Source organism: Camellia sinensis, unplaced genomic scaffold (genome assembly GCF_055761805.1).
Source record: "Camellia sinensis isolate YWXY unplaced genomic scaffold, ASM5576180v1 Unanchor14, whole genome shotgun sequence".
Classification (NCBI taxonomy): domain Eukaryota; kingdom Viridiplantae; phylum Streptophyta; class Magnoliopsida; order Ericales; family Theaceae; genus Camellia; species Camellia sinensis.
In genome coordinates this window covers 939,908-1,011,996 of record NW_028129020.1, presented here as the reverse complement: position 1 = coordinate 1,011,996, position 72,089 = coordinate 939,908, and positions in this window count along the sequence as shown.

The following is a 72,089-nucleotide window of genomic DNA, read 5'->3' as shown; positions in this document are numbered from 1 at the left end:
ACCTATACGGATTCTCCTGCACAGTGGCAGATATGTAAATACGGGTTTTCCATACCATTTCTTGCGCATTACGGTTCGAACACCCGAACACCTATACGGATTCTCCTCCACAGTGGCAGATATGTAAATACGGGGTTTCCATACCATTTCTTGCGCATTACGGTTCGAACACGCGAACACCTATACGGATTCTCCTGCACAGTGGCAGATATGTAAATACGGGGTTTCCGTACCATTTCCTGCGCATTACGGTTCGAACACCCGAACACCTATACGGATTCTCCTGCACAGTGGCAGATATGTAAACACGGGGTTTCCGTACCATTTCTTGCGCATTACGGTTCGAACACCCGAACACCTATACGGATTCTCCTGCACAGTGGCAGATATGTAAATACGGGGTTGACATACCATTTCTTGCGCATTACGGTTTCGAACACTCGAACACCTATACGGATTCTCCTACACAGTGGCAGATATGTAAATACGGGGTTTGCATACCATTTCTTGCGCATTACGCTTCGAACACTCGAACACCTATACGGATTCTCCTGCACAGTGGCAGTTATGTAAATACGGGGTTTACATACCATTTCTTGCGCATTACGGTTCGAACACCCGAACACCTATACGGATTCTCCTGCACAGTGGCAGATATGTAAATACGGGGTTTCCATACCATTTCTTGCGCATTACGGTTCGAACACTCGAACACCTATACGGATTCTCCTGCACAGTGGCAAATGTGTAAATACGGGGTTTCCATACCATTTCTTGCGCATTACGGTTCGAACACTCGAACACCTATACGGATTCTCCTGCACAGTGGCAGATATGTAAATACGGGGTTTGCATACCATTTCTTGCGCATTACGCTTCGAACACTCGAACACCTATACGGATTCTCCTGCACAGTGGCAGATATGTAAATACGGGGTTTGCATACCATTTCTTGCGCATTACGCTTCGAACACTCGAACACCTATACGGATTCTCCTGCACAGTGGCAGATATGTAAATACGTGGTTTACATACCATTTCTTGCGCATTACGGTTCGAACACCCGAACACCTATACGGATTCTCCTACATAGTGCCAGATATGTAAATACGGGGTTTGCATACCATTTCTTGCGCATTACGCTTCGAACACTCGAACACCTATACGGATTCTCCTGCACAGTGGCAGATATGTAAATACGGGGTTTCCATACCATTTCTTGCGCATTACGGTTCGAACACCCGAACACCTATACGGATTCTCCTGCAGAGTGCCAGATATGTAAATACGGGGTTTGCATACCATTTCTTGCGCATTACGGTTCGAACACCCGAACACCTATACGGATTCTCCTGCAGAGTGCCAGATATGTAAATACGGGGTTTGCATACCATTTCTTGCGCATTACGGTTCGAACACCCGAACACCTATACGGATTCTCCTGCACAGTGGCAGATATGTAAATACGGGGTTTCCATACCATTTCTTGCGCATTACGGTTCGAACACTCGAACACCTATACGGATTCTCCTGCACAGTGGCAGATATGTAAATACGGGTTTTCCATACCATTTCTTGCGCATTACGGTTCGAACACCCGAACACCTATACGGATTCTCCTCCACAGTGGCAGATATGTAAATACGGGGTTTCCATACCATTTCTTGCGCATTACGGTTCGAACACGCGAACACCTATACGGATTCTCCTGCACAGTGGCAGATATGTAAATACGGGGTTTCCGTACCATTTCCTGCGCATTACGGTTCGAACACCCGAACACCTATACGGATTCTCCTGCACAGTGGCAGATATGTAAACACGGGGTTTCCGTACCATTTCTTGCGCATTACGGTTCGAACACCCGAACACCTATACGGATTCTCCTGCACAGTGGCAGATATGTAAATACGGGGTTGACATACCATTTCTTGCGCATTACGGTTTCGAACACTCGAACACCTATACGGATTCTCCTACACAGTGGCAGATATGTAAATACGGGGTTTGCATACCATTTCTTGCGCATTACGCTTCGAACACTCGAACACCTATACGGATTCTCCTGCACAGTGGCAGTTATGTAAATACGGGGTTTACATACCATTTCTTGCGCATTACGGTTCGAACACCCGAACACCTATACGGATTCTCCTGCACAGTGGCAGATATGTAAATACGGGGTTTACATACCATTTCTTGCGCATTACGGTTCGAACACCCGAACACCTATACGGATTCTCCTGCACAGTGGCAGATATGTAAATACGGGGTTTGCATACCATTTCTTGCGCATTACGCTTCGAACACTCGAACACCTATACGGATTCTCCTGCACAGTGGCAGATATGTAAATACGGGTTTTCCATACCATTTCTTGCGCATTACGGTTCGAACACCCGAACACCTATACGGATTCTCCTGCACAGTGGCAGATATGTAAATACGGGGTTTCCATTCCATTTCTTGCGCATTACGGTTCGAACACTCGAACACCTATACGGATTCTCCTGCACAGTGGCAGATTTGTAAATACGGGGTTTCCGTACCATTTCTTGCGCATTACGGTTCGAACACCCGAACACCTATACGGATTCTCCTGCACAGTGGCAGATATGTAAATACGGGGTTTCCGTACCATTTCTTGCGCATTACGGTTCGAACACACGAACACCTATACGGATTCTCCTGCACAGTGGCAGATATGTAAATACGGGGTTGACATACCATTTCTTGCGCATTACGGTTTCGAACACTCGAACACCTATACGGATTCTCCTGCACAGTGGCAGATATGTAAATACGGGGTTTGCATACCATTTCTTGCGCATTACGCTTCGAACACTCGAACACCTATACGGATTCTCCTGCACAGTGGCAGATATGTAAATACGGGGTTTACATACCATTTCTTGCACATTACGGTTCGAACACCCGAACACCTATACGGATTCTCCTGCACAGTGGCAGATATGTAAATACGGGGTTTCCATACCATTTCTTGCGCATTACGGTTCGAACACTCGAACACCTATACGGATTCTCCTGCACAGTGGCAAATGTGTAAATACGGGGTTTCCATACCATTTCTTGCGCATTACAGTTCGAACACTCGAACACCTATACGGATTCTCCTGCACAGTGGCAGATATGTAAATACGGGGTTTGCATACCATTTCTTGCGCATTACGCTTCGAACACTCGAACACCTATACGGATTCTCCTGCACAGTGGCAGATATGTAAATACGTGGTTTACATACCATTTCTTGCGCATTACGGTTCGAACACCCGAACACCTATACGGATTCTCCTACATAGTGCCAGATATGTAAATACGGGGTTTGCATACCATTTCTTGCGCATTACGCTTCGAACACTCGAACACCTATACGGATTCTCCTGCACAGTGGCAGATATGTAAATACGGGGTTTCCATACCATTTCTTGCGCATTACGGTTCGAACACCCGAACACCTATACGGATTCTCCTGCACAGTGGCAGATATGTAAATACGGGGTTTCCATACCATTTCTTACGCATTACGGTTCGAACACTCGAACACCTATACGGATTCTCCTGCACAGTGGCAGATATGTAAGTACGGGGTTTCCGTACCATTTCTTGCGCATTACGGTTCGAACACCCGAACACCTATACGGATTCTCCTGCACAGTGGCAGTTATGTAAATACGGGGTTGACATACCATATCTTGCGCATTACGGTTTCGAACACTCGAACACCTATACGGATTCTCCTGCACAGTGGCAGATATGTAAATACGGGGTTTGCATACCATTTCTTGCGCATTACGCTTCGAACACTCGAACACCTATACGGATTCTCCTGCACAGTGGCAGATATGTAAATACGGGGTTTACATACCATTTCTTGCGCATTACGGTTCGAACACCCGAACACCTATACGGATTCTCCTGCACAGTGGCAGATATGTAAATACGGGGTTTGCATACCATTTCTTGCGCATTACCCTTCGAACACGCGAACACCTATACGGATTCTCCTGCACAGTGGCAGATATGTAAATACGGGGTTTCCATACCATTTCTTGCGCATTACGCTTCGAACACTCGAACACCTATACGGATTCTCCTGCACAGTGGCAGATATGTAAATACGGGGTTTCCGTACCATTTCTTGCGCATTACGGTTCGAACACCCGAACACCTATACGGATTCTCCTGCACAGTGGCAGATATGTAAATACGGGGTTGACATACCATTTCTTGCGCATTACGGTTTCGAACACTCGAACACCTATACGGATTCTCCTACACAGTGGCAGATATGTAAATACGGGGTTTGCATACCATTTCTTGCGCATTACGCTTCGAACACTCGAACACCTATACGGATTCTCCTGCACAGTGGCAGTTATGTAAATACGGGGTTTACATACCATTTCTTGCGCATTACGGTTCGAACACCCGAACACCTATACGGATTCTCCTGCACAGTGGCAGATATGTAAATACGGGGTTTACATACCATTTCTTGCGCATTACGGTTCGAACACCCGAACACCTATACGGATTCTCCTGCACAGTGGCAGATATGTAAATACGGGGTTTGCATACCATTTCTTGCGCATTACGCTTCGAACACTCGAACACCTATACGGATTCTCCTGCACAGTGGCAGATATGTAAATACGGGTTTTCCATACCATTTCTTGCGCATTACGGTTCGAACACCCGAACACCTATACGGATTCTCCTGCACAGTGGCAGATATGTAAATACGGGGTTTCCATTCCATTTCTTGCGCATTACGGTTCGAACACTCGAACACCTATACGGATTCTCCTGCACAGTGGCAGATTTGTAAATACGGGGTTTCCGTACCATTTCTTGCGCATTACGGTTCGAACACCCGAACACCTATACGGATTCTCCTGCACAGTGGCAGATATGTAAATACGGGGTTTCCGTACCATTTCTTGCGCATTACGGTTCGAACACACGAACACCTATACGGATTCTCCTGCACAGTGGCAGATATGTAAATACGGGGTTGACATACCATTTCTTGCGCATTACGGTTTCGAACACTCGAACACCTATACGGATTCTCCTGCACAGTGGCAGATATGTAAATACGGGGTTTGCATACCATTTCTTGCGCATTACGCTTCGAACACTCGAACACCTATACGGATTCTCCTGCACAGTGGCAGATATGTAAATACGGGGTTTACATACCATTTCTTGCACATTACGGTTCGAACACCCGAACACCTATACGGATTCTCCTGCACAGTGGCAGATATGTAAATACGGGGTTTCCATACCATTTCTTGCGCATTACGGTTCGAACACTCGAACACCTATACGGATTCTCCTGCACAGTGGCAAATGTGTAAATACGGGGTTTCCATACCATTTCTTGCGCATTACAGTTCGAACACTCGAACACCTATACGGATTCTCCTGCACAGTGGCAGATATGTAAATACGGGGTTTGCATACCATTTCTTGCGCATTACGCTTCGAACACTCGAACACCTATACGGATTCTCCTGCACAGTGGCAGATATGTAAATACGTGGTTTACATACCATTTCTTGCGCATTACGGTTCGAACACCCGAACACCTATACGGATTCTCCTACATAGTGCCAGATATGTAAATACGGGGTTTGCATACCATTTCTTGCGCATTACGCTTCGAACACTCGAACACCTATACGGATTCTCCTGCACAGTGGCAGATATGTAAATACGGGGTTTCCATACCATTTCTTGCGCATTACGGTTCGAACACCCGAACACCTATACGGATTCTCCTGCACAGTGGCAGATATGTAAATACGGGGTTTCCATACCATTTCTTACGCATTACGGTTCGAACACTCGAACACCTATACGGATTCTCCTGCACAGTGGCAGATATGTAAGTACGGGGTTTCCGTACCATTTCTTGCGCATTACGGTTCGAACACCCGAACACCTATACGGATTCTCCTGCACAGTGGCAGTTATGTAAATACGGGGTTGACATACCATATCTTGCGCATTACGGTTTCGAACACTCGAACACCTATACGGATTCTCCTGCACAGTGGCAGATATGTAAATACGGGGTTTGCATACCATTTCTTGCGCATTACGCTTCGAACACTCGAACACCTATACGGATTCTCCTGCACAGTGGCAGATATGTAAATACGGGGTTTACATACCATTTCTTGCGCATTACGGTTCGAACACCCGAACACCTATACGGATTCTCCTGCACAGTGGCAGATATGTAAATACGGGGTTTGCATACCATTTCTTGCGCATTACCCTTCGAACACGCGAACACCTATACGGATTCTCCTGCACAGTGGCAGATATGTAAATACGGGGTTTCCATACCATTTCTTGCGCATTACGCTTCGAACACTCGAACACCTATACGGATTCTCCTGCACAGTGGCAGATATGTAAATACGGGGTTTCCATACCATTTCTTGCGCATTACGGTTCGAACACCCGAACACCTATACGGATTCTCCTGCACAGTGGCAGATATGTAAATACGGGGTTTACATACCATTTCTTGCGCATTACGGTTCGAACACCCGAACACCTATACGGATTCTCCTGCACAGTGGCAGATATGTAAATACGGGGTTTGCATACCATTTCTTGCGCATTACGCTTCGAACACTCGAACACCTATACGGATTCTCCTGCACAGTGGCAGATATGTAAATACGGGTTTTCCATACCATTTCTTGCGCATTACGGTTCGAACACCCGAACACCTATACGGATTCTCCTCTACAGTGGCAGATATGTAAATACGGGGTTTCCATACCATTTCTTGCGCATTACGGTTCGAACACTCGAACACCTATACGGATTCTCCTGCACAGTGGCAGATTTGTAAATACGGGGTTTCCGTACCATTTCTTGCGCATTACGGTTCGAACACCCGAACACCTATACGGATTCTCCTGCACAGTGGCAGATATGTAAATACGGGGTTTCCGTACCATTTCTTGCGCATTACGGTTCGAACACCCGAACACCTATACGGATTCTCCTGCACAGTGGCAGATATGTAAATACGGGGTTTCCGTACCATTTCTTGCGCATTACGGGTTCGAACACTCGAACACCTATACGGATTCTCCTACACAGTGGCAGATATGTAAATACGGGGTTTGCATACCATTTCTTGCGCATTACGCTTCGAACACTCGAACACCTATACGGATTCTCCTGCACAGTGGCAGATATGTAAATACGGGGTTTACATACCATTTCTTGCGCATTACGCTTCGAACACCCGAACACCTATACGGATTCTCCTGCACAGTGGCAGATATGTAAATACGGGGTTTGCATACCATTTCTTGCGCATTACGCTTCGAACACTCGAACACCTATACGGATTCTCCTGCACAGTGGCAGATATGTAAATACGGGTTTTCCATACCATTTCTTGCGCATTACGGTTCGAACACCCGAACACCTATACGGATTCTCCTGCACAGTGGCAGATATGTAAATACGGGGTTTCCATACCATTTCTTGCGCATTACGGTTCGAACACTCGAACACCTATACGGATTCTCCTGCACAGTGGCAGATATGTAAATACGGGGTTTCCGTACCATTTCTTGCGCATTACGGTTCGAACACCCGAACACCCATACGGATTCTCCTGCACAGTGGCAGATATGTAAATACGGGGTTTCCGTACCATTTCTTGCGCATTACGGTTCGAACACACGAACAACTATACGGATTCTCCTGCACAGTGGCAGATATGTAAATACGGGGTTGACATACCATTTCTTGCGCATTACGGTTTCGAACACTCGAACACCTATACGGATTCTCCTGCACAGTGGCAGATATGTAAATACGGGGTTTGCATACCATTTCTTGCGCATTACGCTTCGAACACTCGAACACCTATACGGATTCTCCTGCACAGTGGCAGATATGTAAATACGGGGTTTACATACCATTTCTTGCGCATTACGGTTCGAACACCCGAACACCTATACGGATTCTCCTGCACAGTGGCAGATATGTAAATACGGGGTTTCCATACCATTTCTTGTGCATTACGGTTCGAACACTCGAACACCTATACGGATTCTCCTGCACAGTGGCAAATGTGTAAATACGGGGTTTCCATACCATTTCTTGCGCATTACGGTTCGAACACTCGAACACCTATACGGATTCTCCTGCACAGTGGCAGATATGTAAATACGGGGTTTGCATACCATTTCTTGCGCATTACGCTTCGAACACTCGAACACCTATACGGATTCTCCTGCACAGTGGCAGATATGTAAATACGTGGTTTACATACCATTTCTTGCGCATTACGGTTCGAACACGCGAACACCTATACGGATTCTCCTGCATAGTGCCAGATATGTAAATACGGGGTTTGCATACCATTTCTTGCGCATTACGCTTCGAACACTCGAACACCTATACGGATTCTCCTGCACAGTGGCAGATATGTAAATACGGGGTTTCCATACCATTTCTTGCGCATTACGGTTCGAACACCCGAACACCTATACGGATTCTCCCGCACAGTGGCAGATATGTAAATACGGGGTTTCCATACCATTTCTTACGCATTACGGTTCGAACACTCGAACACCTATACGGATTCTCCTGCACAGTGGCAGATATGTAAGTACGGGGTTTCCGTACCATTTCTTGCGCATTACGGTTCGAACACCCGAACACCTATACGGATTCTCCTGCACAGTGGCAGTTATGTAAATACGGGGTTGACATACCATATCTTCCGCATTACGGTTTCGAACACTCGAACACCTATACGGATTCTCCTGCACAGTGGCAGATATGTAAATACGGGGTTTGCATACCATTTCTTGCGCATTACGCTTCGAACACTCGAACACCTATACGGATTCTCCTGCACAGTGGCAGATATGTAAATACGGGGTTTACATACCATTTCTTGCGCATTACGGTTCGAACACCCGAACACCTATACGGATTCTCCTGCACAGTGGCAGATATGTAAATACGGGGTTTGCATACCATTTCTTGCGCATTACGCTTCGAACACGCGAACACCTATACGGATTCTCCTGCACAGTGGCAGATATGTAAAAACGGGGTTTCCATACCATTTCTTGCGTATTACGCTTCGAACACTCGAACACCTATACGGATTCTCCTGCACAGTGGCAGATATGTAAATACGGGGTTTCCATACCATTTCTTGCGCATTACGGTTCGAACACCCGAACACCTATACGGATTCTCCTGCACAGTGGCAGATATGTAAATACGGGGTTTACATACCATTTCTTGCGCATTACGGTTCGAACACTCGAACACCTATACGGATTCTCCTGCACAGTGGCAGATTTGTAAATACGGGGTTTCCGTACCATTTCTTGCGCATTACGGTTCGAACACCCGAACACCTATACGGATTCTCCTGCACAGTAGCAGATATGTAAGTACGGGGTTTCCGTACCATTTCTTGCGCATTACGGTTCGAACACCCGAACACCTATACGGATTCTCCTGCACAGTGGCAGATATGTAAATACGGGGTTTCCATACCATTTCTTGCGCATTACGGTTCGAACACTCGAACACCTATACGGATTCTCCTGCACAGTGGCAGATTTGTAAATACGGGGTTTCCGTACCATTTCTTGCGCATTACGGTTCGAACACCCGAACACCTATACGGATTCTCCTGCACAGTGGCAGATATGTAAATACGGGGTTTCCGTACCATTTCTTGCGCATTACGGTTCGAACACCCGAACACCTATACGGATTCTCCTGCACAGTGGCAGATATGTAAATACGGGGTTTCCGTACCATTTCTTGCGCATTACGGGTTCGAACACTCGAACACCTATATGGATTCTCCTACACAGTGGCAGATATGTAAATACGGGGTTTGCATACCATTTCTTGCGCATTACGCTTCGAACACTCGAACACCTATACGGATTCTCCTGCACAGTGGCAGATATGTAAATACGGGGTTTCCATACCATTTCTTGCGCATTACGGTTCGAACACCCGAACACCTATACGGATTCTCCTGCACAGTGGCAGATATGTAAATACGGGGTTTCCATACCATTTCTTACGCATTACGGTTCGAACACTCGAACACCTATACGGATTCTGCTGCACAGTGGCAGATATGTAAGTACGGGGTTTCCGTACCATTTCTTGCGCATTACGGTTCGAACACCCGAACACCTATACGGATTCTCCTGCACAGTGGCAGTTATGTAAATACGGGGTTGACATACCATATCTTGCGCATTACGGTTTCGAACACTCGAACACCTATACGGATTCTCCTGCACAGTGGCAGATATGTAAATACGGGGTTTGCATACCATTTCTTGCGCATTACGCTTCGAACACTCGAACACCTATACGGATTCTCCTGCACAGTGGCAGATATGTAAATACGGGGTTTACATACCATTTCTGGCGCATTACGGTTCGAACACCCGAACACCTATACGGATTCTCCTGCACAGTGGCAGATATGTAAATACGGGGTTTGCATACCATTTCTTGCGCATTACCCTTCGAACACGCGAACACCTATACGGATTCTCCTGCACAGTGGCAGATATGTAAATACGGGGTTTCCATACCATTTCTTGCGCATTACGCTTCGAACACTCGAACACCTATACGGATTCTCCTGCACAGTGGCAGATATGTAAATACGGGGTTTCCATACCATTTCTTGCGCATTACGGTTCGAACACCCGAACACCTATACGGATTCTCCTGCACAGTGGCAGATATGTAAATACGGGGTTTACATACCATTTCTTGCGCATTACGGTTCGAACACCCGAACACCTATACGGATTCTCCTGCACAGTGGCAGATATGTAAATACGGGGTTTGCATACCATTTCTTGCGCATTACGCTTCGAACACTCGAACACCTATACGGATTCTCCTGCACAGTGGCAGATATGTAAATACGGGTTTTCCATACCATTTCTTGCGCATTACGGTTCGAACACCCGAACACCTATACGGATTCTCCTCCACAGTGGCAGATATGTAAATACGGGGTTTCCATACCATTTCTTGCGCATTACGGTTCGAACACTCGAACACCTATACGGATTCTCCTGCACAGTGGCAGATTTGTAAATACGGGGTTTCCGTACCATTTCTTGCGCATTACGGTTCGAACACCCGAACACCTATACGGATTCTCCTGCACAGTGGCAGATATGTAAATACGGGGTTTCCGTACCATTTCTTGCGCATTACGGTTCGAACACCCGAACACCTATACGGATTCTCCTGCACAGTGGCAGATATGTAAATACGGGGTTTCCGTACCATTTCTTGCGCATTACGGGTTCGAACACTCGAACACCTATACGGATTCTCCTACACAGTGGCAGATATGTAAATACGGGGTTTGCATACCATTTCTTGCGCATTACGCTTCGAACACTCGAACACCTATACGGATTCTCCTGCACAGTGGCAGATATGTAAATACGGGGTTTACATACCATTTCTTGCGCATTACGCTTCGAACACCCGAACACCTATACGGATTCTCCTGCACAGTGGCAGATATGTAAATACGGGGTTTGCATACCATTTCTTGCGCATTACGCTTCGAACACTCGAACACCTATACGGATTCTCCTGCACAGTGGCAGATATGTAAATACGGGTTTTCCATACCATTTCTTGCGCATTACGGTTCGAACACCCGAACACCTATACGGATTCTCCTGCACAGTGGCAGATATGTAAATACGGGGTTTCCATACCATTTCTTGCGCATTACGGTTCGAACACTCGAACACCTATACGGATTCTCCTGCACAGTGGCAGATATGTAAATACGGGGTTTCCGTACCATTTCTTGCGCATTACGGTTCGAACACCCGAACACCCATACGGATTCTCCTGCACAGTGGCAGATATGTAAATACGGGGTTTCCGTACCATTTCTTGCGCATTACGGTTCGAACACACGAACACCTATACGGATTCTCCTGCACAGTGGCAGATATGTAAATACGGGGTTGACATACCATTTCTTGCGCATTACGGTTTCGAACACTCGAACACCTATACGGATTCTCCTGCACAGTGGCAGATATGTAAATACGGGGTTTGCATACCATTTCTTGCGCATTACGCTTCGAACACTCGAACACCTATACGGATTCTCCTGCACAGTGGCAGATATGTAAATACGGGGTTTACATACCATTTCTTGCGCATTACGGTTCGAACACCCGAACACCTATACGGATTCTCCTGCACAGTGGCAGATATGTAAATACGGGGTTTCCATACCATTTCTTGTGCATTACGGTTCGAACACTCGAACACCTATACGGATTCTCCTGCACAGTGGCAAATGTGTAAATACGGGGTTTCCATACCATTTCTTGCGCATTACGGTTCGAACACTCGAACACCTATACGGATTCTCCTGCACAGTGGCAGATATGTAAATACGGGGTTTGCATACCATTTCTTGCGCATTACGCTTCGAACACTCGAACACCTATACGGATTCTCCTGCACAGTGGCAGATATGTAAATACGTGGTTTACATACCATTTCTTGCGCATTACGGTTCGAACACGCGAACACCTATACGGATTCTCCTGCATAGTGCCAGATATGTAAATACGGGGTTTGCATACCATTTCTTGCGCATTACGCTTCGAACACTCGAACACCTATACGGATTCTCCTGCACAGTGGCAGATATGTAAATACGGGGTTTCCATACCATTTCTTGCGCATTACGGTTCGAACACCCGAACACCTATACGGATTCTCCTGCACAGTGGCAGATATGTAAATACGGGGTTTCCATACCATTTCTTACGCATTACGGTTCGAACACTCGAACACCTATACGGATTCTCCTGCACAGTGGCAGATATGTAAGTACGGGGTTTCCGTACCATTTCTTGCGCATTACGGTTCGAACACCCGAACACCTATACGGATTCTCCTGCACAGTGGCAGTTATGTAAATACGGGGTTGACATACCATATCTTCCGCATTACGGTTTCGAACACTCGAACACCTATACGGATTCTCCTGCACAGTGGCAGATATGTAAATACGGGGTTTGCATACCATTTCTTGCGCATTACGCTTCGAACACTCGAACACCTATACGGATTCTCCTGCACAGTGGCAGATATGTAAATACGGGGTTTACATACCATTTCTTGCGCATTACGGTTCGAACACCCGAACACCTATACGGATTCTCCTGCACTGTGGCAGATATGTAAATACGGGGTTTGCATACCATTTCTTGCGCATTACGCTTCGAACACGCGAACACCTATACGGATTCTCCTGCACAGTGGCAGATATGTAAAAACGGGGTTTCCATACCATTTCTTGCGTATTACGCTTCGAACACTCGAACACCTATACGGATTCTCCTGCACAGTGGCAGATATGTAAATACGGGGTTTCCATACCATTTCTTGCGCATTACGGTTCGAACACCCGAACACCTATACGGATTCTCCTGCACAGTGGCAGATATGTAAATACGGGGTTTACATACCATTTCTTGCGCATTACGGTTCGAACACCCGAACACCTATACGGATTCTCCTGCACAGTGGCAGATATGTAAATACGGGGTTTGCATACCATTTCTTGCGCATTACGCTTCGAACACTCGAACACCTATACGGATTCTCCTGCACAGTGGCAGATATGTAAATATGGGTTTTCCATACCATTTCTTGCGCATTACGGTTCGAACACCCGAACAACTATACGGATTCTCCTGCACAGTGGCAGATATGTAAATACGGGGTTTCCATACCATTTCTTGCGCATTACGGTTCGAACACTCGAACACCTATACGGATTCTCCTGCACAGTGGCAGATTTGTAAATACGGGGTTTCCGTACCATTTCTTGCGCATTACGGTTCGAACACCCGAACACCTATACGGATTCTCCTGCACAGTGGCAGATATGTAAATACGGGGTTTCCGTACCATTTCTTGCGCATTACGGTTCGAACACCCGAACACCTATACGGATTCTCCTGCACAGTGGCAGATATGTAAATACGGGGTTTCCGTACCATTTCTTGCGCATTACGGGTTCGAACACTCGAACACCTATATGGATTCTCCTACACAGTGGCAGATATGTAAATACGGGGTTTGCATACCATTTCTTGCGCATTACGCTTTGAACACTCGAACACCTATACGGATTCTCCTGCACAGTGGCAGATATGTAAATACGGGGTTTACATACCATTTCTTGCGCATTACGCTTCGAACACCCGAACACCTATACGGATTCTCCTGCACAGTGGCAGATATGTAAATACGGGGTTTGCATACCATTTCTTGCGCATTACGCTTCGAACACTCGAACACCTATACGGATTCTCCTGCACAGTGGCAGATATGTAAATACGGGTTTTCCATACCATTTCTTGCGCATTACGGTTCGAACACCCGAACACCTATACGGATTCTCCTGCACAGTGGCAGATATGTAAATACGGGGTTTCCATACCATTTCTTGCGCATTACGGTTCGAACACTCGAACACCTATACGGATTCTCCTGCACAGTGGCAGATATGTAAATACGGGGTTTCCGTACCATTTCTTGCGCATTACGGTTCGAACACCCGAACACCCATACGGATTCTCCCGCACAGTGGCAGATATGTAAATACGGGGTTTCCGTACCATTTCTTGCGCATTACGGTTCGAACACACGAACACCTATACGGATTCTCCGGCACAGTGGCAGATATGTAAATACGGGGTTGACATACCATTTCTTGCGCATTACGGTTTCGAACACTCGAACACCTATACGGATTCTCCTGCACAGTGGCAGATATGTAAATACGGGGTTTGCATACCATTTCTTGCGCATTACGCTTCGAACACTCGAACACCTATACGGATTCTCCTGCACAGTGGCAGATATGTAAATACGGGGTTTACATACCATTTCTTGCGCATTACGGTTCGAACACCCGAACACCTATACGGATTCTCCTGCACAGTGGCAGATATGTAAATACGGGGTTTCCGTACCATTTCTTGCGCATTACGGGTTCGAACACTCGAACACCTATACGGATTCTCCTACACAGTGGCAGATATGTAAATACGGGGTTTGCATACCATTTCTTGCGCATTACGCTTCGAACACTCGAACACCTATACGGATTCTCCTGCACAGTGGCAGATATGTAAATACGGGGTTTACATACCATTTCTTGCGCATTACGCTTCGAACACCCGAACACCTATACGGATTCTCCTGCACAGTGGCAGATATGTAAATACGGGGTTTGCATACCATTTCTTGCGCATTACGCTTCGAACACTCGAACACCTATACGGATTCTCCTGCACAGTGGCAGATATGTAAATACGGGTTTTCCATACCATTTCTTGCGCATTACGGTTCGAACACCCGAACACCTATACGGATTCTCCTGCACAGTGGCAGATATGTAAATACGGGGTTTCCATACCATTTCTTGCGCATTACGGTTCGAACACTCGAACACCTATACGGATTCTCCTGCACAGTGGCAGATATGTAAATACGGGGTTTCCGTACCATTTCTTGCGCATTACGGTTCGAACACCCGAACACCCATACGGATTCTCCTGCACAGTGGCAGATATGTAAATACGGGGTTTCCGTACCATTTCTTGCGCATTACGGTTCGAACACACGAACACCTATACGGATTCTCCTGCACAGTGGCAGATATGTAAATACGGGGTTGACATACCATTTCTTGCGCATTACGGTTTCGAACACTCGAACACCTATACGGATTCTCCTGCACAGTGGCAGATATGTAAATACGGGGTTTGCATACCATTTCTTGCGCATTACGCTTCGAACACTCGAACACCTATACGGATTCTCCTGCACAGTGGCAGATATGTAAATACGGGGTTTACATACCATTTCTTGCGCATTACGGTTCGAACACCCGAACACCTATACGGATTCTCCTGCACAGTGGCAGATATGTAAATACGGGGTTTCCATACCATTTCTTGTGCATTACGGTTCGAACACTCGAACACCTATACGGATTCTCCTGCACAGTGGCAAATGTGTAAATACGGGGTTTCCATACCATTTCTTGCGCATTACGGTTCGAACACTCGAACACCTATACGGATTCTCCTGCACAGTGGCAGATATGTAAATACGGGGTTTGCATACCATTTCTTGCGCATTACGCTTCGAACACTCGAACACCTATACGGATTCTCCTGCACAGTGGCAGATATGTAAATACGTGGTTTACATACCATTTCTTGCGCATTACGGTTCGAACACGCGAACACCTATACGGATTCTCCTGCATAGTGCCAGATATGTAAATACGGGGTTTGCATACCATTTCTTGCGCATTACGCTTCGAACACTCGAACACCTATACGGATTCTCCTGCACAGTGGCAGATATGTAAATACGGGGTTTCCATACCATTTCTTGCGCATTACGGTTCGAACACCCGAACACCTATACGGATTCTCCTGCACAGTGGCAGATATGTAAATACGGGGTTTCCATACCATTTCTTACGCATTACGGTTCGAACACTCGAACACCTATACGGATTCTCCTGCACAGTGGCAGATATGTAAGTACGGGGTTTCCGTACCATTTCTTGCGCATTACGGTTCGAACACCCGAACACCTATACGGATTCTCCTGCACAGTGGCAGTTATGTAAATACGGGGTTGACATACCATATCTTCCGCATTACGGTTTCGAACACTCGAACACCTATACGGATTCTCCTGCACAGTGGCAGATATGTAAATACGGGGTTTGCATACCATTTCTTGCGCATTACGCTTCGAACACTCGAACACCTATACGGATTCTCCTGCACAGTGGCAGATATGTAAATACGGGGTTTACATACCATTTCTTGCGCATTACGGTTCGAACACCCGAACACCTATACGGATTCTCCTGCACAGTGGCAGATATGTAAATACGGGGTTTGCATACCATTTCTTGCGCATTACGCTTCGAACACGCGAACACCTATACGGATTCTCCTGCACAGTGGCAGATATGTAAAAACGGGGTTTCCATACCATTTCTTGCGTATTACGCTTCGAACACTCGAACACCTATACGGATTCTCCTGCACAGTGGCAGATATGTAAATACGGGGTTTCCATACCATTTCTTGCGCATTACGGTTCAAACACCCGAACACCTATACGGATTCTCCTGCACAGTGGCAGATATGTAAATACGGGGTTTACATACCATTTCTTGCGCATTACGGTTCGAACACCCGAACACCTATACGGATTCTCCTGCACAGTGGCAGATATGTAAATACGGGGTTTGCATACCATTTCTTGAGCATTACGCTTCGAACACTCGAACACCTATACGGATTCTCCTGCACAGTGGCAGATATGTAAATACGGGTTTTCCATACCATTTCTTGCGCATTACGGTTCGAACACCCGAACACCTATACGGATTCTCCTCCACAGTGGCAGATATGTAAATACGGGGTTTCCATACCATTTCTTGCGCATTACGGTTCGAACACTCGAACACCTATACGGATTCTCCTGCACAGTGGCAGATATGTAAATACGGGGTTTCCGTACCATTTCTTGCGCATTACGGTTCGAACACCCGAACACCTATACGGATTCTCCTGCACAGTGGCAGATATGTAAATACGGGGTTTCCGTACCATTTCTTGCGCATTACGGTTCGAACACCCGAACACCTATACGGATTCTCCTGCACAGTGGCAGATATGTAAATACGGGGTTGACATACCATTTCTTGCGCATTACGGTTTCGAACACTCGAACACCTATACGGATTCTCCTACACAGTGGCAGATATGTAAATACGGGGTTTGCATACCATTTCTTGCGCATTACGCTTCGAACACTCGAACACCTATACGGATTCTCCTGCACAGTGGCAGATATGTAAATACGGGGTTTACATACCATTTCTTGCGCATTACGGTTCGAACACCCGAACACCTATACGGATTCTCCTGCACAGTGGCAGATATGTAAATACGGGGTTTACATACCATTTCTTGCGCATTACGGTTCGAACACCCGAACACCTATACGGATTCTCCTGCACAGTGGCAGATATGTAAATACGGGGTTTGCATACCATTTCTTGGGCATTACGCTTCGAACACTCGAACACCTATACGGATTCTCCTGCACAGTGGCAGATATGTAAATACGGGTTTTCCATACCATTTCTTGCGCATTACGGTTCGAACACCCGAACACCTATACGGATTCTCCTGCACAGTGGCAGATATGTAAATACGGGGTTTCCATACCATTTCTTGCGCATTACGGTTCGAACACTCGAACACCTATACGGATTCTCCTGCACAGTGGCAGATATGTAAATACGGGGTTTCCGTACCATTTCTTGCGCATTACGGTTCGAACACCCGAACACCTATACGGATTCTCCTGCACAGTGGCAGATATGTAAATACGGGGTTTCCGTACCATTTCTTGCGCATTACGGTTCGAACACCCGAACACCTATACGGATTCTCCTGCACAGTGGCAGATATGTAAATACGGGGTTGACATACCATTTCTTGCGCATTACGGTTTCGAACACTCGAACACCTATACGGATTCTCCTACACAGTGGCAGATATGTAAATACGGGGTTTGCATACCATTTCTTGCGCATTACGCTTCGAACACTCGAACACCTATACGGATTCTCCTGCACAGTGGCAGATATGTAAATACGGGGTTTACATACCATTTCTTGCGCATTACGGTTCGAACACCCGAACACCTATACGGATTCTCCTGCACAGTGGCAGATATGTAAATACGGGGTTTACATACCATTTCTTGCGCATTACGGTTCGAACACCCGAACACCTATACGGATTCTCCTGCACAGTGGCAGATATGTAAATACGGGGTTTGCATACCATTTCTTGGGCATTACGCTTCGAACACTCGAACACCTATACGGATTCTCCTGCACAGTGGCAGATATGTAAATACGGGTTTTCCATACCATTTCTTGCGCATTACGGTTCGAACACCCGAACACCTATACGGATTCTCCTGCACAGTGGCAGATATGTAAATACGGGGTTTCCATACCATTTCTTGCGCATTACGGTTCGAACACTCGAACACCTATACGGATTCTCCTGCACAGTGGCAGATATGTAAATACGGGGTTTACATACCATTTCTTGCGCATTACGGTTCGAACACCCGAACACCTATACGGATTCTCCTGCACAGTGGCAGATATGTAAATACGGGGTTTGCATACCATTTCTTGGGCATTACGCTTCGAACACTCGAACACCTATACGGATTCTCCTGCACAGTGGCAGATATGTAAATACGGGTTTTCCATACCATTTCTTGCGCATTACGGTTCGAACACCCGAACACCTATACGGATTCTCCTGCACAGTGGCAGATATGTAAATACGGGGTTTCCATACCATTTCTTGCGCATTACGGTTCGAACACTCGAACACCTATACGGATTCTCCTGCACAGTGGCAGATATGTAAATACGGGGTTTCCGTACCATTTCTTGCGCATTACGGTTCGAACACCCGAACACCTATACGGATTCTCCTGCACAGTGGCAGATATGTAAATACGGGGTTTACATACCATTTCTTGCGCATTACGGTTCGAACACCCGAACACCTATACGGATTCTCCTGCACAGTGGCAGATATGTAAATACGGGGTTTGCATACCATTTCTTGGGCATTACGCTTCGAACACTCGAACACCTATACGGATTCTCCTGCACAGTGGCAGATATGTAAATACGGGTTTTCCATACCATTTCTTGCGCATTACGGTTCGAACACCCGAACACCTATACGGATTCTCCTGCACAGTGGCAGATATGTAAATACGGGGTTTCCATACCATTTCTTGCGCATTACGGTTCGAACACTCGAACACCTATACGGATTCTCCTGCACAGTGGCAGATATGTAAATACGGGGTTCCGTACCATTTCTTGCGCATTACGGTTCGAACACCCGAACACCTATACGGATTCTCCTGCACAGTGGCAGATATGTAAATACGGGGTTTCCGTACCATTTCTTGCGCATTACGGTTCGAACACACGAACACCTATACGGATTCTCCTGCACAGTGGCAGATATGTAAAAACGGGGTTTCCATACCATTTCTTGCGTATTACGCTTCGAACACTCGAACACCTATACGGATTCTCCTGCACAGTGGCAGATATGTAAATACGGGGTTTCCATACCATTTCTTGCGCATTACGGTTCGAACACCCGAACACCTATACGGATTCTCCTGCACAGTGGCAGATATGTAAATACGGGGTTTACATACCATTTCTTGCGCATTACGGTTCGAACACCCGAACACCTATACGGATTCTCCTGCACAGTGGCAGATATGTAAATACGGGGTTTGCATACCATTTCTTGCGCATTACGCTTCGAACACTCGAACACCTATACGGATTCTCCTGCACAGTGGCAGATATGTAAATACGGGTTTTCCATACCATTTCTTGCGCATTACGGTTCGAACACCCGAACACCTATACGGATTCTCCTCCACAGTGGCAGATATGTAAATACGGGGTTTCCATACCATTTCTTGCGCATTACGGTTCGAACACTCGAACACCTATACGGATTCTCCTGCACAGTGGCAGATATGTAAATACGGGGTTTCCGTACCATTTCTTGCGCATTACGGTTCGAACACCCGAACACCTATACGGATTCTCCTGCACAGTGGCAGATATGTAAATACGGGGTCTCCGTACCATTTCTTGCGCATTACGGTTCGAACACCCGAACACCTATACGGATTCTCCTGCACAGTGGCAGATATGTAAATACGGGGTTGACATACCATTTCTTGCGCATTACGATTTCGAACACTCGAACACCTATACGGATTCTCCTACACAGTGGCAGATATGTAAATACGGGGTTTGCATACCATTTCTTGCGCATTACGCTTCGAACACTCGAACACCTATACGGATTCTCCTGCACAGTGGCAGATATGTAAATACGGGGTTTACATACCATTTCTTGCGCATTACGGTTCGAACACCCGAACACCTATACGGATTCTCCTGCACAGTGGCAGATATGTAAATATGGGGTTTACATACCATTTCTTGCGCATTACGGTTCGAACACTCGAACACCTATACGGATTCTCCTGCACAGTGGCAGATATGTAAATACGGGGTTTGCATACCATTTCTTGGGCATTACGCTTCGAACACTCGAACACCTATACGGATTCTCCTGCACAGTGGCAGATATGTAAATACGGGTTTTCCATACCATTTCTTGCGCATTACGGTTCGAACACCCGAACACCTATACGGATTCTCCTGCACAGTGGCAGATATGTAAATACGGGGTTTCCATACCATTTCTTGCGCATTACGGTTCGAACACTCGAACACCTATACGGATTCTCCTGCACAGTGGCAGATATGTAAATACGGGGTTTCCGTACCATTTCTTGCGCATTACGGTTCGAACACCCGAACACCTATACGGATTCTCCTGCACAGTGGCAGATATGTAAATACGGGGTTTCCGTACCATTTCTTGCGCATTACGGTTCGAACACCCAAACACCTATACGGATTCTCCTGCACAGTGGCAGATATGTAAATACGGGGTTGACATACCATTTCTTGCGCATTACGGTTTCGAACACTCGAACACCTATACGGATTCTCCTACACAGTGGCAGATATGTAAATACGGGGTTTGCATACCATTTCTTGCGCATTACGCTTCGAACACTCGAACACCTATACGGATTCTCCTGCACAGTGGCAGATATGTAAATACGGGGTTTACATACCATTTCTTGCGCATTACGGTTCGAACACCCGAACACCTATACGGATTCTCCTGCACAGTGGCAGATATGTAAATACGGGGTTTACATACCATTTCTTGCGCATTACGGTTCGAACACCCGAACACCTATACGGATTCTCCTGCACAGTGGCAGATATGTAAATACGGGGTTTGCATACCATTTCTTGGGCATTACGCTTCGAACACTCGAACACCTATACGGATTCTCCTGCACAGTGGCAGATATGTAAATACGGGTTTTCCATACCATTTCTTGCGCATTACGGTTCGAACACCCGAACACCTATACGGATTCTCCTGCACAGTGGCAGATATGTAAATACGGGGTTTCCATACCATTTCTTGCGCATTACGGTTCGAACACTCGAACACCTATACGGATTCTCCTGCACAGTGGCAGATATGTAAATACGGGGTTTACATACCATTTCTTGCGCATTACGGTTCGAACACCCGAACACCTATACGGATTCTCCTGCACAGTGGCAGATATGTAAATACGGGGTTTGCATACCATTTCTTGGGCATTACGCTTCGAACACTCGAACACCTATACGGATTCTCCTGCACAGTGGCAGATATGTAAATACGGGTTTTCCATACCATTTCTTGCGCATTACGGTTCGAACACCCGAACACCTATACGGATTCTCCTGCACAGTGGCAGATATGTAAATACGGGGTTTCCATACCATTTCTTGCGCATTACGGTTCGAACACTCGAACACCTATACGGATTCTCCTGCACAGTGGCAGATATGTAAATACGGGGTTTACATACCATTTCTTGCGCATTACGGTTCGAACACCCGAACACCTATACGGATTCTCCTGCACAGTGGCAGATATGTAAATACGGGGTTTGCATACCATTTCTTGGGCATTACGCTTCGAACACTCGAACACCTATACGGATTCTCCTGCACAGTGGCAGATATGTAAATACGGGGTTGACATACCATTTCTTGCGCATTACGATTTCGAACACTCGAACACCTATACGGATTCTCCTACACAGTGGCAGATATGTAAATACGGGGTTTGCATACCATTTCTTGCGCATTACGCTTCGAACACTCGAACACCTATACGGATTCTCCTGCACAGTGGCAGATATGTAAATACGGGGTTTACATACCATTTCTTGCGCATTACGGTTCGAACACCCGAACACCTTTACGGATTCTCCTGCACAGTGGCAGATATGTAAATATGGGGTTTACATACCATTTCTTGCGCATTACGGTTCGAACACCCGAACACCTATACGGATTCTCCTGCACAGTGGCAGATATGTAAATACGGGGTTTGCATACCATTTCTTGGGCATTACGCTTCGAACACTCGAACACCTATACGGATTCTCCTGCACAGTGGCAGATATGTAAATACGGGTTTTCCATACCATTTCTTGCGCATTACGGTTCGAACACCCGAACACCTATACGGATTCTCCTGCACAGTGGCAGATATGTAAATACGGGGTTTCCATACCATTTCTTGCGCATTACGGTTCGAACACTCGAACACCTATACGGATTCTCCTGCACAGTGGCAGATATGTAAATACGGGGTTTCCGTACCATTTCTTGCGCATTACGGTTCGAACACCCGAACACCTATACGGATTCTCCTGCACAGTGGCAGATATGTAAATACGGGGTTTCCGTACCATTTCTTGCGCATTACGGTTCGAACACCCAAACACCTATACGGATTCTCCTGCACAGTGGCAGATATGTAAATACGGGGTTGACATACCATTTCTTGCGCATTACGGTTTCGAACACTCGAACACCTATACGGATTCTCCTACACAGTGGCAGATATGTAAATACGGGGTTTGCATACCATTTCTTGCGCATTACGCTTCGAACACTCGAACACCTATACGGATTCTCCTGCACAGTGGCAGATATGTAAATACGGGGTTTACATACCATTTCTTGCGCATTACGGTTCGAACACCCGAACACCTATACGGATTCTCCTGCACAGTGGCAGATATGTAAATACGGGGTTTACATACCATTTCTTGCGCATTACGGTTCGAACACCCGAACACCTATACGGATTCTCCTGCACAGTGGCAGATATGTAAATACGGGGTTTGCATACCATTTCTTGGGCATTACGCTTCGAACACTCGAACACCTATACGGATTCTCCTGCACAGTGGCAGATATGTAAATACGGGTTTTCCATACCATTTCTTGCGCATTACGGTTCGAACACCCGAACACCTATACGGATTCTCCTGCACAGTGGCAGATATGTAAATACGGGGTTTCCATACCATTTCTTGCGCATTACGGTTCGAACACTCGAACACCTATACGGATTCTCCTGCACAGTGGCAGATATGTAAATACGGGGTTTACATACCATTTCTTGCGCATTACGGTTCGAACACCCGAACACCTATACGGATTCTCCTGCACAGTGGCAGATATGTAAATACGGGGTTTGCATACCATTTCTTGGGCATTACGCTTCGAACACTCGAACACCTATACGGATTCTCCTGCACAGTGGCAGATATGTAAATACGGGTTTTCCATACCATTTCTTGCGCATTACGGTTCGAACACCCGAACACCTATACGGATTCTCCTGCACAGTGGCAGATATGTAAATACGGGGTTTCCATACCATTTCTTGCGCATTACGGTTCGAACACTCGAACACCTATACGGATTCTCCTGCACAGTGGCAGATATGTAAATACGGGGTTTCCGTACCATTTCTTGCGCATTACGGTTCGAACACCCGAACACCTATACGGATTCTCCTGCAAAGTGGCAGATATGTAAATACGGGGTTTACATACCATTTCTTGCGCATTACGGTTCGAACACCCGAACACCTATACGGATTCTCCTGCACAGTGGCAGATATGTAAATACGGGGTTTGCATACCATTTCTTGGGCATTACGCTTCGAACACTCGAACACCTATACGGATTCTCCTGCACAGTGGCAGATATGTAAATACGGGTTTTCCATACCATTTCTTGCGCATTACGGTTCGAACACCCGAACACCTATACGGATTCTCCTGCACAGTGGCAGATATGTAAATACGGGGTTTCCATACCATTTCTTGCGCATTACGGTTCGAACACTCGAACACCTATACGGATTCTCCTGCACAGTGGCAGATATGTAAATACGGGGTTTCCGTACCATTTCTTGCGCATTACGGTTCGAACACCCGAACACCTATACGGATTCTCCTGCACAGTGGCAGATATGTAAATACGGGGTTTCCGTACCATTTCTTGCGCATTACGGTTCGAACACACGAACACCTATACGGATTCTCCTGCACAGTGGCAGATATGTAAATACGGGGTTGACATACCATTTCTTGCGCATTACGGTTTCGAACACTCGAACACCTATACGGATTCTCCTCCACAGTGGCAGATATGTAAATACGGGGTTTGCATACCATTTCTTGCGCATTACGCTTCGAACACTCGAACACCTATACGGATTCTCCAGCACAGTGGCAGATATGTAAATACGGGGTTTACATACCATTTCTTGCGCATTACGGTTCGAACACCCGAACACCTATACGGATTCTCCTGCACAGTGGCAGATATGTAAATACGGGGTTTCCATACCATTTCTTGCGCATTACGGTTCGAACACTCGAACACCTATACGGATTCTCCTGCACAGTGGCAAATGTGTAAATACGGGGTTTCCATACCATTTCTTGCGCATTACGGTTCAAACACTCGAACACCTATACGGATTCTCCTGCACAGTGGCAGATATGTAAATACGGGGTTTGCATACCATTTCTTGCGCATTACGCTTCGAACACTCGAACACCTATACGGATTCTCCTGCACAGTGGCAGATATGTAAATACGTGGTTTACATACCATTTCTTGCGCATTACGGTTCGAACACCCGAACACCTATACGGATTCTCCTGCATAGTGCCAGATATGTAAATACGGGGTTTGCATAACATTTCTTGCGCATTACGCTTCGAACACTCGAACACCTATACGGATTCTCCTGCACAGTGGCAGATATGTAAATACGGGGTTTCCATACCATTTCTTGCGCATTACGGTTCGAACACCCGAACACCTATACGGATTCTCCTGCACAGTGGCAGATATGTAAATACGGGGTTTCCATACCATTTCTTACGCATTACGGTTCGAACACTCGAACACCTATACGGATTCTCCTGCACAGTGGCAGATATGTAAGTACGGGGTTTCCGTACCATTTCTTGCGCATTACGGTTCGAACACCCGAACACCTATACGGATTCTCCTGCACAGTGGCAGTTATGTAAATACGGGGTTGACATACCATATCTTGCGCATTACGGTTTCGAACACTCGAACACTTATACGGATTCTCCTGCACAGTGGCAGATATGTAAATACGGGGTTTGCATACCATTTCTTGCGCATTACACTTCGAACACTCGAACACCTATACGGATTCTCCTGCACAGTGGCAGATATGTAAATACGGGGTTTACATACCATTTCTTGCGCATTACGGTTCGAACACCCGAACACCTATACGGATTCTCCTGCACAGTGGCAGATATGTAAATACGGGGTTTGCATACCATTTCTTGCGCATTACGATTCGAACACGCGAACACCTATACGGATTCTCCTGCACAGTGGCAGATATGTAAATACGGGGTTTCCATACCATTTCTTGCGCATTACGCTTCGAACACTAGAACACCTATACGGATTCTCCTGCACAGTGGCAGATATGTAAATACGGGGTTTACATACCATTTCTTGAGCATTACGGTTCGAACACCCGAACACCTATACGGATTCTCCTGCACAGTGGCAGATATGTAAATACGGGGTTTGCATACCATTTCTTGCGCATTACGCTTCGAACACTCGAACACCTATACGGATTCTCCTGCACAGTGGCAGATATGTAAATACGGGTTTTCCATACCATTTCTTGCGCATTACGGTTCGAACACCCGAACACCTATACGGATTCTCCTCCACAGTGGCAGATATGTAAATACGGGGTTTCCATACCATTTCTTGCGCATTACGGTTCGAACACTCGAACACCTATACGGATTCTCCTGCACAGTGGCAGATATGTAAATACGGGGTTTCCGTACCATTTCTTGCGCATTACGGTTCGAACACCCGAACACCTATACGGATTCTCCTGCACAGTGGCAGATATGTAAATACGGGGTTTCCGTACCATTTCTTGCGCATTACGGTTCGAACACCCGAACACCTATACGGATTCTCCTGCACAGTGGCAGATATGTAAATACGGGGTTGACATACCATTTCTTGCGCATTACGGTTTCGAACACTCGAACACCTATACGGAATCTCCTACACAGTGGCAGATATGTAAATACGGGGTTTGCATACCATTTCTTGCGCATTACGCTTCGAACACTCGAACACCTATACGGATTCTCCTGCACAGTGGCAGATATGTAAATACGGGGTTTACATACCATTTCTTGCGCATTACGGTTCGAACACCCGAACACCTATACGGATTCTCCTGCACAGTGGCAGATATGTAAATACGGGGTTTCCATACCATTTCTTGCGCATTACGGTTCGAACACTCGAACACCTATACGGATTCTCCTGCACAGTGGCAAATGTGTAAATACGGGGTTTCCATACCATTTCTTGCGCATTACGGTTCAAACACTCGAACACCTATACGAATTCTCCTGCACAGTGGCAGATATGTAAATACGGGGTTTGCATACCATTTCTTGCGCATTACGCTTCGAACACTCGAACACCTATACGGATTCTCCTGCACAGTGGCAGATATGTAAATACGTGGTTTACATACCATTTCTTGCGCATTACGGTTCGAACACCCGAACACCTATACGGATTCTCCTGCATAGTGCCAGATATGTAAATACGGGGTTTGCATAACATTTCTTGCGCATTACGCTTCGAACACTCGAACACCTATACGGATTCTCCTGCACAGTGGCAGATATGTAAATACGGGGTTTCCATACCATTTCTTGCGCATTACGGTTCGAACACCCGAACACCTATACGGATTCTCCTGCACAGTGGCAGATATGTAAATACGGGGTTTCCATACCATTTCTTACGCATTACGGTTCGAACACTCGAACACCTATACGGATTCTCCTGCACAGTGGCAGATATGTAAGTACGGGGTTTCCGTACCATTTCTTGCGCATTACGGTTCGAACACCCGAACACCTATACGGATTCTCCTGCACAGTGGCAGTTATGTAAATACGGGGTTGACATACCATATCTTGCGCATTACGGTTTCGAACACTCGAACACTTATACGGATTCTCCTGCACAGTGGCAGATATGTAAATACGGGGTTTGCATACCATTTCTTGCGCATTACGCTTCGAACACTCGAACACCTATACGGATTCTCCTGCACAGTGGCAGATATGTAAATACGGGGTTTACATACCATTTCTTGCGCATTACGGTTCGAACACCCGAACACCTATACGGATTCTCCTGCACAGTGGCAGATATGTAAATACGGGGTTTCCATACCATTTCTTGCGCATTACGGTTCGAACACTCGAACACCTATACGGATTCTCCTGCACAGTGGCAAATGTGTAAATACGGGGTTTCCATACCATTTCTTGCGCATTACGGTTCGAACACTCGAACACCTATACGGATTCTCCTGCACAGTGGCAGATATGTAAATACGGGGTTTGCATACCATTTCTTGCGCATTACGCTTCGAACACTCGAACACCTATACGGATTCTCCTGCACAGTGGCAGATATGTAAATACGGGGTTTACATACCATTTCTGGCGCATTACGGTTCGAACACCCGAACACCTATACGGATTCTCCTGCACAGTGCCAGATATGTAAATACGGGGTTTGCATACCATTTCTTGCGCATTACGCTTCGAACACTCGAACACCTATACGGATTCTCCTGCACAGTGGCAGATATGTAAATACGGGGTTTCCATACCATTTCTTGCGCATTACGGTTCGAACACCCGAACACCTATACGGATTCTCCTACACAGTGGCAGATATGTAAATACGGGGTTTCCATACCATTTCTTACGCATTACGGTTCGAACACTCGAACACCTATACGGATTCTCCTGCACAGTGGCAGATATGTAAGTACGGGGTTTCCGTACCATTTCTTGCGCATTACGGTTCGAACACCCGAACACCTATACGGATTCTCCTGCACAGTGGCAGTTATGTAAATACGGGGTTGACATACCATATCTTGCGCATTACGGTTTCGAACACTCGAACACCTATACGGATTCTCCTGCACAGTGGCACATATGTAAATACGGGGTTTGCATACCATTTCTTGCGCATTACGCTTCGAACACTCGAACACCTATACGGATTCTCCTGCACAGTGGCAGATATGTAAATACGGGGTTTACATACCATTTCTTGCGCATTACGGTTCGAACACCCGAACACCTATACGGATTCTCCTGCACAGTGGCAGATATGTAAATACGGGGTTTGCATACCATTTCTTGCGCATTACGATTCGAACACGCGAACACCTATACGGATTCTCCTGCACAGTGGCAGATATGTAAATACGGGGTTTCCATACCATTTCTTGCGCATTACGCTTCGAACACTAGAACACCTATACGGATTCTCCTGCACAGTGGCAGATATGTAAATACGGGGTTTACATACCATTTCTTGAGCATTACGGTTCGAACACCCGAACACCTATACGGATTCTCCTGCACAGTGGCAGATATGTAAATACGGGGTTTGCATACCATTTCTTGCGCATTACGCTTCGAACACTCGAACACGTATACGGATTCTCCTGCACAGTGGCAGATATGTAAATACGGGTTTTCCATACCATTTCTTGCGCATTACGGTTCGAACACCCGAACACCTATACGGATTCTCCTCCACAGTGGCAGATATGTAAATACGGGGTTTCCATACCATTTCTTGCGCATTACGGTTCGAACACTCGAACACCTATACGGATTCTCCTGCACAGTGGCAGATATGTAAATACGGGGTTTCCGTACCATTTCTTGCGCATTACGGTTCGAACACCCGAACACCTATACGGATTCTCCTGCACAGTGGCAGATATGTAAATACGGGGTTTCCGTACCATTTCTTGCGCATTACGGTTCGAACACCCGAACACCTATACGGATTCTCCTGCACAGTGGCAGATATGTAAATACGGGGTTGACATACCATTTCTTGCGCATTACGGTTTCGAACACTCGAACACCTATACGGAATCTCCTACACAGTGGCAGATATGTAAATACGGGGTTTGCATACCATTTCTTGCGCATTACGCTTCGAACACTCGAACACCTATACGGATTCTCCTGCACAGTGGCAGATATGTAAATACGGGGTTTACATACCATTTCTTGCGCATTACGGTTCGAACACCCGAACACCTATACGGATTCTCCTGCACAGTGGCAGATATGTAAATACGGGGTTTCCATACCATTTCTTGCGCATTACGGTTCGAACACTCGAACACCTATACGGATTCTCCTGCACAGTGGCAAATGTGTAAATACGGGGTTTCCATACCATTTCTTGCGCATTACGGTTCAAACACTCGAACACCTATACGGATTCTCCTGCACAGTGGCAGATATGTAAATACGGGGTTTGCATACCATTTCTTGCGCATTACGCTTCGAACACTCGAACACCTATACGGATTCTCCTGCACAGTGGCAGATATGTAAATACGTGGTTTACATACCATTTCTTGCGCATTACGGTTCGAACACCCGAACACCTATACGGATTCTCCTGCATAGTGCCAGATATGTAAATACGGGGTTTGCATAACATTTCTTGCGCATTACGCTTCGAACACTCGAACACCTATACGGATTCTCCTGCACAGTGGCAGATATGTAAATACGGGGTTTCCATACCATTTCTTGCGCATTACGGTTCGAACACCCGAACACCTATACGGATTCTCCTGCACAGTGGCAGATATGTAAATACGGGGTTTCCATACCATTTCTTACGCATTACGGTTCGAACACTCGAACACCTATACGGATTCTCCTGCACAGTGGCAGATATGTAAGTACGGGGTTTCCGTACCATTTCTTGCGCATTACGGTTCGAACACCCGAACACCTATACGGATTCTCCTGCACAGTGGCAGTTATGTAAATACGGGGTTGACATACCATATCTTGCGCATTACGGTTTCGAACACTCGAACACTTATACGGATTCTCCTGCACAGTGGCAGATATGTAAATACGGGGTTTGCATACCATTTCTTGCGCATTACGCTTCGAACACTCGAACACCTATACGGATTCTCCTGCACAGTGGCAGATATGTAAATACGGGGTTTACATACCATTTCTTGCGCATTACGGTTCGAACACCCGAACACCTATACGGATTCTCCTGCACAGTGGCAGATATGTAAATACGGGGTTTCCATACCATTTCTTGCGCATTACGGTTCGAACACTCGAACACCTATACGGATTCTCCTGCACAGTGGCAAATGTGTAAATACGGGGTTTCCATACCATTTCTTGCGCATTACGGTTCGAACACTCGAACACCTATACGGATTCTCCTGCACAGTGGCAGATATGTAAATACGGGGTTTGCATACCATTTCTTGCGCATTACGCTTCGAACACTCGAACACCTATACGGATTCTCCTGCACAGTGGCAGATATGTAAATACGGGGTTTACATACCATTTCTGGCGCATTACGGTTCGAACACCCGAACACCTATACGGATTCTCCTGCACAGTGCCAGATATGTAAATACGGGGTTTGCATACCATTTCTTGCGCATTACGCTTCGAACACTCGAACACCTATACGGATTCTCCTGCACAGTGGCAGATATGTAAATACGGGGTTTCCATACCATTTCTTGCGCATTACGGTTCGAACACCCGAACACCTATACGGATTCTCCTACACAGTGGCAGATATGTAAATACGGGGTTTCCATACCATTTCTTACGCATTACGGTTCGAACACTCGAACACCTATACGGATTCTCCTGCACAGTGGCAGATATGTAAGTACGGGGTTTCCGTACCATTTCTTGCGCATTACGGTTCGAACACCCGAACACCTATACGGATTCTCCTGCACAGTGGCAGTTATGTAAATACGGGGTTGACATACCATATCTTGCGCATTACGGTTTCGAACACTCGAACACCTATACGGATTCTCCTGCACAGTGGCACATATGTAAATACGGGGTTTGCATACCATTTCTTGCGCATTACGATTCGAACACTCGAACACCTATACGGATTCTCCTGCACAGTGGCAGATATGTAAATACGGGGTTTACATACCATTTCTTGCGCATTACGGTTCGAACACCCGAACACCTATACGGATTCTCCTGCACAGTGCCAGATATGTAAATACGGGGTTTGCAAACCATTTCTTGCGCATTACGCTTCGAACACTCGAACACCTATACGGATTCTCCTGCACAGTGGCAGATATGTAAATACGGGGTTTCCATACCATTTCTTGCGCATTACGGTTCGAACACCCGAACACCTATACGGATTCTCCTGCACAGTGGCAGATATGTAAATACGGGGTTTACATACCATTTCTTGCGCATTACGGTTCGAACACCCGAACACCTATACGGATTCTCCCGCACAGTGGCAGATATGTAAATACGGGGTTTGCATACCATTTCTTGCGCATTACGCTTCGAACACTCGAACACCTATACGGATTCTCCTGCACAGTGGCAGATATGTAAATACGGGGTTTCCATACCATTTCTTGCGCATTACGGTTCGAACACCCGAACACCTATACGGATTCTCCTGCACAGTGGCAGATATGTAAATACGGGGTTTCCATACCATTTCTTGCGCATTACGGTTCGAACAATCGGACACCTATACGGATTCTCCTGCACAGTGGCAGATATGTAAATACGGGGTTTCCGTACCATTTCTTGCGCATTACGGTTCGAACACCCGAACACCTATACGGATTCTCCTGCACAGTGGCAGATATGTAAATACGGGGTTTCCGTACCATTTCTTGCGCATTACGGTTCGAACACCCGAACACCTATACGGATTCTCCTGCACAGTGGCAGATATGTAAATACGGGGTTGACATACCATTTCTTGCGCATTACGGTTTCGAACACTCGAACACCTATACGGATTCTCCTGCACAGTGGCAGATATGTAAATACGGGGTTTGCATACCATTTCTTGCGCATTACGCTTCGAACACTCGAACACCTATACGGATTCTCCTGCACAGTGGCAGATATGTAAATACGGGGTTCACATACCATTTCTTGCGCATTACGGTTCGAACACCCGAACACCTATACGGATTCTCCTGCACAGTGGCAGATATGTAAATACGGGGTTTGCATACCATTTCTTGCGCATTACGCTTCGAACACCCGAACACCTATACGGATTCTCCTGCACAGTGGCAGATATGTAAATACGGGGTTTGCATACCATTTCTTGCGCATTACGCTTCGAACACTCGAACACCTATATGGATTCTCCTGCACAGTGGCAGATATGTAAATACGGGGTTTACATACCATTTCTTGCGCATTACGGTTCGAACACCCGAACACCTATACGGATTCTCCTGCACAGTGGCAGATATGTAAATACGGGGTTTGCATACCATTTCTTGCGCATTACGCTTCGAACACTCGAACACCTATACGGATTCTCCTGCACAGTGGCAGATATGTAAATACGGGGTTTACATACCATTTCTTGCGCATTACGGTTCGAACACCCGAACAGCTATACGGATTATCCTGCATAGTGGCAGATATGTAAATACGGGGTTTGCATACCATTTCTTGCGCATTACGCTTCGAACACCCGAACACCTATACGGATTCTCCTACACAGTGGCAGATATGTAAATACGAGGTTTACATACCATTTCTTGCGCATTACGCTTCGAACACTCGAACACCTATACGGATTCTCCTGCACAGTGGCAGATATGTAAATACGGGGTTTCCATACCATTTCTTGCGCATTACGGTTCGAACACCCGAACACCTATACGGATTCTCCTGCACAGTGGCAGATATGTAAATACGGGGTTTCCATACCATTTCTTGCGCATTACGGTTCGAACACTCGAACACCTATACGGATTCTCCTGCACAGTGGCAGATATGTAAATACGGGGTTTCCGTACCATTTCTTGCGCATTACGGTTCGAACACCCGAACACCTATACGGATTCTCCTGCACAGTGGCAGATATGTAAATACGGGGTTTCCGTACCATTTCTTGCGCATTACGGTTCGAACATCCGAACACCTATACGGATTCTCTTGCACAGTGGCAGATATGTAAATACGGGGTTGACATACCATTTCTTGCGCATTACGGTTTCGAACACTCGAACACCTATACGGATTCTCCTGCACAGTGGCAGATATGTAAATACGGGGTTTGCATACCATTTCTTGCGCATTACGCTACGAACACTCGAACACCTATACGGATTTTCCTGCACAGTGGCAGATATGTAAATACGGGGTTTACATACCATTTCTTGCGCATTACGGTTCGAACACCCGAACACCTATACGGATTCTCCTGCACAGTGGCAGATATGTAAATACGGGGTTTGCATACCATTTCTTGCGCATTACGCTTCGAACACTCGAACACCTATACGGATTCTCCTGCACAGTGACAGATATGTAAATACGGGGTTTGCATACCATTTCTTGCGCATTACGCTTCGAACACTCGAACACCTATACGGATTCTCCTGCACAGTGGCAGATATGTAAATACGGGGTTTACATACCATTTCCTGCGCATTACGGTTCGAACACCCGAACACCTATACGGATTCTCCTGCACAGTGGCAGATATGTAAATACGGGGTTTCCGTACCATTTCTTGCGCATTACGGTTCGAACACCCGAACACCTATACGGATTCTCCTGCACAGTGCCAGATATGTAAATACGGGGTTTGCAAACCATTTCTTGCGCATTACGCTTCGAACACTCGAACACCTATACGGATTCTCCTGCACAGTGGCAGATATGTAAATACGGGGTTTCCATACCATTTCTTGCGCATTACGGTTCGAACACCCGAACACCTATACGGATTCTCCTGCACAGTGGCAGATATGTAAATACGGGGTTTACATACCATTTCTTGCGCATTACGGTTCGAACACCCGAACACCTATACGGATTCTCCTGCACAGTGGCAGATATGTAAATACGGGGTTTGCATACCATTTCTTGCGCATTACGCTTCGAACACTCGAACACCTATACGGATTCTCCTGCACAGTGGCAGATATGTAAATACGGGGTTTGCATACCATTTCTTGCGCATTACGCTACGAACACTCGAACACCTATACGGATTCTCCTGCACAGTGGCAGATATGTAAATACGGGGTTTACATACCATTTCTTGCGCATTACGGTTCGAACACCCGAACACCTATACGGATTCTCCTGCACAGTGGCAGATATGTAAATACGGGGTTTGCATACCATTTCTTGCGCATTACGCTTTGAACACTCGAACACCTATACGGATTCTCCTGCACAGTGACAGATATGTAAATACGGGGTTTGCATACCATTTCTTGCGCATTACGCTTCGAACACTCGAACACCTATACGGATTCTCCTGCACAGTGGCAGATATGTAAATACGGGGTTTACATACCATTTCCTGCGCATTACGGTTCGAACACCCGAACACCTATACGGATTCTCCTGCACAGTGGCAGATATGTAAATACGGGGTTTACATACCATTTCTTGCGCATTACGGTTCGAACACCCGAACACCTATACGGATTCTCCTGCATAGTGGCAGATATGTAAATACGGGGTTTGCATACCATTTCTTGCGCATTACGCTTCGAACACCCGAACACCTATACGGATTCTCCTGCACAGTGGCAGATATGTAAATACGGGGTTTACATACCATTTCTTGCGCATTACGCTTCGAACACTCGAACACCTATACGGATTCTCCTGCACAGTGGCAGATATGTAAATACGGGGTTTCCATACCATTTCTTGCGCATTACGGTTCGAACACCCGAACACCTATACGGATTCTCCTGCACAGTGGCAGATATGTAAATACGGGGTTTCCATACCATTTCTTGCGCATTACGGTTCGAACACTCGAACACCTATACGGATTCTCCTGCACAGTGGCAGATATGTAAATACGGGGTTTCCGTACCATTTCTTGCGCATTACGGTTCGAACACCCGAACACCTATACGGATTCTCCTGCACAGTGGCAGATATGTAAATACGGGGTTTCCGTACCATTTCTTGCGCATTACGGTTCGAACATCCGAACACCTATACGGATTCTCCTGCACAGTGGCAGATATGTAAATACGGGGTTGACATACCATTTCTTGCGCATTACGGTTTCGAACACTCGAACACCTATACGGATTCTCCTGCACAGTGGCAGATATGTAAATACGGGGTTTGCATACCATTTCTTGCGCATTACGCTACGAACACTCGAACACCTATACGGATTCTCCTGCACAGTGGCAGATATGTAAATACGGGGTTTACATACCATTTCTTGCGCATTACGGTTCGAACACACGAACACCTATACGGATTCTCCTGCACAGTGGCAGATATGTAAATACGGGGTTTGCATACCATTTCTTGCGCATTACGTTTCGAACACTCCAACACCTATACGGATTCTCCTGCACAGTGACAGATATGTAAATACGGGGTTTGCATACCATTTCTTGCGCATTACGCTTCGAACACTCGAACACCTATACGGATTCTCCTGCACAGTGGCAGATATGTAAATACGGGGTTTACATACCATTTCCTGCGCATTACGGTTCGAACACCCGAACACCTATACGGATTCTCCTGCACAGTGGCAGATATGTAAATACGGGGTTTCCGTACCATTTCTTGCGCATTACGGTTCGAACACCCGAACACCTATACGGATTCTCCTGCACAGTGCCAGATATGTAAATACGGGGTTTGCAAACCATTTCTTGCGCATTACGCTTCGAACACTCGAACACCTATACGGATTCTCCTGCACAGTGGCAGATATGTAAATACGGGGTTTCCATACCATTTCTTGCGCATTACGGTTCGAACACCCGAACACCTATACGGATTCTCCTGCACAGTGGCAGATATGTAAATACGGGGTTTACATACCATTTCTTGCGCATTACGGTTCGAACACCCGAACACCTATACGGATTCTCCTGCACAGTGGCAGATATGTAAATACGGGGTTTGCATACCATTTCTTGCGCATTACGCTTCGAACACTCGAACACCTATACGGATTCTCCTGCACAGTGGCAGATATGTAAATACGGGGTTTCCATACCATTTCTTGCGCATTACGGTTCGAACACCCGAACACCTATACGGATTCTCCTGCACAGTGGCAGATATGTAAATACGGGGTTTGCATACCATTTCTTGCGCATTACGCTTCGAACACTCGAACACCTATACGGATTCTCCTGCACAGTGGCAGATATGTAAATACGGGGTTTACATACCATTTCTTGCGCATTACGGTTCGAACACCCGAACACCTATACGGATTCTCCTGCACAGTGGCAGATATGTAAATACGGGGTTTGCATACCATTTCTTGCGCATTACGCTTCGAACACTCGAACACCTATACGGATTCTCCTGCACAGTGGCAGATATGTAAATACGGGGTTTACATACCATTTCTTGCGCATTACGGTTCGAACACCCGAACACCTATACGGATTCTCCTGCATAGTGGCAGATATGTAAATACGGGGTTTGCATACCATTTCTTGCGCATTACGCTTCGAACACCCGAACACCTATACGGATTCTCCTGCACAGTGGCAGATATGTAAATACGGGGTTTACATACCATTTCTTGCGCATTACGCTTCGAACACTCGAACACCTATACGGATTCTCCTGCACAGTGGCAGATATGTAAATACGGGGTTTCCATACCATTTCTTGCGCATTACGGTTCGAACACCCGAACACCTATACGGATTCTCCTGCACAGTGGCAGATATGTAAATACGGGGTTTCCATACCATTTCTTGCGCATTACGGTTCGAACACTCGAACACCTATACGGATTCTCCTGCACAGTGGCAGATATGTAAATACGGGGTTTCCGTACCATTTCTTGCGCATTACGGTTCGAACACCCGAACACCTATACGGATTCTCCTGCACAGTGGCAGATATGTAAATACGGGGTTTCCATACCATTTCTTGCGCATTACGGTTCGAACACCCGAACACCTATACGGATTCTCCTGCACAGTGGCAGATATGTAAATACGGGGTTTACATACCATTTCTTGCGCATTACGGTTCGAACACCCGAACACCTATACGGATTCTCCTGCACAGTGGCAGATATGTAAATACGGGGTTTGCATACCATTTCTTGCGCATTACGCTTCGAACACTCGAACACCTATACGGATTCTCCTGCACAGTGGCAGATATGTAAATACGGGGTTTGCATACCATTTCTTGCGCATTACGCTACGAACACTCGAACACCTATACGGATTCTCCTGCACAGTGGCAGATATGTAAATACGGGGTTTACATACCATTTCTTGCGCATTACGGTTCGAACACCCGAACACCTATACGGATTCTCCTGCACAGTGGCAGATATGTAAATACGGGGTTTGCATACCATTTCTTGCGCATTACGCTTCGAACACTCGAACACCTATACGGATTCTCCTGCACAGTGACAGATATGTAAATACGGGGTTTGCATACCATTTCTTGCGCATTACGCTTCGAACACTCGAACACCTATACGGATTCTCCTGCACAGTGGCAGATATGTAAATACGGGGTTTACATACCATTTCCTGCGCATTACGGTTCGAACACCCGAACACCTATACGGATTCTCCTGCACAGTGGCAGATATGTAAATACGGGGTTTACATACCATTTCTTGCGCATTACGGTTCGAACACCCGAACACCTATACGGATTCTCCTGCATAGTGGCAGATATGTAAATACGGGGTTTGCATACCATTTCTTGCGCATTACGCTTCGAACACCCGAACACCTATACGGATTCTCCTGCACAGTGGCAGATATGTAAATACGGGGTTTACATACCATTTCTTGCGCATTACGCTTCGAACACTCGAACACCTATACGGATTCTCCTGCACAGTGGCAGATATGTAAATACGGGGTTTCCATACCATTTCTTGCGCATTACGGTTCGAACACCCGAACACCTATACGGATTCTCCTGCACAGTGGCAGATATGTAAATACGGGGTTTCCATACCATTTCTTGCGCATTACGGTTCGAACACTCGAACACCTATACGGATTCTCCTGCACAGTGGCAGATATGTAAATACGGGGTTTCCGTACCATTTCTTGCGCATTACGGTTCGAACACCCGAACACCTATACGGATTCTCCTGCACAGTGGCAGATATGTAAATACGGGGTTTCCGTACCATTTCTTGCGCATTACGGTTCGAACATCCGAACACCTATACGGATTCTCCTGCACAGTGGCAGATATGTAAATACGGGGTTGACATACCATTTCTTGCGCATTACGGTTTCGAACACTCGAACACCTATACGGATTCTCCTGCACAGTGGCAGATATGTAAATACGGGGTTTGCATACCATTTCTTGCGCATTACGCTACGAACACTCGAACACCTATACGGATTCTCCTGCACAGTGGCAGATATGTAAATACGGGGTTTACATACCATTTCTTGCGCATTACGGTTCGAACACCCGAACACCTATACGGATTCTCCTGCACAGTGGCAGATATGTAAATACGGGGTTTGCATACCATTTCTTGCGCATTACGTTTCGAACACTCGAACACCTATACGGATTCTCCTGCACAGTGACAGATATGTAAATACGGGGTTTGCATACCATTTCTTGCGCATTACGCTTCGAACACTCGAACACCTATACGGATTCTCCTGCACAGTGGCAGATATGTAAATACGGGGTTTACATACCATTTCCTGCGCATTACGGTTCGAACACCCGAACACCTATACGGATTCTCCTGCACAGTGGCAGATATGTAAATACGGGGTTTCCGTACCATTTCTTGCGCATTACGGTTCGAACACCCGAACACCTATACGGATTCTCCTGCACAGTGCCAGATATGTAAATACGGGGTTTGCAAACCATTTCTTGCGCATTACGCTTCGAACACTCGAACACCTATACGGATTCTCCTGCACAGTGGCAGATATGTAAATACGGGGTTTCCATACCATTTCTTGCGCATTACGGTTCGAACACCCGAACACCTATACGGATTCTCCTGCACAGTGACAGATATGTAAATACGGGGTTTACATACCATTTCTTGCGCATTACGGTTCGAACACCCGAACACCTATACGGATTCTCCTGCACAGTGGCAGATATGTAAATACGGGGTTTGCATACCATTTCTTGCGCATTACGCTTCGAACACTCGAACACCTATACGGATTCTCCTGCACAGTGGCAGATATGTAAATACGGGGTTTCCATACCATTTCTTGCGCATTACGGTTCGAACACCCGAACACCTATACGGATTCTCCTGCACAGTGGCAGATATGTAAATACGGGGTTTCCATACCATTTCTTGCGCATTACGGTTCGAACACTCGAACACCTATACGGATTCTCCTGCACAGTGGCAGATATGTAAATACGGGGTTTCCGTACCATTTCTTGCGCATTACGGTTCGAACACCCGAACACCTATACGGATTCTCCTGCACAGTGGCAGATATGTAAATACGGGGTTTCCGTACCATTTCTTGCGCATTACGGTTCGAACATCCGAACACCTATACGGATTCTCCTGCACAGTGGCAGATATGTAAATACGGGGTTGACATACCATTTCTTGCGCATTACGGTTTCGAACACTCGAACACCTATACGGATTCTCCTGCACAGTGGCAGATATGTAAATACGGGGTTTGCATACCATTTCTTGCGCATTACGCTACGAACACTCGAACACCTATACGGATTCTCCTGCACAGTGGCAGATATGTAAATACGGGGTTTACATACCATTTCTTGCGCATTACGGTTCGAACACCCGAACACCTATACGGATTCTCCTGCACAGTGGCAGATATGTAAATACGGGGTTTGCATACCATTTCTTGCGCATTACGTTTCGAACACTCGAACACCTATACGGATTCTCCTGCACAGTGACAGATATGTAAATACGGGGTTTGCATACCATTTCTTGCGCATTACGCTTCGAACACTCGAACACCTATACGGATTCTCCTGCACAGTGGCAGATATGTAAATACGGGGTTTACATACCATTTCCTGCGCATTACGGTTCGAACACCCGAACACCTATACGGATTCTCCTGCACAGTGGCAGATATGTAAATACGGGGTTTCCGTACCATTTCTTGCGCATTACGGTTCGAACACCCGAACACCTATACGGATTCTCCTGCACAGTGCCAGATATGTAAATACGGGGTTTGCAAACCATTTCTTGCGCATTACGCTTCGAACACTCGAACACCTATACGGATTCTCCTGCACAGTGGCAGATATGTAAATACGGGGTTTCCATACCATTTCTTGCGCATTACGGTTCGAACACCCGAACACCTATACGGATTCTCCTGCACAGTGACAGATATGTAAATACGGGGTTTACATACCATTTCTTGCGCATTACGGTTCGAACACCCGAACACCTATACGGATTCTCCTGCACAGTGGCAGATATGTAAATACGGGGTTTGCATACCATTTCTTGCGCATTACGCTTCGAACACTCGAACACCTATACGGATTCTCCTGCACAGTGGCAGATATGTAAATACGGGGTTTCCATACCATTTCTTGCGCATTACGGTTCGAACACCCGAACACCTATACGGATTCTCCTGCACAGTGGCAGATATGTAAATACGGGGTTTGCATACCATTTCTTGCGCATTACGCTTCGAACACTCGAACACCTATACGGATTCTCCTGCACAGTGGCAGATATGTAAATACGGGGTTTACATACCATTTCTTGCGCATTACGGTTCGAACACCCGAACACCTATACGGATTCTCCTGCACAGTGGCAGATATGTAAATACGGGGTTTGCATACCATTTCTTGCGCATTACGCTTCGAACACTCGAACACCTATACGGATTCTCCTGCACAGTGGCAGATATGTAAATACGGGGTTTACATACCATTTCTTGCGCATTACGGTTCGAACACCCGAACACCTATACGGATTCTCCTGCATAGTGGCAGATATGTAAATACGGGGTTTGCATACCATTTCTTGCGCATTACACTTCGAACACCCGAACACCTATACGGATTCTCCTGCACAGTGGCAGATATGTAAATACGGGGTTTACATACCATTTCTTGCGCATTACGCTTCGAACACTCGAACACCTATACGGATTCTCCTGCACAGTGGCAGATATGTAAATACGGGGTTTCCATACCATTTCTTGCGCATTACGGTTCGAACACCCGAACACCTATACGGATTCTCCTGCACAGTGGCAGATATGTAAATACGGGGTTTCCATACCATTTCTTGCGCATTACGGTTCGAACACTCGAACACCTATACGGATTCTCCTGCACAGTGGCAGATATGTAAATACGGGGTTTCCGTACCATTTCTTGCGCATTACGGTTCGAACACCCGAACACCTATACGGATTCTCCTGCACAGTGGCAGATATGTAAATACGGGGTTTGCATACCATTTCTTGCGCATTACGCTTCGAACACTCGAACACCTATACGGATTCTCCTGCACAGTGGCAGATACGTAAATACGGGGTTTCCATACCATTTCTTGCGCATTACGGTTCGAACACCCGAACACCTATACGGATTCTCCTGCACAGTGGCAGATATGTAAATACGGGGTTTGCATACCATTTCTTGCGCATTACGCTTCGAACACTCGAACACCTATACGGATTCTCCTGCACAGTGGCAGATATGTAAATACGGGGTTTACATACCATTTCTTGCGCATTACGGTTCGAACACCCGAACACCTATACGGATTCTCCTGCACAGTGGCAGATATGTAAATACGGGGTTTGCATACCATTTCTTGCGCATTACGCTTCGAACACTCGAACACCTATACGGATTCTCCTGCACAGTGGCAGATATGTAAATACGGGGTTTACATACCATTTCTTGCGCATTACGGTTCGAACACCCGAACACCTATACGGATTCTCCTGCATAGTGGCAGATATGTAAATACGGGGTTTGCATACCATTTCTTGCGCATTACGCTTCGAACACCCGAACACCTATACGGATTCTCCTGCACAGTGGCAGATATGTAAATACGGGGTTTACATACCATTTCTTGCGCATTACGCTTCGAACACTCGAACACCTATACGGATTCTCCTGCACAGTGGCAGATATGTAAATACGGGGTTTGCATACCATTTCTTGCGCATTACGCTTCGAACACTCGAACACCTATACGGATTCTCCTGCACAGTGGCAGATATGTAAATACGGGGTTTACATACCATTTCTTGCGCATTACGGTTCGAACACCCGAACACCTATACGGATTCTCCTGCACAGTGGCAGATATGTAAATACGGGGTTTGCATACCATTTCTTGCGCATTACGCTTCGAACACTCGAACACCTATACGGATTCTCCTGCACAGTGGCAGATATGTAAATACGGGGTTTACATACCATTTCTTGCGCATTACGGTTCGAACACCCGAACACCTATACGGATTCTCCTGCATAGTGGCAGATATGTAAATACGGGGTTTGCATACCATTTCTTGCGCATTACGCTTCGAACACCCGAACACCTATACGGATTCTCCTGCACAGTGGCAGATATGTAAATACGGGGTTTACATACCATTTCTTGCGCATTACGCTTCGAACACTCGAACACCTATACGGATTCTCCTGCACAGTGGCAGATATGTAAATACGGGGTTTCCATACCATTTCTTGCGCATTACGGTTCGAACACCCGAACACCTATACGGATTCTCCTGCACAGTGGCAGATATGTAAATACGGGGTTTCCATACCATTTCTTGCGCATTACGGTTCGAACACTCGAACACCTATACGGATTCTCCTGCACAGTGGCAGATATGTAAATACGGGGTTTCCGTACCATTTCTTGCGCATTACGGTTCGAACACCCGAACACCTATACGGATTCTCCTGCACAGTGGCAGATATGTAAATACGGGGTTTCCATACCATTTCTTGCGCATTACGGTTCGAACACCCGAACACCTATACGGATTCTCCTGCACAGTGGCAGATATGTAAATACGGGGTTTACATACCATTTCTTGCGCATTACGGTTCGAACACCCGAACACCTATACGGATTCTCCTGCACAGTGGCAGATATGTAAATACGGGGTTTGCATACCATTTCTTGCGCATTACGCTTCGAACACTCGAACACCTATACGGATTCTCCTGCACAGTGGCAGATATGTAAATACGGGGTTTGCATACCATTTCTTGCGCATTACGCTACGAACACTCGAACACCTATACGGATTCTCCTGCACAGTGGCAGATATGTAAATACGGGGTTTACATACCATTTCTTGCGCATTACGGTTCGAACACCCGAACACCTATACGGATTCTCCTGCACAGTGGCAGATATGTAAATACGGGGTTTGCATACCATTTCTTGCGCATTACGCTTCGAACACTCGAACACCTATACGGATTCTCCTGCACAGTGACAGATATGTAAATACGGGGTTTGCATACCATTTCTTGCGCATTACGCTTCGAACACTCGAACACCTATACGGATTCTCCTGCACAGTGGCAGATATGTAAATACGGGGTTTACATACCATTTCCTGCGCATTACGGTTCGAACACCCGAACACCTATACGGATTCTCCTGCACAGTGGCAGATATGTAAATACGGGGTTTACATACCATTTCTTGCGCATTACGGTTCGAACACCCGAACACCTATACGGATTCTCCTGCATAGTGGCAGATATGTAAATACGGGGTTTGCATACCATTTCTTGCGCATTACGCTTCGAACACCCGAACACCTATACGGATTCTCCTGCACAGTGGCAGATATGTAAATACGGGGTTTACATACCATTTCTTGCGCACTACGCTTCGAACACTCGAACACCTATACGGATTCTCCTGCACAGTGGCAGATATGTAAATACGGGGTTTCCATACCATTTCTTGCGCATTACGGTTCGAACACCCGAACACCTATACGGATTCTCCTGCACAGTGGCAGATATGTAAATACGGGGTTTCCATACCATTTCTTGCGCATTACGGTTCGAACACTCGAACACCTATACGGATTCTCCTGCACAGTGGCAGATATGTAAATACGGGGTTTCCGTACCATTTCTTGCGCATTACGGTTCGAACACCCGAACACCTATACGGATTCTCCTGCACAGTGGCAGATATGTAAATACGGGGTTTCCGTACCATTTCTTGCGCATTACGGTTCGAACATCCGAACACCTATACGGATTCTCCTGCACAGTGGCAGATATGTAAATACGGGGTTGACATACCATTTCTTGCGCATTACGGTTTCGAACACTCGAACACCTATACGGATTCTCCTGCACAGTGGCAGATATGTAAATACGGGGTTTGCATACCATTTCTTGCGCATTACGCTACGAACACTCGAACACCTATACGGATTCTCCTGCACAGTGGCAGATATGTAAATACGGGGTTTACATACCATTTCTTGCGCATTACGGTTCGAACACCCGAACACCTATACGGATTCTCCTGCACAGTGGCAGATATGTAAATACGGGGTTTGCATACCATTTCTTGCGCATTACGTTTCGAACACTCGAACACCTATACGGATTCTCCTGCACAGTGACAGATATGTAAATACGGGGTTTGCATACCATTTCTTGCGCATTACGCTTCGAACACTCGAACACCTATACGGATTCTCCTGCACAGTGGCAGATATGTAAATACGGGGTTTACATACCATTTCCTGCGCATTACGGTTCGAACACCCGAACACCTATACGGATTCTCCTGCACCGTGGCAGATATGTAAATACGGGGTTTCCGTACCATTTCTTGCGCATTACGGTTCGAACACCCGAACACCTATACGGATTCTCCTGCACAGTGCCAGATATGTAAATACGGGGTTTGCAAACCATTTCTTGCGCATTACGCTTCGAACACTCGAACACCTATACGGATTCTCCTGCACAGTGGCAGATATGTAAATACGGGGTTTCCATACCATTTCTTGCGCATTACGGTTCGAACACCCGAACACCTATACGGATTCTCCTGCACAGTGACAGATATGTAAATACGGGGTTTACATACCATTTCTTGCGCATTACGGTTCGAACACCCGAACACCTATACGGATTCTCCTGCACAGTGGCAGATATGTAAATACGGGGTTTGCATACCATTTCTTGCGCATTACGCTTCGAACACTCGAACACCTATACGGATTCTCCTGCACAGTGGCAGATATGTAAATACGGGGTTTCCATACCATTTCTTGCGCATTACGGTTCGAACACCCGAACACCTATACGGATTCTCCTGCACAGTGGCAGATATGTAAATACGGGGTTTGCATACCATTTCTTGCGCATTACGCTTCGAACACTCGAACACCTATACGGATTCTCCTGCACAGTGGCAGATATGTAAATACGGGGTTTACATACCATTTCTTGCGCATTACGGTTCGAACACCCGAACACCAATACGGATTCTCCTGCACAGTGGCAGATATGTAAATACGGGGTTTGCATACCATTTCTTGCGCATTACGCTTCGAACACTCGAACACCTATACGGATTCTCCTGCACAGTGGCAGATATGTAAATACGGGGTTTACATACCATTTCTTGCGCATTACGGTTCGAACACCCGAACACCTATACGGATTCTCCTGCATAGTGGCAGATATGTAAATACGGGGTTTGCATACCATTTCTTGCGCATTACGCTTCGAACACCCGAACACCTATACGGATTCTCCTGCACAGTGGCAGATATGTAAATACGGGGTTTACATACCATTTCTTGCGCATTACGCTTCGAACACTCGAACACCTATACGGATTCTCCTGCACAGTGGCAGATATGTAAATACGGGGTTTCCATACCATTTCTTGCGCATTACGGTTCGAACACCCGAACACCTATACGGATTCTCCTGCACAGTGGCAGATATGTAAATACGGGGTTTCCATACCATTTCTTGCGCATTACGGTTCGAACACTCGAACACCTATACGGATTCTCCTGCACAGTGGCAGATATGTAAATACGGGGTTTCCGTACCATTTCTTGCGCATTACGGTTCGAACCCCCGAACACCTATACGGATTCTCCTGCACAGTGGCAGATAAGTAAATACGGGGTTTGCATACCATTTCTTGCGCATTACGCTTCGAACACTCGAACACCTATACGGATTCTCCTGCACAGTGGCAGATACGTAAATACGGGGTTTCCATACCATTTCTTGCGCATTACGGTTCGAACACCCGAACACCTATACGGATTCTCCTGCACAGTGGCAGATATGTAAATACGGGGTTTGCATACCATTTCTTGCGCATTACGCTTCGAACACTCGAACACCTATACGGATTCTCCTGCACAGTGGCAGATATGTAAATACGGGGTTTACATACCATTTCTTGCGCATTACGGTTCGAACACCCGAACACCTATACGGATTCTCCTGCACAGTGGCAGATATGTAAATACGGGGTTTGCATACCATTTCTTGCGCATTACGCTTCGAACACTCGAACACCTATACGGATTCTCCTGCACAGTGGCAGATATGTAAATACGGGGTTTACATACCATTTCTTGCGCATTACGGTTCGAACACCCGAACACCTATACGGATTCTCCTGCATAGTGGCAGATATGTAAATACGGGGTTTGCATACCATTTCTTGCGCATTACGCTTCGAACACCCGAACACCTATACGGATTCTCCTGCACAGTGGCAGATATGTAAATACGGGGTTTACATACCATTTCTTGCGCATTACGCTTCGAACACTCGAACACCTATACGGATTCTCCTGCACAGTGGCAGATATGTAAATACGGGGTTTCCATACCATTTCTTGCGCATTACGGTTCGAACACCCGAACACCTATACGGATTCTCCTGCACAGTGGCAGATATGTAAATACGGGGTTTCCATACCATTTCTTGCGCATTACGGTTCGAACACTCGAACACCTATACGGATTCTCCTGCACAGTGGCAGATATGTAAATACGGGGTTTCCGTACCATTTCTTGCGCATTACGGTTCGAACACCCGAACACCTATACGGATTCTCCTGCACAGTGGCAGATATGTAAATACGGGGTTTCCGTACCATTTCTTGCGCATTATGGTTCGAACACCCGAACACCTATACGGATTCTCCTGCACAGTGGCAGATATGTAAATACGGGGTTGACATACCATTTCTTGCGCATTACGGTTTCGAACACTCGAACACCTATACGGATTCTCCTGCACAGTGGCAGATATGTAAATACGGGGTTTGCATACCATTTCTTGCGCATTACGCTACGAACACTCGAACACCTATACGGATTCTCCTGCACAGTGGCAGATATGTAAATACGGGGTTTACATACCATTTCTTGCGCATTACGGTTCGAACACCCGAACACCTATACGGATTCTCCTGCACAGTGGCAGATATGTAAATACGGGGTTTGCATACCATTTCTTGCGCATTACGCTTCGAACACTCGAACACCTATACGGATTCTCCTGCACAGTGACAGATATGTAAATACGGGGTTTGCATACCATTTCTTGCGCATTACGCTTCGAACACTCGAACACCTATACGGATTCTCCTGCACAGTGGCAGATATGTAAATACGGGGTTTACATACCATTTCCTGCGCATTACGGTTCGAACACCCGAACACCTATACGGATTCTCCTGCACAGTGGCAGATATGTAAATACGGGGTTTCCGTACCATTTCTTGCGCATTACGGTTCGAACACCCGAACACCTATACGGATTCTCCTGCACAGTGCCAGATATGTAAATACGGGGTTTGCAAACCATTTCTTGCGCATTACGCTTCGAACACTCGAACACCTATACGGATTCTCCTGCACAGTGGCAGATATGTAAATACGGGGTTTCCATACCATTTCTTGCACATTACGGTTCGAACACCCGAACACCTATACGGATTCTCCTACACAGTGGCAGATATGTAAATACGGGGTTTACATACCATTTCCTGCGCATTACGGTTCGAACACCCGAACACCTATACGGATTCTCCTGCACAGTGGCAGATATGTAAATAAGGGGTTTGCATACCATTTCTTGCGCATTACGCTTCGAACACTCGAACACCTATACGGATTCTCCTGCACAGTGGCAGATATGTAAATACGGGGTTTCCATACCATTTCTTGCGCATTACGGTTCGAACACCCGAACACCTATACGGATTCTCCTGCACAGTGGCAGATATGTAAATACGGGGTTTCCATACCATTTCTTGCGCATTACGGTTCGAACACGCGGACACCTATACGGATTCTCCTGCACAGTGGCAGATATGTAAATACGGGGTTTCCGTACCATTTCTTGCGCATTACGGTTCGAACACCCGAACATCTATACGGATTCTCCTGCACAGTGGCAGATATGTAAATACGGGGTTTCCGTACCATTTCTTGCGCATTACGGTTCGAACACCCGAACACCTATACGGATTCTCCTGCACAGTGGCAGATATGTAAATACGGGGTTGACATACCATTTCTTGCGCATTACGGTTTCGAACACTCGAACACCTATACGGATTCTCCTGCACAGTGGCAGATATGTAAATACGGGGTTTCCATACCATTTCTTGCGCATTACGGTTCGAACACTCGAACACCTATACGGATTCTCCTGCACAGTGGCAGATATGTAAATACGGGGTTTACATACCATTTCTTGCGCATTACGGTTCGAACACCCGAACACCTATACGGATTCTCCTGCACAGTGGCAGATATGTAAATACGGGGTTTGCATACCATTTCTTGCGCATTACGCTTCGAACACTCGAACACCTATACGGATTCTCCTGCACAGTGGCAGATATGTAAATACGGGGTTTCCATACCATTTCTTGCGCATTACGGTTCGAACACCCGAACACCTATACGGATTCTCCTGCACAGTGGCAGATATGTAAATACGGGGTTTCCATACCATTTCTTGCGCATTACGGTTCGAACACTCGGACACCTATACGGATTCTCCTGCACAGTGGCAGATATGTAAATACGGGGTTTCCGTACCATTTCTTGCGCATTACGGTTCGAACACCCGAACACCTATACGGATTCTCCTGCACAGTGGCAGATATGTAAATACGGGGTTTCCGTACCATTTCTTGCGCATTACGGTTCGAACACCCGAACACCTATACGGATTCTCCTGCACAGTGGCAGATATGTAAATACGGGGTTGACATACCATTTCTTGCGCATTACGGTTTCGAACACTCGAACACCTATACGGATTCTCCTGCACAGTGGCAGATATGTAAATACGGGGTTTGCATACCATTTCTTGCGCATTACGCTTCGAACACTCGAACACCTATACGGATTCTCCTGCACAGTGGCAGATATGTAAATACGGGGTTCACATACCATTTCTTGCGCATTACGGTTCGAACACCCGAACACCTATACGGATTCTCCTGCACAGTGGCAGATATGTAAATACGGGGTTTGCATACCATTTCTTGCGCATTACGCTTCGAACACCCGAACACCTATACGGATTCTCCTCCACAGTGGCAGATATGTAAATACGGGGTTTGCATACCTTTTCTTGCGCATTACGCTTCGAACACTCGAACACCTATACGGATTCTCCTGCACAGTGGCAGATATGTAAATACGGGGTTTCCGTACCATTTCTTGCGCATTACGGTTCGAACACCCGAACACCTATACGGATTCTCCTGCACAGTGGCAGATATGTAAATACGGGGTTTCCGTACCATTTCTTGCGCATTACGGTTCGAACACCCGAACACCTATACGGATTCTCCTGCACAGTGGCAGATATGTAAATACGGGGTTGACATACCATTTCTTGCGCATTACGGTTTCGAACACTCGAACACCTATACGGATTCTCCTGCACAGTGGCAGATATGTAAATACGGGGTTTCCATACCATTTCTTGCGCATTACGGTTTCGAACACTCGAACACCTATACGGATTCTCCTGCACAGTGGCAGATATGTAAATACGGGGTTGACATACCATTTCTTGCGCATTACGGTTTCGAACACTCGAACACCTATACGGATTCTCCTGCACAGTGGCAGATATGTAAATACGGGGTTTCCATACCATTTCTTGCGCATTACGGTTCGAACACCCGAACACCTATACGGATTCTCCTGCACAGTGGCAGATATGTAAATACGGGGTTTACATACCATTTCTTGCGCATTACGGTTCGAACACCCGAACACCTATACGGATTCTCCTGCACAGTGGCAGATATGTAAATACGGGGTTTGTATACCATTTCTTGCGCATTACGCTTCGAACACTCGAACACCTATACGGATTCTCCTGCACAGTGACAGATATGTAAATACGGGGTTTGCATACCATTTCTTGCGCATTACGCTTCGAACACTCGAACACCTATACGGATTCTCCTGCACAGTGGCAGATATGTAAATACGGGGTTTACATACCATTTCCTGCGCATTACGGTTCGAACACCCGAACACCTATACGGATTCTCCTGCACAGTGGCAGATATGTAAATACGGGGTTTCCGTACCATTTCTTGCGCATTACGGTTCGAACACCCGAACACCTATACGGATTCTCCTGCACAGTGCCAGATATGTAAATACGGGGTTTGCAAACCATTTCTTGCGCATTACGCTTCGAACACTCGAACACCTATACGGATTCTCCTGCACAGTGGCAGATATGTAAATACGGGGTTTCCATACCATTTCTTGCACATTACGGTTCGAACACCCGAACACCTATACGGATTCTCCTGCACAGTGGCAGATATGTAAATACGGGGTTTACATACCATTTCTTGCGCATTACGGTTCGAACACCCGAACACCTATACGGATTCTCCTGCACAGTGGCAGATATGTAAATAAGGGGTTTGCATACCATTTCTTGCGCATTACGCTTCGAACACTCGAACACCTATACGGATTCTCCTGCACAGTGGCAAATATGTAAATACGGGGTTTCCATACCATTTCTTGCGCATTACGGTTCGAACACCCGAACACCTATACGGATTCTCCTGCACAGTGGCAGATATGTAAATACGGGGTTTCCATACCATTTCTTGCGCATTACGGTTCGAACACTCGGACACCTATACGGATTCTCCTGCACAGTGGCAGATATGTAAATACGGGGTTTCCGTACCATTTCTTGCGCATTACGGTTCGAACACCCGAACATCTATACGGATTCTCCTGCACAGTGGCAGATATGTAAATACGGGGTTTCCGTACCATTTCTTGCGCATTACGGTTCGAACACCCGAACACCTATACGGATTCTCCTGCACAGTGGCAGATATGTAAATACGGGGTTGACATACCATTTCTTGCGCATTACGGTTTCGAACACTCGAACACCTATACGGATTCTCCTGCACAGTGGCAGATATGTAAATACGGGGTTTCCATACCATTTCTTGCGCATTACGGTTCGAACACTCGAACACCTATACGGATTCTCCTGCACAGTGGCAGATATGTAAATACGGGGTTTACATACCATTTCTTGCGCATTACGGTTCGAACACCCGAACACCTATACGGATTCTCCTGCACAGTGGCAGATATGTAAATACGGGGTTTGCATACCATTTCTTGCGCATTACGCTTCGAACACTCGAACACCTATACGGATTCTCCTGCACAGTGGCAGATATGTAAATACGGGGTTTCCATACCATTTCTTGCGCATTACGGTTCGAACACCCGAACACCTATACGGATTCTCCTGCACAGTGGCAGATATGTAAATACGGGGTTTCCATACCATTTCTTGCGCATTACGGTTCGAACACTCGGACACCTATACGGATTCTCCTGCACAGTGGCAGATATGTAAATACGGGGTTTCCGTACCATTTCTTGCGCATTACGGTTCGAACACCCGAACACCTATACGGATTCTCCTGCACAGTGGCAGATATGTAAATACGGGGTTTCCATACCATTTCTTGCGCATTACGGTTCGAACACTCGGACACCTATACGGATTCTCCTGCACAGTGGCAGATATGTAAATACGGGGTTTCCGTACCATTTCTTGCGCATTACGGTTCGAACACCCGAACACCTATACGGATTCTCCTGCACAGTGGCAGATATGTAAATACGGGGTTTCCGTACCATTTCTTGCGCATTACGGTTCGAACACCCGAACACCTACACGGATTCTCCTGCACAGTGGCAGATATGTAAATACGGGGTTGACATACCATTTCTTGCGCATTACGGTTTCGAACACTCGAACACCTATACGGATTCTCCTGCACAGTGGCAGATATGTAAATACGGGGTTTGCATACCATTTCTTGCGCATTACGCTTCGAACACTCGAACACCTATACGGATTCTCCTGCACAGTGGCCGATATGTAAATACGGGGTTCACATACCATTTCTTGCGCATTACGGTTCGAACACCCGAACACCTATACGGATTCTCCTGCACAGTGGCAGATATGTAAATACGGGGTTTGCATACCATTTCTTGCGCATTACGCTTCGAACACTCGAACACCTATACGGATTCTCCTGCACAGTGACAGATATGTAAATACGGGGTTTGCATACCATTTCTTGCGCATTACGCTTCGAACACTCGCACACCTATACGGATTCTCCTGCACAGTGGCAGATATGTAAATACGGGGTTTACATACCATTTCCTGCGCATTACGGTTCGAACACCCGAACACCTATACGGATTCTCCTGCACAGTGGCAGACATGTAAATACGGGGTTTCCGTACCATTTCTTGCGCATTACGGTTCGAACACCCGAACACCTATACGGATTCTCCTGCACAGTGCCAGATATGTAAATACGGGGTTTGCAAACCATTTCTTGCGCATTACGCTTCGAACACTCGAACACCTATACGGATTCTCCTGCACAGTGGCAGATATGTAAATACGGGGTTTCCATACCATTTCTTGCGCATTACGGTTCGAACACCCGAACACCTATACGGATTCTCCTGCACAGTGGCAGATATGTAAATACGGGGTTTACATACCATTTCTTGCGCATTACGGTTCGAACACCCGAACACCTATACGGATTCTCCTGCACAGTGGCAGATATGTAAATACGGGGTTTGCATACCATTTCTTGCGCATTACGCTTCGAACACTCGAACCCCTATACGGATTCTCCTGCACAGTGGCAGATATGTAAATACGGGGTTTCCATACCATTTCTTGCGCATTACGGTTCGAACACCCGAACACCTATACGGATTCTCCTGCACAGTGGCAGATATGTAAATACGGGGTTTCCATACCATTTCTTGCGCATTACGGTTCGAACACTCGGACACCTATACGGATTCTCCTGCACAGTGGCAGATATGTAAATACGGGGTTTCCGTACCATTTCTTGCGCATTACGGTTCGAACACCCGAACACCTATACGGATTCTCCTGCACAGTGGCAGATATGTAAATACGGGGTTTCCATACCATTTCTTGCGCATTACGGTTCGAACACTCGGACACCTATACGGATTCTCCTGCACAGTGGCAGATATGTAAATACGGGGTTTCCGTACCATTTCTTGCGCATTACGGTTCGAACACCCGAACACCTATACGGATTCTCCTGCACAGTGGCAGATATGTAAATACGGGGTTTCCGTACCATTTCTTGCGCATTACGGTTCGAACACCCGAACACCTACACGGATTCTCCTGCACAGTGGCAGATATGTAAATACGGGGTTGACATACCATTTCTTGCGCATTACGGTTTCGAACACTCGAACACCTATACGGATTCTCCTGCACAGTGGCAGATATGTAAATACGGGGTTTGCATACCATTTCTTGCGCATTACGCTTCGAACACTCGAACACCTATACGGATTCTCCTGCACAGTGGCCGATATGTAAATACGGGGTTCACATACCATTTCTTGCGCATTACGGTTCGAACACCCGAACACCTATACGGATTCTCCTGCACAGTGGCAGATATGTAAATACGGGGTTTGCATACCATTTCTTGCGCATTACGCTTCGAACACTCGAACACCTATACGGATTCTCCTGCACAGTGACAGATATGTAAATACGGGGTTTGCATACCATTTCTTGCGCATTACGCTTCGAACACTCGCACACCTATACGGATTCTCCTGCACAGTGGCAGATATGTAAATACGGGGTTTACATACCATTTCCTGCGCATTACGGTTCGAACACCCGAACACCTATACGGATTCTCCTGCACAGTGGCAGACATGTAAATACGGGGTTTCCGTACCATTTCTTGCGCATTACGGTTCGAACACCCGAACACCTATACGGATTCTCCTGCACAGTGCCAGATATGTAAATACGGGGTTTGCAAACCATTTCTTGCGCATTACGCTTCGAACACTCGAACACCTATACGGATTCTCCTGCACAGTGGCAGATATGTAAATACGGGGTTTCCATACCATTTCTTGCGCATTACGGTTCGAACACCCGAACACCTATACGGATTCTCCTGCACAGTGGCAGATATGTAAATACGGGGTTTACATACCATTTCTTGCGCATTACGGTTCGAACACCCGAACACCTATACGGATTCTCCTGCACAGTGGCAGATATGTAAATACGGGGTTTGCATACCATTTCTTGCGCATTACGCTTCGAACACTCGAACCCCTATACGGATTCTCCTGCACAGTGGCAGATATGTAAATACGGGGTTTCCATACCATTTCTTGCGCATTACGGTTCGAACACCCGAACACCTATACGGATTCTCCTGCACAGTGGCAGATATGTAAATACGGGGTTAACATACCATTTCTTGCGCATTACGGTTTCGAACACTCGAACACCTATACGGATTCTCCTGCACAGTGGCAGATATGTAAATACGGGGTTTCCATACCATTTCTTGCGCATTACGGTTTCGAACACTCGAACACCTATACGGATTCTCCTGCACAGTGGCAGATATGTAAATACGGGGTTGACATACCATTTCTTGCGCATTACGGTTTCGAACACTCGAACACCTATACGGATTCTCCTGCACAGTGGCAGATATGTAAATACGGGGTTTCCATACCATTTCTTGCGCATTACGGTTCGAACACCCGAACACCTATACGGATTCTCCTGCACAGTGGCAGATATGTAAATACGGGGTTTACATACCATTTCTTGCGCATTACGGTTCGAACACCCGAACACCTATACGGATTCTCCTGCACAGTGGCAGATATGTAAATACGGGGTTGACATACCATTTCTTGCGCATTACGGTTTCGAACACTCGAACACCTATACGGATTCTCCTGCACAGTGGCAGATATGTAAATACGGGGTTTCCATACCATTTCTTGCGCATTACGGTTCGAACACTCGAACACCTATACGGATTCTCCTGCACAGTGGCAGATATGTAAATACGGGGTTTACATACCATTTCTTGCGCATTACGGTTCGAACACCCGAACACCTATACGGATTCTCCTGCACAGTGGCAGATATGTAAATACGGGGTTTGCATACCATTTCTTGCGCATTACGCTTCGAACACTCGAACACCTATACGGATTCTCCTGCACAGTGGCAGATATGTAAATACGGGGTTTCCATACCATTTCTTGCGCATTACGGTTCGAACACCCGAACACCTATACGGATTCTCCTGCACAGTGGCAGATATGTAAATACGGGGTTTCCATACCATTTCTTGTGCATTACGGTTCGAACACTCGGACACCTATACGGATTCTCCTGCACAGTGGCAGATATGTAAATACGGGGTTTCCGTACCATTTCTTGCGCATTACGGTTCGAACACCCGAACACCTATACGGATTCTCCTGCACAGTGGCAGATATGTAAATACGGGGTTTCCATACCATTTCTTGCGCATTACGGTTCGAACACTCGGACACCTATACGGATTCTCCTGCACAGTGGCAGATATGTAAATACGGGGTTTCCGTACCATTTCTTGCGCATTACGGTTCGAACACCCGAACACCTATACGGATTCTCCTGCACAGTGGCAGATATGTAAATACGGGGTTTCCGTACCATTTCTTGCGCATTACGGTTCGAACACCCGAACACCTACACGGATTCTCCTGCACAGTGGCAGATATGTAAATACGGGGTTGACATACCATTTCTTGCGCATTACGGTTTCGAACACTCGAACACCTATACGGATTCTCCTGCACAGTGGCAGATATGTAAATACGGGGTTTGCATACCATTTCTTGCGCATTACGCTTCGAACACTCGAACACCTATACGGATTCTCCTGCACAGTGGCCGATATGTAAATACGGGGTTCACATACCATTTCTTGCGCATTACGGTTCGAACACCCGAACACCTATACGGATTCTCCTGCACAGTGGCAGATATGTAAATACGGGGTTTGCATACCATTTCTTGCGCATTGCGCTTCGAACACTCGAACACCTATACGGATTCTCCTGCACAGTGACAGATATGTAAATACGGGGTTTGCATACCATTTCTTGCGCATTACGCTTCGAACACTCGCACACCTATACGGATTCTCCTGCACAGTGGCAGATATGTAAATACGGGGTTTACATACCATTTCCTGCGCATTACGGTTCGAACACCCGAACACCTATACGGATTCTCCTGCACAGTGGCAGACATGTAAATACGGGGTTTCCGTACCATTTCTTGCGCATTACGGTTCGAACACCCGAACACCTATACGGATTCTCCTGCACAGTGCCAGATATGTAAATACGGGGTTTGCAAACCATTTCTTGCGCATTACGCTTCGAACACTCGAACACCTATACGGATTCTCCTGCACAGTGGCAGATATGTAAATACGGGGTTTCCATACCATTTCTTGCGCATTACGGTTCGAACACCCGAACACCTATACGGATTCTCCTGCACAGTGGCAGATATGTAAATACGGGGTTTACATACCATTTCTTGCGCATTACGGTTCGAACACCCGAACACCTATACGGATTCTCCTGCACAGTGGCAGATATGTAAATACGGGGTTTGCATACCATTTCTTGCGCATTACGCTTCGAACACTCGAACCCCTATACGGATTCTCCTGCACAGTGGCAGATATGTAAATACGGGGTTTCCATACCATTTCTTGCGCATTACGGTTCGAACACCCGAACACCTATACGGATTCTCCTGCACAGTGGCAGATATGTAAATACGGGGTTTCCATACCATTTCTTGCGCATTACGGTTCGAACACTCGGACACCTATACGGATTCTCCTGCACAGTGGCAGATATGTAAATACGGGGTTTCCGTACCATTTCTTGCGCATTACGGTTCGAACACCCGAACACCTATACGGATTCTCCTGCACAGTGGCAGATATGTAAATACGGGGTTTCCATACCATTTCTTGCGCATTACGGTTCGAACACTCGGACACCTATACGGATTCTCCTGCACAGTGGCAGATATGTAAATACGGGGTTTCCGTACCATTTCTTGCGCATTACGGTTCGAACACCCGAACACCTATACGGATTCTCCTGCACAGTGGCAGATATGTAAATACGGGGTTTCCGTACCATTTCTTGCGCATTACGGTTCGAACACCCGAACACCTACACGGATTCTCCTGCACAGTGGCAGATATGTAAATACGGGGTTGACATACCATTTCTTGCGCATTACGGTTTCGAACACTCGAACACCTATACGGATTCTCCTGCACAGTGGCAGATATGTAAATACGGGGTTTGCATACCATTTCTTGCGCATTACGCTTCGAACACTCGAACACCTATACGGATTCTCCTGCACAGTGGCCGATATGTAAATACGGGGTTCACATACCATTTCTTGCGCATTACGGTTCGAACACCCGAACACCTATACGGATTCTCCTGCACAGTGGCAGATATGTAAATACGGGGTTTGCATACCATTTCTTGCGCATTACGCTTCGAACACTCGAACACCTATACGGATTCTCCTGCACAGTGACAGATATGTAAATACGGGGTTTGCATACCATTTCTTGCGCATTACGCTTCGAACACTCGCACACCTATACGGATTCTCCTGCACAGTGGCAGATATGTAAATACGGGGTTTACATACCATTTCCTGCGCATTACGGTTCGAACACCCGAACACCTATACGGATTCTCCTGCACAGTGGCAGACATGTAAATACGGGGTTTCCGTACCATTTCTTGCGCATTACGGTTCGAACACCCGAACACCTATACGGATTCTCCTGCACAGTGCCAGATATGTAAATACGGGGTTTGCAAACCATTTCTTGCGCATTACGCTTCGAACACTCGAACACCTATACGGATTCTCCTGCACAGTGGCAGATATGTAAATACGGGGTTTCCATACCATTTCTTGCGCATTACGGTTCGAACACCCGAACACCTATACGGATTCTCCTGCACAGTGGCAGATATGTAAATACGGGGTTTACATACCATTTCTTGCGCATTACGGTTCGAACACCCGAACACCTATACGGATTCTCCTGCACAGTGGCAGATATGTAAATACGGGGTTTGCATACCATTTCTTGCGCATTACGCTTCGAACACTCGAACCCCTATACGGATTCTCCTGCACAGTGGCAGATATGTAAATACGGGGTTTCCATACCATTTCTTGCGCATTACGGTTCGAACACCCGAACACCTATACGGATTCTCCTGCACAGTGGCAGATATGTAAATACGGGGTTGACATACCATTTCTTGCGCATTACGGTTTCGAACACTCGAACACCTATACGGATTCTCCTGCACAGTGGCAGATATGTAAATACGGGGTTTCCATACCATTTCTTGCGCATTACGGTTTCGAACACTCGAACACCTATACGGATTCTCCTGCACAGTGGCAGATATGTAAATACGGGGTTGACATACCATTTCTTGCGCATTACGGTTTCGAACACTCGAACACCTATACGGATTCTCCTGCACAGTGGCAGATATGTAAATACGGGGTTTCCATACCATTTCTTGCGCATTACGGTTCGAACACCCGAACACCTATACGGATTCTCCTGCACAGTGGCAGATATGTAAATACGGGGTTTACATACCATTTCTTGCGCATTACGGTTCGAACACCCGAACACCTATACGGATTCTCCTGCACAGTGGCAGATATGTAAATACGGGGTTTGCATACCATTTCTTGCGCATTACGCTTCGAACACTCGAACCCCTATACGGATTCTCCTGCACAGTGGCAGATATGTAAATACGGGGTTTCCATACCATTTCTTGCGCATTACGGTTCGAACACCCGAACACCTATACGGATTCTCCTGCACAGTGGCAGATATGTAAATACGGGGTTTCCATACCATTTCTTGCGCATTACGGTTCGAACACTCGGACACCTATACGGATTCTCCTGCACAGTGGCAGATATGTAAATACGGGGTTTCCGTACCATTTCTTGCGCATTACGGTTCGAACACCCGAACACCTATACGGATTCTCCTGCACAGTGGCAGATATGTAAATACGGGGTTTCCATACCATTTCTTGCGCATTACGGTTCGAACACTCGGACACCTATACGGATTCTCCTGCACAGTGGCAGATATGTAAATACGGGGTTTCCGTACCATTTCTTGCGCATTACGGTTCGAACACCCGAACACCTATACGGATTCTCCTGCACAGTGGCAGATATGTAAATACGGGGTTTCCGTACCATTTCTTGCGCATTACGGTTCGAACACCCGAACACCTACACGGATTCTCCTGCACAGTGGCAGATATGTAAATACGGGGTTGACATACCATTTCTTGCGCATTACGGTTTCGAACACTCGAACACCTATACGGATTCTCCTGCACAGTGGCAGATATGTAAATACGGGGTTTGCATACCATTTCTTGCGCATTACGCTTCGAACACTCGAACACCTATACGGATTCTCCTGCACAGTGGCCGATATGTAAATACGGGGTTCACATACCATTTCTTGCGCATTACGGTTCGAACACCCGAACACCTATACGGATTCTCCTGCACAGTGGCAGATATGTAAATACGGGGTTTGCATACCATTTCTTGCGCATTACGCTTCGAACACTCGAACACCTATACGGATTCTCCTGCACAGTGACAGATATGTAAATACGGGGTTTGCATACCATTTCTTGCGCATTACGCTTCGAACACTCGCACACCTATACGGATTCTCCTGCACAGTGGCAGATATGTAAATACGGGGTTTACATACCATTTCCTGCGCATTACGGTTCGAACACCCGAACACCTATACGGATTCTCCTGCACAGTGGCAGACATGTAAATACGGGGTTTCCGTACCATTTCTTGCGCATTACGGTTCGAACACCCGAACACCTATACGGATTCTCCTGCACAGTGCCAGATATGTAAATACGGGGTTTGCAAACCATTTCTTGCGCATTACGCTTCGAACACTCGAACACCTATACGGATTCTCCTGCACAGTGGCAGATATGTAAATACGGGGTTTCCATACCATTTCTTGCGCATTACGGTTCGAACACCCGAACACCTATACGGATTCTCCTGCACAGTGGCAGATATGTAAATACGGGGTTTACATACCATTTCTTGCGCATTACGGTTCGAACACCCGAACACCTATACGGATTCTCCTGCACAGTGGCAGATATGTAAATACGGGGTTTGCATACCATTTCTTGCGCATTACGCTTCGAACACTCGAACCCCTATACGGATTCTCCTGCACAGTGGCAGATATGTAAATACGGGGTTTCCATACCATTTCTTGCGCATTACGGTTCGAACACCCGAACACCTATACGGATTCTCCTGCACAGTGGCAGATATGTAAATACGGGGTTGACATACCATTTCTTGCGCATTACGGTTTCGAACACTCGAACACCTATACGGATTCTCCTGCACAGTGGCAGATATGTAAATACGGGGTTTCCATACCATTTCTTGCGCATTACGGTTTCGAACACTCGAACACCTATACGGATTCTCCTGCACAGTGGCAGATATGTAAATACGGGGTTGACATACCATTTCTTGCGCATTACGGTTTCGAACACTCGAACACCTATACGGATTCTCCTGCACAGTGGCAGATATGTAAATACGGGGTTTCCATACCATTTCTTGCGCATTACGGTTCGAACACCCGAACACCTATACGGATTCTCCTGCACAGTGGCAGATATGTAAATACGGGGTTTACATACCATTTCTTGCGCATTACGGTTCGAACACCCGAACACTTATACGGATTCTCCTGCACAGTGGCAGATATGTAAATACGGGGTTTGTATACCATTTCTTGCGCATTACGCTTCGAACACTCGAACACCTATACGGATTCTCCTGCACAGTGGCAGATATGTAAATACGGGGTTTGCATACCATTTCTTGCGCATTACGCTTCGAACACTCGAACACCTATACGGATTCTCCTGCACAGTGGCAGATATGTAAATACGGGGTTTACATACCATTTCCTGCGCATTACGGTTCGAACACCCGAACACCTATACGGATTCTCCTGCACAGTGGCAGATATGTAAATACGGGGTTTCCGTACCATTTCTTGCGCATTACGGTTCGAACACCCGAACACCTATACGGATTCTCCTGCACAGTGCCAGATATGTAAATACGGGGTTTGCAAACCATTTCTTGCGCATTACGCTTCGAACACTCGAACACCTATACGGATTCTCCTGCACAGTGGCAGATATGTAAATACGGGGTTTCCATACCATTTCTTGCACATTACGGTTCGAACACCCGAACACCTATACGGATTCTCCTGCACAGTGGCAGATATGTAAATACGGGGTTTACATACCATTTCTTGCGCATTACGGTTCGAACACCCGAACACCTATACGGATTCTCCTGCACAGTGGCAGATATGTAAATAAGGGGTTTGCATACCATTTCTTGCGCATTACGCTTCGAACACTCGAACACTTATACGGATTCTCCTGCACAGTGGCAGATATGTAAATACGGGGTTTCCATACCATTTCTTGCGCATTACGGTTCGAACACCCGAACACCTATACGGATTCTCCTGCACAGTGGCAGATATGTAAATACGGGGTTTCCATACCATTTCTTGCGCATTACGGTTCGAACACTCGGACACCTATACGGATTCTCCTGCACAGTGGCAGATATGTAAATACGGGGTTTCCGTACCATTTCTTGCGCATTACGGTTCGAACACCCGAACATCTATACGGATTCTCCTGCACAGTGGCAGATATGTAAATACGGGGTTTCCGTACCATTTCTTGCGCATTACGGTTCGAACACCCGAACACCTATACGGATTCTCCTGCACAGTGGCAGATATGTAAATACGGGGTTGACATACCATTTCTTGCGCATTACGGTTTCGAACACTCGAACACCTATACGGATTCTCCTGCACAGTGGCAGATATGTAAATACGGGGTTTCCATACCATTTCTTGCGCATTACGGTTCGAACACCCGAACACCTATACGGATTCTCCTGCACAGTGGCAGATATGTAAATACGGGGTTTACATACCATTTCTTGCGCATTACGGTTCGAACACCCGAACACTTATACGGATTCTACTGCACAGTGGCAGATATGTAAATACGGGGTTTGTATACCATTTCTTGCGCATTACGCTTCGAACACTCGAACACCTATACGGATTCTCCTGCACAGTGACAGATATGTAAATACGGGGTTTGCATACCATTTCTTGCGCATTACGCTTCGAACACTCGAACACCTATACGGATTCTCCTGCACAGTGGCAGATATGTAAATACGGGGTTTACATACCATTTCCTGCGCATTACGGTTCGAACACCCGAACACCTATACGGATTCTCCTGCACAGTGGCAGATATGTAAATACGGGGTTTCCGTACCATTTCTTGCGCATTACGGTTCGAACACCCGAACACCTATACGGATTCTCCTGCACAGTGCCAGATATGTAAATACGGGGTTTGCAAACCATTTCTTGCGCATTACGCTTCGAACACTCGAACACCTATACGGATTCTCCTGCACAGTGGCAGATATGTAAATACGGGGTTTCCATACCATTTCTTGCACATTACGGTTCGAACACCCGAACACCTATACGGATTCTCCTGCACAGTGGCAGATATGTAAATACGGGGTTTACATACCATTTCTTGCGCATTACGGTTCGAACACCCGAACACCTATACGGATTCTCCTGCACAGTGGCAGATATGTAAATAAGGGGTTTGCATACCATTTCTTGCGCATTACGCTTCGAACACTCGAACACTTATACGGATTCTCCTGCACAGTGGCAGATATGTAAATACGGGGTTTCCATACCATTTCTTGCGCATTACGGTTCGAACACCCGAACACCTATACGGATTCTCCTGCACAGTGGCAGATATGTAAATACGGGGTTTCCATACCATTTCTTGCGCATTACGGTTCGAACACTCGGACACCTATACGGATTCTCCTGCACAGTGGCAGATATGTAAATACGGGGTTTCCGTACCATTTCTTGCGCATTACGGTTCGAACACCCGAACATCTATACGGATTCTCCTGCACAGTGGCAGATATGTAAATACGGGGTTTCCGTACCATTTCTTGCGCATTACGGTTCGAACACCCGAACACCTATACGGATTCTCCTGCACAGTGGCAGATATGTAAATACGGGGTTGACATACCATTTCTTGCGCATTACGGTTTCGAACACTCGAACACCTATACGGATTCTCCTGCACAGTGGCAGATATGTAAATACGGGGTTTCCATACCATTTCTTGCGCATTACGGTTCGAACACTCGAACACCTATACGGATTCTCCTGCACAGTGGCAGATATGTAAATACGGGGTTTACATACCATTTCTTGCGCATTACGGTTCGAACACCCGAACACCTATACGGATTCTCCTGCACAGTGGCAGATATGTAAATACGGGGTTTGCATACCATTTCTTCCGCATTACGCTTCGAACACTCGAACACCTATACGGATTCTCCTGCACAGTGGCAGATATGTAAATACGGGGTTTCCATACCATTTCTTGCGCATTACGGTTCGAACACCCGAACACCTATACGGATTCTCCTGCACAGTGGCAGATATGTAAATACGGGGTTTCCATACCATTTCTTGCGCATTACGGTTCGAACACTCGGACACCTATACGGATTCTCCTGCACAGTGGCAGATATGTAAATACGGGGTTTCCGTACCATTTCTTGCGCATTACGGTTCGAACACCCGAACACCTATACGGATTCTCCTGCACAGTGGCAGATATGTAAATACGGGGTTTCCATACCATTTCTTGCGCATTACGGTTCGAACACTCGGACACCTATACGGATTCTCCTGCACAGTGGCAGATATGTAAATACGGGGTTTCCGTACCATTTCTTGCGCATTACGGTTCGAACACCCGAACACCTATACGGATTCTCCTGCACAGTGGCAGATATGTAAATACGGGGTTTCCGTACCATTTCTTGCGCATTACGGTTCGAACACCCGAACACCTACACGGATTCTCCTGCACAGTGGCAGATATGTAAATACGGGGTTGACATACCATTTCTTGCGCATTACGGTTTCGAACACTCGAACACCTATACGGATTCTCCTGCACAGTGGCAGATATGTAAATACGGGGTTTGCATACCATTTCTTGCGCATTACGCTTCGAACACTCGAACACCTATACGGATTCTCCTGCACAGTGGCCGATATGTAAATACGGGGTTCACATACCATTTCTTGCGCATTACGGTTCGAACACCCGAACACCTATACGGATTCTCCTGCACAGTGGCAGATATGTAAATACGGGGTTTGCATACCATTTCTTGCGCATTACGCTTCGAACACTCGAACACCTATACGGATTCTCCTGCACAGTGACAGATATGTAAATACGGGGTTTGCATACCATTTCTTGCGCATTACGCTTCGAACACTCGCACACCTATACGGATTCTCCTGCACAGTGGCAGATATGTAAATACGGGGTTTACATACCATTTCCTGCGCATTACGGTTCGAACACCCGAACACCTATACGGATTCTCCTGCACAGTGGCAGACATGTAAATACGGGGTTTCCGTACCATTTCTTGCGCATTACGGTTCGAACACCCGAACACCTATACGGATTCTCCTGCACAGTGCCAGATATGTAAATACGGGGTTTGCAAACCATTTCTTGCGCATTACGCTTCGAACACTCGAACACCTATACGGATTCTCCTGCACAGTGGCAGATATGTAAATACGGGGTTTCCATACCATTTCTTGCGCATTACGGTTCGAACACCCGAACACCTATACGGATTCTCCTGCACAGTGGCAGATATGTAAATACGGGGTTTACATACCATTTCTTGCGCATTACGGTTCGAACACCCGAACACCTATACGGATTCTCCTGCACAGTGGCAGATATGTAAATACGGGGTTTGCATACCATTTCTTGCGCATTACGCTTCGAACACTCGAACCCCTATACGGATTCTCCTGCACAGTGGCAGATATGTAAATACGGGGTTTCCATACCATTTCTTGCGCATTACGGTTCGAACACCCGAACACCTATACGGATTCTCCTGCACAGTGGCAGATATGTAAATACGGGGTTTCCATACCATTTCTTGCGCATTACGGTTCGAACACTCGGACACCTATACGGATTCTCCTGCACAGTGGCAGATATGTAAATACGGGGTTTCCGTACCATTTCTTGCGCATTACGGTTCGAACACCCGAACACCTATACGGATTCTCCTGCACAGTGGCAGATATGTAAATACGGGGTTTCCGTACCATTTCTTGCGCATTACGGTTCGAACACCCGAACACCTACACGGATTCTCCTGCACAGTGGCAGATATGTAAATACGGGGTTGACATACCATTTCTTGCGCATTACGGTTTCGAACACTCGAACACCTATACGGATTCTCCTGCACAGTGGCAGATATGTAAATACGGGGTTTGCATACCATTTCTTGCGCATTACGCTTCGAACACTCGAACACCTATACGGATTCTCCTGCACAGTGGCAGATATGTAAATACGGGGTTCACATACCATTTCTTGCGCATTACGGTTCGAACACCCGAACACCTATACGGATTCTCCTGCACAGTGGCAGATATGTAAATACGGGGTTTGCATACCATTTCTTGCGCATTACGCTTCGAACACTCGAACACCTATACGGATTCTCCTGCACAGTGACAGATATGTAAATACGGGGTTTGCATACCATTTCTTGCGCATTACGCTTCGAACACTCGAACACCTATACGGATTCTCCTGCACAGTGGCAGATATCTAAATACGGGGTTTACATACCATTTCCTGCGCATTACGGTTCGAACACCCGAACACCTATACGGATTCTCCTGCACAGTGGCAGATATGTAAATACGGGGTTTCCGTACCATTTCTTGCGCATTACGGTTCGAACACCCGAACACCTATACGGATTCTCCTGCACAGTGCCAGATATGTAAATACGGGGTTTGCAAACCATTTCTTGCGCATTACGCTTCGAACACTCGAACACCTATACGGATTCTCCTGCACAGTGGCAGATATGTAAATACGGGGTTTCCATACCATTTCTTGCGCATTACGGTTCGAACACCCGAACACCTATACGGATTCTCCTGCACAGTGGCAGATATGTAAATACGGGGTTTACATACCATTTCTTGCGCATTACGGTTCGAACACCCGAACACCTATACGGATTCTCCTGCACAGTGGCAGATATGTAAATACGGGGTTTCCATACCATTTCTTGCGCATTACGCTTCGAACACTCGAACCCCTATACGGATTCTCCTGCACAGTGGCAGATATGTAAATACGGGGTTTCCATACCATTTCTTGCGCATTACGGTTCGAACACCCGAACACCTATACGGATTCTCCTGCACAGTGGCAGATATGTAAATACGGGGTTTCCATACCATTTCTTGCGCATTACGGTTCGAACACTCGGACACCTATACGGATTCTCCTGCACAGTGGCAGATATGTAAATACGGGGTTTCCGTACCATTTCTTGCGCATTACGGTTCGAACACCCGAACACCTATACGGATTCTCCTGCACAGTGGCAGATATGTAAATACGGGGTTTCCGTACCATTTCTTGCGCATTACGGTTCGAACACCCGAACACCTACACGGATTCTCCTGCACAGTGGCAGATATGTAAATACGGGGTTGACATACCATTTCTTGCGCATTACGGTTTCGAACACTCGAACACCTATACGGATTCTCCTGCACAGTGGCAGATATGTAAATACGGGGTTTGCATACCATTTCTTGCGCATTACGCTTCGAACACTCGAACACCTATACGGATTCTCCTGCACAGTGGCAGATATGTAAATACGGGGTTCACATACCATTTCTTGCGCATTACGGTTCGAACACCCGAACACCTATACGGATTCTCCTGCACAGTGGCAGATATGTAAATACGGGGTTTGCATACCATTTCTTGCGCATTACGCTTCGAACACTCGAACACCTATACGGATTCTCCTGCACAGTGACAGATATGTAAATACGGGGTTTGCATACCATTTCTTGCGCATTACGCTTCGAACACTCGAACACCTATACGGATTCTCCTGCACAGTGGCAGATATGTAAATACGGGGTTTACATACCATTTCCTGCGCATTACGGTTCGAACACCCGAACACCTATACGGATTCTCCTGCACAGTGGCAGATATGTAAATACGGGGTTTCCGTACCATTTCTTGCGCATTACGGTTCGAACACCCGAACACCTATACGGATTCTCCTGCACAGTGCCAGATATGTAAATACGGGGTTTGCAAACCATTTCTTGCGCATTACGCTTCGAACACTCGAACACCTATACGGATTCTCCTGCACAGTGGCAGATATGTAAATACGGGGTTTCCATACCATTTCTTGCGCATTACGGTTCGAACACCCGAACACCTATACGGATTCTCCTGCACAGTGGCAGATATGTAAATACGGGGTTTACATACCATTTCTTGCGCATTACGGTTCGAACACCCGAACACCTATACGGATTCTCCTGCACAGTGGCAGATATGTAAATACGGGGTTTGCATACCATTTCTTGCGCATTACGCTTCGAACACTCGAATACCTATACGGATTCTCCTGCACAGTGGCAGATATGTAAATACGGGGTTTCCATACCATTTCTTGCGCATTACGGTTCGAACACCCGAACACCTATACGGATTCTCCTGCACAGTGGCAGATATGTAAATACGGGGTTTCCATACCATTTCTTGCGCATTACGGTTCGAACACGCGGACACCTATACGGATTCTCCTGCACAGTGGCAGATATGTAAATACGGGGTTTCCGTACCATTTCTTGCGCATTACGGTTCGAACACCCGAACACCTATACGGATTCTCCTGCACAGTGGCAGATATGTAAATACGGGGTTTCCGTACCATTTCTTGCGCATTACGGTTCGAACACCCGAACACCTACACGGATTCTCCTGCACAGTGGCAGATATGTAAATACGGGGTTGACATACCATTTCTTGCGCATTACGGTTTCGAACACTCGAACACCTATACGGATTCTCCTGCACAGTGGCAGATATGTAAATACGGGGTTTGCATACCATTTCTTGCGCATTACGCTTCGAACACTCGAACACCTATACGGATTCTCCTGCACAGTGGCCGATATGTAAATACGGGGTTCACATACCATTTCTTGCGCATTACGGTTCGAACACCCGAACACCTATACGGATTCTCCTGCACAGTGGCAGATATGTAAATACGGGGTTTCCGTACCATTTCTTGCGCATTACGGTTCGAACACCCGAACACCTATACGGATTCTCCTGCACAGTGCCAGATATGTAAATACGGGGTTTGCAAACCATTTCTTGCGCATTACGCTTCGAACACTCGAACACCTATACGGATTCTCCTGCACAGTGGCTGATATGTAAATACGGGGTTTCCATACCATTTCTTGCGCATTACGGTTCGAACACCCGAACACCTATACGGATTCTCCTGCACAGTGGCAGATATGTAAATACGGGGTTTACATACCATTTCTTGCGCATTACGGTTCGAACACCCGAACACCTATACGGATTCTCCTGCACAGTGGCAGATATGTAAATACGGGGTTTGCATACCATTTCTTGCGCATTACGCTTCGAACACTCGAACACCTATACGGATTCTCCTGCACAGTGGCAGATATGTAAATACGGGGTTTCCATACCATTTCTTGCGCATTACGGTTCGAACACCCGAACACCTATACGGATTCTCCTGCACAGTGGCAGATATGTAAATACGGGGTTTCCATACCATTTCTTGCGCATTACGGTTCGAACACTCGGACACCTATACGGATTCTCCTGCACAGTGGCAGATATGTAAATACGGGGTTTCCGTACCATTTCTTGCGCATTACGGTTCGAACACCCGAACACCTATACGGATTCTCCTGCACAGTGGCAGATATGTAAATACGGGGTTTCCGTACCATTTCTTGCGCATTACGGTTCGAACACCCGAACACCTACACGGATTCTCCTGCACAGTGGCAGATATGTAAATACGGGGTTGACATACCATTTCTTGCGCATTACGGTTTCGAACACTCGAACACCTATACGGATTCTCCTGCACAGTGGCAGATATGTAAATACGGGGTTTGCATACCATTTCTTGCGCATTACGCTTCGAACACTCGAACACCTATACGGATTCTCCTGCACAGTGGCCGATATGTAAATACGGGGTTCACATACCATTTCTTGCGCATTACGGTTCGAACACCCGAACACCTATACGGATTCTCCTGCACAGTGGCAGATATGTAAATACGGGGTTTGCATACCATTTCTTGCGCATTACGCTTCGAACACCCGAACACCTATACGGATTCTCCTGCACAGTGGCAGATATGTAAATACGGGGTGTGCATACCATTTCTTGCGCATTACGCTTCGAACACGCGAACACCTATACGGATTCTCCTGCACAGTGGCAGATATGTAAATACGGGGTTTACATACCATTTCTTGCGCATTACGGTTCGAACACCCGAACACCTATACGGATTCTCCTGCACAGTGGCAGATATGTAAATACGGGGTTTGCATACCATTTCTTGCGCATTACGCTTCGAACACTCGAACACCTATACGGATTCTCCTGCACAGTGGCAGATATGTAAATACGGGGTTTACATACCATTTCTTGCGCATTACGGTTCGAACACCCGAACACCTATACGGATTCTCCTGCATAGTGGCAGATATGTAAATACGGGGTTTGCATACCATTTCTTGCGCATTACGCTTCGAACACCCGAACACCTATACGGATTCTCCTGCACAGTGGCAGATATGTAAATACGGGGTTTGCATACCATTTCTTGCGCATTACGGTTCGAACACCCGAACACCTATACGGATTCTCCTGC